Genomic DNA, 61727 nt, shown 5'->3' with positions numbered 1-61727 from the left:
CAGAGCCATGGCAGGGCTTTTTAAAATTCCGATAGAAAACACTAAGTGGAAAGTCTATAGAATCACTAGTGACTGACTACTGGGAAACTATTTTCTCAATCTTCCTCCATGTTGTGTTCTTTGTATTCTCAAGATGATAATATATTATGTATTTGAATTGCTGAAAAACTGAAAATGAAATTTAAGATATATGTATATAAAGCGTATGCTGTATTGGTGCAATAATGGTAATTAAAAATATGGAAAAAGGTAGTGTCTCCTTTATCTTTAATTTGCCTATTTCAGTGCCTTTTTAATTCAACTGACCCAATATAAACGGGCCAGTAGGTAATAAATGGACATTTTATATCTATTACTCTTTTTCAAGAAATAGGGTTTCATTCAGCAGTTCAAGCTAGACTTCGGTACTCATGGTTCTAAACCCACAGAGCACTCCACTCCTTATAGAGATCGTATATATTAATTATTTATTTGCTGGTACAGTTCATTTCTTTTGCTTCAGATTATCTTCATGATCGAGGCCACCACTCACGTCCCAGAACTATAATCAGCATCAGTGAGGGGGATCTGTAAGACATGGAACTAAAGACAGAGTTATAGACTTTGGAAGCCAGAAGGATCTTGGAGTTCTCATTCAGTACTTTTCACAGAAGGTGAATCAGAATGATACGTGTGCTTGCTTTTTTAAATAAAGTAACACACTGCTCTCTGTAGAGATTCTGATGTACCTCCTAGAGTAGGGCCTAGATGTCTTTCCCACCCACGGCCTTTCTTATCATTACTGAGGTTGTGAGGCACTGTCACTGATAGAAGTGTATCATAAACCTCAGGTTTTGTTTGGGGAAGAAAGTGGACAATCTTTTTGTTTTTTGTTTTTTGTTTTGTTTTGTTTTTAGCTCAACCCCCTCAGTTATACGTTAGAATCTGCCTTCACAGTTGTAGTGTGAACTTGTATTACTCCACTTCATCCTGATAACCTTCTAGGCAGTTGGCCTGCCTCTAGCTTTCTTTTCTTTTCCTCTAGCTCCAATTCACCTTCCCTGTTGCCACCGGAATCACCTTCCTAAATCAAGCCCTGCCCACGCCCTTTCTTCCCTGACTCATTGTCTTTAATGATTTTCCTTTGCTTAGATCATAAAGTCCAAAGTACCATTTCATCCTCAACCTTGTTTTCCCTTTCACTCAAAATATGCTCCTGAAACCAGGATACTAGTCATTCTTCAAATGCCATTAGCACCCTGAGCATTGACTGCTTGCTAAAATTCCCTCTGCCTACAATACCTTCCTGCCTATTGAAATCCTTCCCGTTTCGTAAAGCTGGCGCGAATAATACTTCATGAAATGTCACCTATTCTTTCAGTCTGAAAAATGATCTCCTTTGTTTTGTTTAGGTTGCTGTTGAAATTCTCTAATAACATTACTTTGTAATATTAATTATGCTAATTAATATTAGTTTGTAATATTAGTTAGAATATTAGTTTTTAAGCTCTTTGAACATAAGGACCATGTCTTCATTTTTATCTACAAACCATACTTCCCTATACTTTTGTGTTATAGTAGATGCTCATTAAATACTTGTCGAATTAACGGCGCTTTCAGTGAAGATGGATTAGAAATCAGTAAGTTGGGTATTTTCCTTCTTTTACTCATTCTCAGGGTTGTTCCTAGCTACATGACGTAAGTGTTCTTTGTATGCCTTGTCATAGTTGCAGAAAAATCTCATTTATGTGCTCCAAAATCCATCACTATTAGGGAATCAAAAAGGCAGTGATGAAGAAAAATTTTACTTTGGTGCACAAACCCTGTGACCTGGGAAAAGAAAAATGGTATTGTAAATAAAGCACGGCTGCGGATACGCTTGGTAATTTACGGTCTCATTTTGATGACCATCACTGTCTTAAGATGACATTGCACTTTGGTTATGTTTTAGTTATCTTGTAGCTTAAAAAAACACACCATTTCTGTTATTGCCTCTTAACTGTGCATGACACACACATACGGTATGTGACTATAGAACTCCCACTTGGGGCAATGGGGTGGCTCAGTTGGTTAAACGTCCGACTCTTGATTTCATCTCAGGGTTTTGAGTTCAAGCCCCATGTTGATGCTAGGTGTGAGGCCTACTTAAAAGAAGAAAAAAACAACAGCTCCTACTCGAGAGCTCCCCATCAATCACACACATATCCTCTTGAGAAAGAAAGGAAAAATGAGAGTTATCTTGATTTTCAGGTCCCTTAACCCTGGGGGACTTACGTATAGGCTCGTGATTGTTTGGGGCATGTATTTCAGATTTTGCCATTATTGTCATTTTCAGTCCCGTTTTGAAAGATATCAAAGTAGAGTGGTAGTTCGTATTTTTGAAAAAGCTCTGGTATAGTTGAATTGGCTACATCTGAGCCAGGAGTCACATAATTGTCCACAGTGCCCTCCTGTTCTGCCTTATCGGTCTACTCAGTCTAAGCACAGTGTCATGAGCTCAATTAAAACACAGTAACGCGGGGGGTGCCTGGGGGGCTCAGTCGGTTGAGTGTCCAGCTCTTGATTTTGACTCAGGTCATGGTCTCACAGTTGGTGAGATCGAGCTCCGTGTCCTGCATGGGATTCTCTCTCTCCCTCTCTCTCTGCCCCTCCTCATGCTCTCTCTCTCTCTCTTTCTCTCTCACTCAAAGTAAATAAACATTAAAAAACTCACAATAATGCGTTAAGACCCATTGTGGATTACTTGCTTTTTAATATTTTCTTTTCCCTTACATGTGTTCTGCCACTGAACCTATACTAGGAAAGAATGTCATTGAAGCACTTTCTGTGAATGCTACCTCTGGCTGCATATCAGCATGGGGCCACTAGAGGGCAAGCTCCCTCTAGCAACTCCAGCAACTGTAGGAAATACTGCTCATACATCCTGGTGACGGAAGGTGTTTAAAAAGAAAGACATACATGAAGACTGTCAAGGGACATATCTATGGAGTCTAACCATGCATTTGATGCATTTGTTGAGAATGTAGAAAGGTAGCTCTTTAGGTAGGCAGAAAATGAAGTACAGAATAATACTTTCTTCAGACTTTAATACTTAAATAAATATTTGAATGAGGAATGTACTTATTAATTTTAATGACCCTTCCCCTGATCCTATCAGAATAGATGACTAATGGCTAGTAAAGTGTAGTCGTGGTTATGACCATGGATTTGGGAGGGAACAAATTGCCACAGTGCAAAATTTTGCTGTGCCACTTACTTTTTTTTTTTTTTAATGTTTATTTATTTTTGAGAGAGACAGAGCATGAGCAGGGGGAGGGACAGAAAGAGAAGGACACAGAATCCAAAGTGGGCTCCAGGCTTTGAGCTGTCAGCACAGAGCCCAACGTGGGGCTCGAACCCACAAACCATGAAATCATGACCTGAGCCGAAATCAAGAGTCAGACACTTAAACGACTGAGCCACCCAGGCGCCCCATTGGTTTTTTAACTTTGGACAAGTTACTTAACATTTGTTTGCCTTGGTTTATTCCTATGTGATATGAATATAATAGTTCCTACTTTCTAGAGTTATTGTCACAATAATATTTTTTATTTTTATTTTTTTTACTGAAACATTTTTTAGTTTTTTTTTTTTTTAACACAATTTATTGCCAAATAATGGCTAACATACAGTGTATACAGTGTGCTCTTGGTTTTGGGGGTAGAGTCCCATGATTCATCGCTCACATGCCACACCCAGTGCTCATCTCAACAAGTGCCTTTCTCAATGCCATCACCCATTTTCCCCTCTCCCCCGCACCCCCTCCCATCAGCCCTCAGTTTGTTTTCTGTATTTAAGAGTCTCTTATGGTTTGCCTTCTTCTGTTTGAAACTATTTTTTCCCCTTCCCTTCCCCCATGGTCTTCTGTTAAGTTTCTCAAGTTCCACATACGAGTGAAAACATGGTATCTGTCTTTCTCTGACTGACTTATTTCACTTAGCATATTGCCCTCTGGTTCCTTCCACGTTGTTGTAAATGGCAAGATTTCATTCTTTCTCATTGCCAAGTAGTATTCCATTGTATATATAAATCACATCTTCTCTATCCATTCATCAGTTGATGAACATCTGGACTCTTTCCATAATTTGGCTATTGTTGATAGCACTGCTATAAACACTGGGGTACATGTGCCCCTATGAATCAGCACTCCTGTATCCTTTGGATACCTTCTTAGTAGTGCTATTGCTGGGTCATAGGATAGTTCTATTTTTAATTTTTTGCGGAACCTCCACACTTTTCCAGAGCGGCTGCACCAGTTTGCCTTCCCACCAACAGTGCAAGAGGGTTCCTGTTTCTCCACATCCTCGCCAACATCTGTTGTTTCCTGAGTTAATTTTAGCCACTCTGACTGGTGTGAGGCGGTATCTCAGTGTGGTTTTGATTTGTATTTCCTAGATGATGTGTGATGTTGAGCATCTTTTCATGTGTCTGTTGGTCATCTGGATGTCTTCTTTGGAAAAATGTCTGTTCACGTCTGTTGCCCATTTCTTCACTGGAGTACTTGTTTTTTGGGTGCAAGTTTGGTGAGTTCTTTATAGATTTTGGATACTAACCCTTTATCCGATATGCCATTTGCAGATGTCTTGTCCCATTCCGTCGGTTGCCTTTTAGTTTTGTTGATTGTTTCCTTTGCAGTGCAGAAGCTTTTTATCTTGATGAGGTCCCAATAGTTCATTTTTGCTTTTATTTCCCTTGCCTTGAGAGACGGTGACAATAACATTTTATTTTTATTTATTTATTTATTTATTTATTTATTTATTTTTAAATTTTTTTTTTCAACATTTATTTTTGGGACAGAGAGAGACAGAGCATGAACGGGGGAGGGGCAGAGAGAGAGGGAGACAGAATCGGAAACAGGCTCCAGGCTCTGAGCCATCAGCCCAGAGCCCGACGCGGGGCTCGAACTCACAGACCGCGAGATCGTGACCTGGCTGAAGTCGGACGCTTAACCGACTGCGCCACCCAGGCGCCCCGACAATAACATTTTAAAGTGCTCAGGATGGCCTGGCACATGGGACTACTACTGCTGCTTAATGGATATTCTAATTCTGGCTATCAGGATGTGCAATAAAATGGTAAGTGTAAGGACATAATGATGGGAGTTCTTTTCTTTTTTAAAAAATAAATTTTTATCGAGATATAATTGACATATGTAACATGACATTAGTTTAGGCATGTGCCACATATTGATTTGATACATTTATATATTGTAATATGGTTACTACCATTGTGTTAGGTAGCACTTCTATTACATCACAGAATTATTATTTCTTTTTTCTGGTGAGAACAGTTAAGATCTAGTCTCTTACCCCTTTGAAGGTTATAATACAGTATTGTCTATAATCACTATGCCATGCATTAGATGTCCAGGACTTATCTACTGGTGGCAGGTTTGTACCCTTAAACCACATCTCCCCAACTCTCCTACGCCCTAGCCCTTGGTAACCACCAATCTACTCTTTGTTTCTGTGAGTTTGGGTTTTTTCAATTTCACAGAGAAATGATAACATATATTTGTCTTTCTCCGTCTGACTTATCTCATTTGGCATTGTTCCTCAAGGTCCATCTATGTGGTTGCAAATGGCAGGTTTTACTTCTTTCTTATGGCTGAATAAGATTTTTTATGTATGTGTGTACATATATATACATATGCACACACATATATACACCACATCATAAATGGACACAGGGTGTTTCCATATCTTGATCTTTCTGAGTAATGTTGCACGAAACATTGGAGTGCTTCCATCTCTCCAGTATCCTATTTTCATTACTTTTGGATGTATATTTAGAAGTGAAATTGCTGGACCATATCGTAGTTTTGTTTTTAATGGTTTGAAAGACCTCCATACTGTTTTCTGTAGTGCTGTACCAATTTGCCTTTCCATCAACAGTGTACAAGGGTTCCCTTTTCTCCACATCCTTGCCAACTTTTGTTAACTCTTGTCATCTTGATGACAAGGTGTGAGGTGATATTTGATTGTGGTTTTGATTTGCATTTCCCTGATGTTTACTGATGCTGACCATCTTTCTTGTGAATGGGCCCCAAGCATCACTCCTGCCAGGCTGGGCCCTAGGGCTTGGAAGGGAGTAAAGTAGAAGTAGTATCTTTGTGGTCTTGAGTCACGTTGAGACCGTCAACTACTTGTGACTAAATAAGCCTTTTGTAAATGAAAGAAAAAAAGGGCTGTTGGCCATTTTGTCTTCTTTGGAAAAATGTCTATTTAGTTCCTCTGCCCATTTTTAATTGGATTGTTTTTTTGTTACCGAGTTGTAGGGGTTCCTTAAATATTTTGAGTATTAACTCCTTGTCACATATATGGTTTGCGAATATTTTTCCCCATTCCATAGGTTGTCTTCATTTTTTTTTTAATGTTTCTCTTGTGCAAAAGCCATTTAGTCTGATACAGTTCCACTCGTTGATTTTTGCTTTTGTTGCTTGTGCTCTTTGTATCATATCTAAAAAATCATTGCCAAGACTAATGTCAGGGAACTTCCTCCCTATGTTTTCTTATAGAAGTTTACTGTATCAGGTCTTAAATTTAAATCTTTAACCTATTTTGAGTTAATTTCTGGGAGTGTTGTAAAAAAATGTGGACATTTTAACAATATTAATTCTTTCAATCCATGAACACAAGATGACTTTTCATGTTTTGTTTTCAGTTTTTTTTCATCAAAGTTGCAGTGTTTGGGGTATAGAAATTTCACCTTCTTGGTTGAATTTATTCCAATTTTGTTGTTTTTGGTGCTATTGTGAATGGGATTGTTTTCTTTATTTCTTTTTCATGAAATGCATTTGGGAGTGTTTTTCCCTCTTGAATTTTTGGTCGAATTCTCCTTTAAAATCATCTGGTTATGGACTTTTCTTTGTTGGCAGGTTTTGGGTTTCTGATTAAAAATCCTTACTTGTTATTGGTCTGTTCATATTTTCTGTTATTTACTGATTTAGTCTTGGTAGGCTGTATGTTTCTAGGAATGTTTTCAGTTTTCTAGGTTATCCAGTTTCTTGGCATATAGTTGTTTATAGTAGTCTCTTACTATCCTTTGTATTTCTGTAGTACCAGTTGTGATGTCTCCTCTTTCATTTTGTAGTGTACTTATTTGAGTCTCCTTTTTCTCTCTGTCTTGCTAAAGGCAAGGCAATTTTATCTTTTCAAAGCACCAGCAGAGTTTTGTTGATCTTTTCTATTGTTTTTCTGGTCTCTGTTTCATTTATTTTCATTTTGACTCTTGTTATTTCATTCTTTGCACTAACTCTGGGCTTAGTGTGTTTTTCTTTTTCTAATTTCATGAGGTGTAGTGAGGTTATTTATTTGAGATGTTTCTTTTTTCTTAATGTAAGAATGTACCGCCAGAAACTTATCTTTTAGAATTACTTTTGTAGCCTTGCATAGGTTTTGGTATGTTGTGTTTTTACTTTTGTTTCAAGATATTTTTTGATTTCCTGCTTGACTTCTTTGATGTATTGGTTATTCAGGAATGTGTTAATTTTCATATATTTATGAATTTTCTAGGTTTTCTTCTATTACTGATTTCTAGTTTCATACTATTGTGGTTGGAGAACATTTCAGTCTTTTTAAATTTCCTAAGACTTTTTTTTGATCTAACATACGATCTGTTCTGGAGAATGTTATGTTTGCACTTGAGAAGAATGTGTATTCTACTGGTGTTGGATGGAACGTTCTGTATATGTCTGTTAGGTCCTTTAGTCTGAAGAGTGGCTGCAGTCCAACATTTTCTTGTTGATTTTTCTATCTGGTTGATCCATCCGTTGTTGAAAGTGGTATACTGAAGTCTCTTGCTATTACTGTACCATCTATTTCTCCCTTCAAATCTGTTAGTATTTACTTAATATATTTAGGTGCTCTGCTGTTGGGTGCATATATATTTGGGGTTGTTATATCCTCTTGACATTATTTAATGACTTTATTTTTTTGTTACCATTTTTGGCTTCAAGTCTGTTTTGTGGTATATGGATCGCCATCCCATTCTCCTTTGGTTTCTACTTGTGTGGAATATCTTATCCCATCCATTCACTCTTCACTTATGTGTATCGTTAAAACTGAAGTGGGTGTCTTGTAGGTTATATATAGTTGAGTCTTGGTTTTTTTATCCATCTAGTCACTTTATGTCTTCTCATTGGGGAATTCAATCCATTTACATTTAGAGTAATTGACAGGTAAGGATTTACTAATGCCATTTTTAAAATTGTTTTTTTTGTTTTGTAGTTCCCTTGTTCCTTTCTTCTTCTCTTGCTGCCTTCTTTTGTGAATTGATGATTTTCTGTAGTGGTATGCTTTGATGCCCCTCTCTTAATGTTTTTGACTCTACTGTAGGCTCGGAAACTTCCATAAAGCACCATATATATGTATGTATGTATGTGTATACACATATATGAAATAGTCTTTTATGCTGATAACAATTTAACTTTGCATACAAAAACTCTACCCTTTTATTCCCCCTTTTATGTTTTTGATGTCACTATTTACCTCTTGTTATATTGTATATCTATTTAATTATTCTAGCTATAGCTGTTTTTAATGCCTTTGTGTTTAACCTTTATGCTAGAATTAAGTGAATATAGCTATAGGCTTATCTTTACCAGTGTGTTGAATACTTTCATATTACTAACGAGCAATTTTTCATTTTAGCTTGAAGAATTCCTTTCAGCATTTATTATAAAGCAAGTCTAGTAGTGATGAGCACCCTCAACTAATGTTTCTTAGGGAAAGTCTTTCTCTCACCTTCATTTTTAAACTTTTAAAAAAAATTTATTTTAGAGAGAGGGAGAGAGAGAGAGAGAGGAAGAGGGGGAGAGAGAGAGAGAGAGGAAGAGGGGGAGAGAGAGGGAGAGAGAGAGAGAGACAGAGAGAGAGAGAGAGAGAGAGAGAGAGAGAGGAAGAGGGGGAGAGAGATGGAGAGAGAGAGAGAGACAAAGAGAGAGAGAGAGAGAGAGAGAGAGAGAGAGAGAGGAAGAGGGAGAGAGAGAGGGAGAGAGAGAGAGAGAATCCCAAGCTGAGCATGGATCCTGATGCAGGGCTTGATCCCATGACCCAGGGGTCATGACCTGAGCCAAAATCAAGAGTCAGACACTCAACTGACTGAGCCACCCAGGCGCCCCTCACCTTCATTTCTGAATGATAATTTTGGTGGGTAAAATATTCTTGGTTGACTGTTTCTTTCTTTCAGCACTTTGAACACGAATATATCACCCCATTCTCTCCTGGCTTGCAAGGATTCTACTGGCAAATCTGCTTATGGCTTTGTGTGAGAGAGATATTTTTTCTCTTGCTGCTTTTTAAATCCTCTCTTTGTTTCTGATTTTAGACAATTTTATCATAATGTGTCCTGGAGAAGATAATTTATTTTATTAATTGAAGTATTAACACACAGTGTTTTATTAGTTTCAGGTATACCACGTAATGATGCAATAGTTGTACATATTACTCAGTGCACGAGAAGTATAGTCACCATGTGTCTCCAAACCATGTTATTATAATGTTGTTGACTGTATTCCTTGTGTTGTACTTTTCATCTCTGTGACTTATTTTTTTTTGTAGCTGGAAGTTCATACTTTTTAATCCCCTTTATCTATTTTGCTTATCCCCCCACCGACCTCCCCTCTGGCTACCACCAGTTTATTCTCTGTATTTGAGTCTTTTTATTTTTTATTTTTTGTCTCTTTGTTTGTTTGTTTTTCTTAAATTCCACATGCGAATAAAATCATATGGTATTTGCCTTTGTCTGTTTGACTTACTTCACTTAGCATTATATGCTCTAGGGCTATCCATATTACAAATAGCAAGATCTCTTTCTTCCTTACAGCTGTGGGATATTCCATTATACACACACACACACACACACACACACACACCCCACATCTTCTTTATCCATTTATCTATTGGTAGACACTTGGGTTGCTTCCATTTCTTGGCTACTGTAAACAATGCTGCAATAAACATAAGGGGTGCCCCTTAAGGGGTGAATTAGTGTTCTTGTTTTCCCAGTGGTGGAATTACTGGATCATACACTATTTCTAATTTTAATTTTTTTGAGCAGCCGCCATACTGTTTTCCACGGTTGCTGTACCAATTTGCATTCCCACCAATGGTGCACGAGGCTTCCTTTTTCTCCCCATGTTATTTCTTGTCTTTTTGATTCTAGCCATTCTGACAGGTATGAGGTGATATTTCATTGTGGTGTTGATTTGCATTTCTCTGATGAAAACATACATATGTCTTCTTTAGAAAATATTCAGGTCCTCTGCCCATTTTTAATAGGATTTTTTTTTGGGGGGGGGTATTGAGTTGTAGTTCTTTATATATTTTGGATTTTAACCCCTTATTGAATATATCATTTGCAGATTTCTTCTCCGGGTCAGTAGGTGGCCTTTTCATTTTGTTGATTTGTTTCCTTCATTGTGCAGAAGTTTTTTATTTTGGTGTGGTCCCAATAGTTTATTTTTGCTTTTGTTTTCCTTGCCTCAGGAGACATACCTTGAGCATGCTGGTTTCTATAACCGATGTAGAAATTATTGCCTATGTTTTTTTTTGTGGGGAATTTTATGGTTTCCTGTCTCATATTTAGGTTTTTATTTATTTAAATTAAAACAATTTTTTTAATGTTTATTTATTTTTGAGAGAGAGCGAGAGAGAGAGTAGGAGAGAAACAGAGAGAGAGGAAGACACAGAATCTGAAGCAGGCTCCAGGCTCTGAGCTGTCAGCACAGAGCCCGATGCAGGGCTTGAACCCACAAACCATGAGATCATGATCTGAAGTCAGATGCTTAACCAACTGAGCCACCCAGGCATCCCTATTTATTTTTTATTTTTACTTTTAAAAAATTAAAAAAAAATGTTTATTTTTGAGAGACAGACAGAGACAGAGAGTGAGCAGGGGAGGGGCAGAGAGAGAGGGAGGCACAGAATCCAAAGCAGGTTCCAGGCTCTGAGTTATCAGCACAGAGCCTGACGTGGGGCTCGAACCCATGAACCATGAGATCATGACCTGAGCCAAAGTCAGATGCTTAACTGACTGAACCTCCCGGGTACACCTTTCTTTTTTTTTTTTTTTTTTTTTTTTTTAACCGGTTGGTTATTTTTGAGAGAGAGAGAGAGAGAGAGAGAGAGAGGAGCAAGAGCGAGAGCACAAGTGGGGGAAGGGCAGAGAGAGAGGGAGACAGAATCCAAAGCAGGCTCCAGGCTCCGAGCTGTCAGCACAGAGCCCCATGTGGGGCTCGAACTCACGAATCGTGAGATCATGACCTGAGCCACAGTCAGATGCTTAACCAACTGAGCCACCCAGGTGCCCCCCTTTTATTTTTACTTGTAAAGAGAGGAAGCACAAACTGGGGAGAGGGGCAGAGGGAGAAAGAGAGAGAATCTCAAACAGGCTCCCTGCTCAGCACAGAGCCTGACATGGGGGCTCAATCCCAGGACCCTGGGGTCATGACCTGAGTGGACATCAAGAGCTTGACACTCACCCAACTGAGCCCCCTGCACCCCCACACTTAGGTTTTTAACCTGAGTTTATTTTTGTGTATGGTATAAGAGTGTTCCAGTTTCATTCTTTTACATGTAGTTGTCCAGTTTTCCTAGCACCATTTGTTGAAGAGATGGTCTTTTACCCACTGTATATCCATGGCTTTCTTTGTCATAAAGTAATTGACCATATTATGCTCTATTCCATTTCATTGATCTATGTGTCTGTTTTTGTGCCAGTACCGTACTGTTTCTTTCTTTCTTTTTTTTTTTTTAAGTGCCACAGAGAAGACTGCATATTTCTTCTCTGTGCTTTTCTTTTCCTTTTTTTTTTTTAATTTTTAAGATGTTTATTATTTACTTTTTTTGAGAGAGAGAGAGACAGAGCATGAGCAGGGGAGGGGCAGAGAGGGAGGGAGACACAGAATCTAAAACAGGCTCCAGGTTCTGAGCTGTCAGCACAGAGCTGGATGTGGGGCTCGAACTCTTGAACCGTGAGATCATGACCTGAGCCAAAGTCAGACGCTTAACTGACTGAGCCATCCAGGCACCCGAGTACCCTACTGTTTTGATGACTACAGCTTTGTAGTACATCTTGAAATCTGGAATTGTGATACCTCTACCTTTGTTCTTCTTTGCAGAAGATCATTTTGAATTGCATTTTTGTGGTGATGTCTTCCTTCGTGAATTTGAATGTCCAATTCTCTCTCTAGGTTTGGGATATGTTTAGCCATTATTTCTTTTCTTTTCTTTTTTTTTTTAATGTTTATTTCTGAGACGGAGAGAGAGAGACAGAGCATGAGTAGGGGAGGGGCAGAGAGAGAGGGAGACACAGAATCTGAAGCAGGCTCCAGGCTCTGAGCCGTCAGCACAGAGCCTGATGCGGGGCTTGAACTCACAAACCATGAGATCATGACCTGAGCCGAAGTCGGTCACTCAACTGACCGAGCCACCCAGGCGCCCCTAGCCATTATTTCTTTAAAGAGCTTTCTTTATTTCTTTAAAGAGCCATTATTTCTTTAAAGAGGTTTTTGTATCCTGGGACTCCAATGATGTGTGTTTGTTTTAATGGTTTCCGATAAGTCTTGTAGACTTTATTCCTCTCTTGTCATCTTTTTTCTTTTTGCTCTCTAGATTTCATTTCATCTATCTTCTAGATCAAAATTCTTTGTTCTACTTGGTGAAGGCTGCTGTTGAAGCTTTCTGTTGAATGTCTTCAGTGATAATTCTTCAGCTACAAAATTTCTGATTTTTTCTTATGATCTCTGTTGGACTTCTTTTTTCTTGTATTGTTTTTCTTATATGAAATTGTTTCTCCCAGTTCTCTTACAGCTCTCTGAGCATCTTTAGAACAATTATTTTGAATTCTTTGTCAGGTAATTCCTAGATCGCCATTTCTTTGGGGCTAGTTACTAGAGGTTTACTGTACTTCCCTGCATATTTCCCTGATTCTTCATTATCCTTGTAGCCTAGTATAGTTGTCTGAATATTTGAAGAAACAGCCCCTCTTCTAGACCTATGGCCTAACTTCCCTAAGGGAAGGCATTTGTCTGTGGGTGGGCATATGCTAGAGCATGCTATGACCCCAGTTCTAGTGGTGCAGGGTGCCAACTGCTGGGATGTGTAGTTGTGCCATAGATGGGGTGGGGCATGATGTGTCTTTGGCTCAGACCGTTGGGGTCCACGGCATTGACACTCCTTTTTGACACTTGTTTTGGAGACCCCGGCAGTTTGGGCCAGGGCAGGCAGTGGTGGTGGCTGGGGCTTGTGGTATGCACACACTTGGCTGTGGGGACCAGCTGTGAGAGCCAGTTAAGCAGTGAGGACCAGTTGCAGCCACATGGAGTAGTGGGGGCCAGGGCAGGCCGCAAGGGTGGGAGCCAGCTTTGGGCTCACCGGCAACAGCCTGGGCCGTTGGTGCGTTCTCCTCTAGTTGCATGGTCTCCCCCTCTGGGTGTGTGCACGGTAGTGGTGGCCAGTGATAGGCATCAGGCTGGCCACGTGCAAGTGCATCAGGCTGGCCACGTGCAAGCTACACTTCAGTGCACACATGACGTTTGGGGTAATCCTCTGGGGTCCATGCTAGCATCTTGTATTGGAACAGCTGCAGAGGCCATGGTTGACTGCTGGTGTGGTTCAGGGGCTCTGGTGGGGGGTGGGGGTGGTGTGCACGGAGAGGTGTTGGAACGGGGAGGGACTCGGATGTCTGGTGTCAGCAAATGTGAGTATCTGTGAGGCAAACGCTGGTGAAATCTACAGGGAGTCTGCCGTGGTCGTTAGTTTTTGCAGTGGCACAATCTGGGTTTTCTGCGGATCATGTCGCCGAGCTGTGAAATGTGACCCGTGACCATGTGTGGCTGCTGTTGGTAGCTTCTGCTTTTCTTCCTTGTTCCTAGCTGATGCTATGCAACTCGGCTCTGCCAGTCTGGGTGGGTTGAAACTGAAGTGAGACCTTCTTGGAGCGCTCTGAAAGGCTAGGGAGGCTGATCATTCACCCCATGTTTCCCTTTCCTGGTAAGGAGAACTCTTTCCAGCTGGCAAGAACCCTCTTGGTGCTGAGCAGTGTTGCCTTGGGTGGTCCGGGGTGGGAGGGTGGGAAAGTGCAGGCAAAATGAAGCTGTTTGTTCTCTTCCTGTGTGGTTATTCTCAGGTTTTTTGTTCCACTGTGTTGCTAAAGTTTCTGAAGTAGACTTCACAGCTCTCCTAGAGCAGTTTTTTTTGTTCATGGATAGCTGTTGATCTTTGCGGGGGGACCGAGGCTGGGAATCTCAACGGGTCACCCGTTTTGGTGATGTGAAAAATAATTATTCAGTTCCTTTATATCTGATGGAACAAGATATTCCAGATTCCTCTTGTTCTTAACTACTGGTTTTTCTTTTTTGATCTAACGCCCCGGGAGAGAGGTATTACTGATCGGTGGTCTGTGCTTTGCTGTGTCCAAGCTTTTTAGTTTGCTGCAGCCCCACTTGTTTATTTTTGCTTTTGTTGCCTTTGCTTGTGTGTCAAATAACATTATTGTGTTATATACTTGGCAGTTGTTAAGAGTGTAGACCAGTCACGTGAAGGGATGGATGTGTTAACTAACCCTATGGTAGTATTCATTTTCCAATATATATGTGTATCAAATCATTACCGTATACATCTTAAACTTACATTTTTTATATTTCAATAGTATCTCCACAAAGCTGGAAAAAATGACAGATACTGTATGATCTCATTTATATGTGGAATCTAAAGAAACTGAACTCATAGAGTGAATCATGGTTGCCAGGGACCGGGAGCCAAGGGAAATAGAGAGATGTTGGTCACAGGGTGCACACTGCCAGCTCTAAGATTAACGAGTTCTGGAGATCTACTGTATAGCATTGTGAGTATAGTCTGATATTGTCAAATACTGTGTTATATAATTGAAATTTGCTAAGAGAATGGATTTTAAATGTTTTCACTACAAAAAAAGAAAGGGCAATTATATGAAGTTATGGAGGTATTTACTAACTCTGTTGTAATAATTTCACAATATATCCATATATCAAATTATCACATTGTACACCTTAAACTTACACAAAGTTATATGTCCATTTTTATCTCAAAGCCTGAAGAAAAGTACAAATAAAGGTGAATTATTACATTAATCTATGCTCAGGAGCTTAGACATAGCTTGGTGATGTTAATCAGATGTGTCTTTGCTGTTTATGTATTTATTTTTGTGAGAGAGAGAGAGAGAGAGAGAGAGAGAGAGCGCGAGTGCTCACATGTGCACAAGCAGGGGAGGGACAGAGAGAGAGGGAGATACAGAATCGGAAGCAGGCTCCAGGCTCTGAGCTGTCAGCACAGAGCCTGATATGGGACTTGAACCCACAGACTGTGAGATCATGACCTGAGCTGAAGTCGGATGCTTAACCGACTGAGCCACCCAGGTGCCCTAAAAAGTTAAAAAAAAAAATTTTTTTTTCAACGTTTATTTATTTTTGGGACAGAGAGAGACAGAGCATGAATGGGGGAGGGGCAGAGAGAGAGGGAGACACAGAATCGGAAACAGGCTCCAGGCTCTGAGCCATCAGCCCAGAGCCTGACGCGGGGCTCGAACTCCCGGACCGCGAGATCATGACCTGGCTGAAGTCGGACGCTTAACCGACTGCGCCACCCAGGCGCCCCCTTTTTTTTTTAATTTTTTTTTTCAACGTTTATTTATTTTTGGGACAGAGAGGGACAAGTTTTTTTTAAATGTTTATGTGTTTTTGAGAGAGAGAAGGAGAGAGAGTGTGATCAGGGGAGGGACAGAGAGAGGATCCCAAGCAGGTTCCACACTGTCAGCAAGGAGCTCGACGTGGGGCTCCATCCTATGAACGGTGAGATCGTGACCTGAGCTGAAATCAAGAGTCGGACGCTTAACCCACCGAGCCACCCAGGTGCCCCAAGTTAGCTGCTTCTTGCCAAGAGTATGCTTCACTGGAATTATTCAGGGGGAAACTCTAAGGGGCTGATTCTGAGATATTTTCTTGGCAGGAGGAGGAGTATCTTTGAGTCATTGGCAGGTTGCCACAACCTATATTTAGTTGCATGGGACTTCTGCAAAAATAATATTCAGCAATAGGGGGACTGGAGACACACAGTTTTTCCATTTCTCACCAACCACCACATAAACTCCATCTTTTTAAAATCCAAATCCTTGTCCGAAAAATAAATAAACGTTGAAAAAAAAAATGTTCAATGAAATAAAATCCAAATCCTTAATATTTTTATAGGTTCCAAGGAATCAAAATTTTTGATTCAAAAGAGATTTAATGACAGTTTTGTAGAAAACATCCATAACATCTTTGAAAGATAGTTATCCAATATCTGCTTCAGTAGCTCACTCTTTGAAAGATAACCTTTTATGTATGTATGTATGTACATATGTATTTGCAAGAAGTAGCCGTTTATTTTTATATATGTATTTATTTTTTAAAATATAATTTCCTGTCAAGTTAGCTAACATACAGTGTATACAGTGTGCTCTTGACTTTGGGAGTAGATTCCCATGATTCCTTGCTTACATACAACACCCAGTGCTCATCCCAACAAGTGCCCTCCTCAATGCCCATCACCCATTTTCCCCTCTCCCCCGCACCTCCCCCCCCCCCCCATCAGCCCTCAGTTTGTTCTCTGTATTTAAGAGTCTCTTATGGTTTGTTTGCCTCCCTCTCTGTTTGAAACTATTTTTTTCCCTTTACCTTCCCTCATGGTCCTCTGTTAAGTCTCAAATTCCACGTATGAGTGAAAACATATGATATCTGTCTTTCTCTGACTTATTTCACTTAGCATAATGCCCTCCAGTTCCATCCGCGTTGTTGCAAATGGCAAGATTTCATTTTTTCTCATTGCCAAGTAGTATTCCATTATATATATAAACCACATTTTCATTATCCATTCATCAGTTGATGGACATTTGGGCTCTTTCCATAATTTGGCTATCGTTGATAGCACTGCTGTAAACATTGGGGTACATGTGCCCCTATGAATCAGCACTCCTGTATCCTTTGGATAATTTCCTAGTAGTGCTATTGCTGGGTCGTAGGGTAGTTCTATTTTTAATTTTTTGCAGAGCCTCCACACTTTTCTGGCTGCACCAGTTTGCATTCCCACCAACAGTGCAAGAGGGTTCCCTTTTCTCCACATCCTCGCCAGCATCTGTTGTTTCCTGAGCTGTTAATTTTAGCCGCTCTGACGGGTGTGAGGTGATATCTTAATGTGGTTTTGACTTATATTTCCCTGATGGTGAGTGATGTTGAGCGTCTTTTCATGTGTCTATTTGTCATCTGGATATCTCCTTTGGATAAGTGTCTATTCATGTCTTCTGCCCATTTCTTCACTGGATTACTTGTTTTTCGGGTGTTGAATTTGGTAAGTTCTGTATAGATTTTGAATACTAACCCTTTATCTGATATGCCATTTGCAAATATCTTCTCTCATTCCTTTAGTTGCTCTTTAGTTTTGTTGATTGTTTCCTTTGCAGTGCAGAAGCTTTTTATCTTGATGAGGTCCCAATAATTTATTTTTGCTTTTTTTTTCCTTTGCCTTCAGAGATGTGTGGAGTAAGAAGTTGCTGTGGCTGAGGTCAAAGAGGTTGTTGCCTGTTTTCTCCTCTAGAGTTTTGATGGTTTCCTGTCTCACATTTAGGTCTTTTATCCATTTTGAGTTTATTTTCGTGTATGGTGTAAGAAAATGGTCCAGTTTCATTCTTTTGCATGTTGCTGTCCGGTTCTCCCAGCACCATTTGCTAAAGAGACTGTCTTTTTTCTGTTGGATACTCTTTCCTGCTCTGTCAAAGATGAGTTGGCCTTACATTCGTGGGTACAATTCTGGGTTCTCTATTCTATTCCATTGGTCTATGTCTGTTTTTGTGCCAATACCACACTGTCTTGATGATTGTAGCTTTGTAGTAGAGGCTAAAGTCTGGGATTGTGATGCCTCCTGCTTTGGTTTTCTTTTTCAACATTACTTTGGCTATTCAGGGTCTTTTGTGGTGCCATACAAATTTTAGGATTGTTTGTTCTAGCTCTGAGAAGAATGCTGGGGCAATTTTGATTGGGATTGCATTGAATGTGTAGATTGCTTTGGGTAGTATTGACATTTTAACGATATTTGTTCTTCCAATCCATGAGCATGGAATGTTTTTCCATTTCTTTGTGTCTTCCTCAATTTCTTTCGTAACTTTTCTATAGTTTTCAGCATACAGATCTTTTACATCTTTGGTTAGGTTTATTCCTAGGTATTTTATGGTTCTGGTGCAGTTGTAAATGGGACCAACTTCTTGATTTCTCTTTCTGTTGCTTCGTTATTGGTGTATAGAAATGCAACTGATTTCTGTACATTGATTTTGTATCCTGTGACTTTGCTGAATTCATGTATCAGTTCCAGCAGTTTTTTGGTGGAGTCTTTTGGGTTTTCCATGTAAAGTGTCATGCCATCTGTGAAAAGTGAAAGTTTGACTTCTTTTTTGCCAATTTGGATGCCATTTTGTTTTTTGATTATTGAGGCTAGGACTTCCAACACTATGTTAAACAACAATGGTGAGAGTGGACATCCCTTTCGTGTTCCTGATCTTAGGGGGAAAGCTCTCAGTTTTTCCCCATTGAGGATGATATTAGCGGTGGGCTTTTCATATATGGCTTTTCTGATGTTAGGGTATGTTCCTTCTATCCTGACTTTCTTGAGGGTTTTTATTAAGAAAGGATGCGTTTTGTCAAATGCTTTTTCTGCATCTATTGACAGGATCATATGGTTCTTATCCTTTTTTCTACTAATGTGATGTATTGATTGAAAGTGTTGAACCAGCCCTGCAGACCAAGAATGAATTCCACCTGATCATGGTGAATAATTCTTTTAATATACTGTTGAATTCAATTTGCTAGTACTTGTTGAGAATTTTTGGTTCCATGTTCATCAGGAATATTGGCCTGTAATTCTCCTTTTTAGTGGGTTCTCTCTTTGGTTTGGGAATCAAGGTAATGCTGATTTCATAGAATGAGTCCGGAAGCTTTCCTTCTATTTCTGTTTTTTTGGAATGGCTTGAGAAGGATAGGTATTATCTCTGCTTTAAATGTCTGGTAGAATTCCCTTAGGAAGCCATCTGGTCCAGGACTCATTTGTTGGGAGATTTTTGATAACTGGTTCAATTTTCTTTGCTGGTTATGGGCCTGTTCTAATTTTCTATTTCTTCCCATTTGAGTTTTGGTAGTATGTGGGTATCTAGGAATTTGTTCATTTCTTATAGGTTGTCCAGTGTGTTGACATATCATTTTTCACAGTATTCTCTAATAATTGTTTGTATTTCTGTGGTGTTGGTTGTGATCTCTCCTCTTTCATTTGTGATTTTATCTATTTGGGTTCTCTCCCTTCTCTTTTTGAAAAGTCTGGCTAGGGGTTTATCAGTTTTGTTTATTCTTTCAAAAAACCAGCTCTGGGATTCATTGATCTGTTCTGCCGTTTTTTGTATTCTACATTATTTATTTCTGCTCTAATCTTATTATTTCTCTTCTGCTGGCTTTGGGGTTTCTTTGCTTTCTGCTTCTAGCTCCTTTAGGTGTGAGATTAGGTTTTGTATTTGGGTTTTTTTGTGTGTGTGTGTCTTGAGGTAGACCTGGATTGCAATGTATTTTCCTCTTATGACTGCCTTTGCTGCATTTGAAAGTTCGGATTGTCATGTTTTCATTTGCTTCCATATATTTTTAAATATCTTCTTTAATTGCCTGGATGACCCATTTATTCTTTAGTACGATGTTCTTTAACATCCATGCATTTGGAGGCTTTCCAAATTTTTTCTTGTGGTTGATTTCATTTCACAGCGTTGTGATCTGAAAATATGCATGGTATGATCTGAATTCTTTTGTGTTTATTGAAGGCTGTTTTGTGACCCAGTATGTGATCTATCTTGGAGAATGGTCCATGTGCACTTGAGAAGAATGTGTATTCTGCTACTTTTAGATGAAAAGTTCTGAATATATCTGTCAAGTCCATCTGGTCCAGTGTATCACTCAAGGTCATTGTTTCTTTATTGATTTTTGCCTACATGATCTGTCCATTGTTGTAAGTGGAGTATTAAAGCCCCCTGCAGTTACCGTATTCTTATCGATAAGATTGCTTATGTTTGTGATTAACTGATTTATATATTTGGCTTATCTCCAGTTGGGGGCATAAACATTTACAATTGTTAGCTCTTCTTGATGGATAGACCCTGTGATTACGATATAATGCCCTTCTTCATCTCTTGTTACAGCCTTTAGTTTAAAGTCTAGTTTGTCTGATATAAGTATGGCTACTCCAGCTTTCTTTTAATTTCCAGTAGCATGCAAGATTGTTCTCTGTCCCCTTACTTTCAATCTGAAGGTGTCCTCAGGTCTAAAGTGAATCTCTTGTACACAACATATAGATGGATCTTTTTTTTTTTTAATCCATTCTGATACCCTATGTCTTTTGACTGGGGCATTTAGTCCATTTACATTCAGAGTTATTATTGAAGGATATGGATTTAGTGTCATTGTGTTATCTGTAAATTTCATGCTTGTGGTGATGTCTCTGGTCCTTTGTAGTCTTGGCAGCATTCCATTCACAGAGTCCCCTTTAGGATCACTTTCAGGGCTGGTTTAGTGGTCATGAACTCCAGTTTTTGTTTGTTTGGGAAAGCCTTTATCTCTCCTTCTATTCTGACTGACAACCTTGCAGGATAAAGGATTCTTGGCTGCATTATTTTTCCTATTCAGCACATTGAATATTTCCTGCCACTCCCTTCTGACCTGCCAAGTTTCAGTGGACAGGTCTGCTACTACCCATATGTGTCTACCCTTGTAGGTTAAGGCTGGTTTGTCCATAGCTGCTTTCAGAATTCTCTCTTTGAATTTTGCTAGTTTCACTGTGATATGCTGTGGAGAAAACCTATTCTTGTTAAATCTTAAGGGAGTTCTCTGAGCCTCCTGGATGTCTACTTCCTTCCCCAAATTAGGGAAGTTCTCAGCTATAATTTGTTCAAGTAAACCTTCTGCCCCTTTCTGTCTCTCCTTCTTGAACTCCTGTGTATGGATATTATTATGTTTCATTCAGTCACTTAGTTCTCTAATTCTCTCCTTGTGATCTAGTTTTTTCTTATCTGTCTTTTTCTTGGCTTCATCATTTTCCTTAATTTTATCTTCTATTTCACTTAGTCTCCCTTCTCCTTCTCCATCCTTGCTGTCACTGCATCTAGTTTATTTTGTACATCATTTACACCATTTCTTAATTTGTCATGATTATTTCTTAGTTCCTTGATCTCTGCAGTAATAGATTCTCTTCTGTCTTCTATGCTTTATTCAAGCCCAGTGATGAATCTTATGACCATTTTTGTAAATTCTTGCTCAATTATATTGTTTATATTTGTTTTAAGTAATTCTCTAGCTGTCATTTCTTCCTGGAATTTCTCTTGAGGAGAATTCTTCCATTTCATCGTTTTGGCTAGTTTTCCATCTTTTACATGTTTTAATAGCTTGTTATGTGTCCTGCAGCTGTGAGCACTGATGTATTAAAAAGGGATCATACACTGTATAGGGCCTGGCTCTTCAGGAGGTGTTTTCGGAGTGTGTTGTGCGTTGTCCATTGTTGTGACTTTGGTTGCTTTATCTCCCAACTTGTAGTGGTGGTTGGGACCCTCCACAAGGTATGCTTTGATTTGTTCATTGAAGTAACCCTGGAAAAAATTTAAAAAGGCAGTGGTGCTGGAAGAAGCCTTATCCCATACAAAGAGAAATGACAGGGGCGGGGAAGAAGAAAAGAAAAAAAAAGACCAGGCAGAGAATCAGAGAAACTATATAGCTTAATACAGAGAGAGAGAGAGAGAGAGAGAGAGAGAGAGAGAGGAAAAAAAATAAAGGAGATACAGAAGAGGTGTAAAAAGAATAGATTAAAAATGTCTGCTTAAACAAACCAACAACCAGAATAGAGAAGGGAAGAAATAAGAGGAAGAAAAAAACATATATATATATATATATATATATATATAATTTCAAATTTTATTATGTATAAATATGCAATATGTATTAATATATATAGGTATATAGATAGATATAGACCAAGAATCAAATCAGAAAATGCAAAATCGTTGGACTGATGTCTGATGGTGCCTTGGAGCCAGTGGTCTGGAGGAGGGGCTGTCTGGTTTGGTCAGTGTCAGTCTTGCTCCTAGATACACAGTTACCAGGCAGGAAGGGGTGTGGTTTGGTGTAGGCAGGTCCCGCCTCCACTGTGGGCCCATTGTCCTGTTCCCTGAAGCCCCACCTTGTTGGTGATAGGGAGAAAAATGGCAACACCCCAGTCTCTCCTCCGTGGACCGGGTGTCCCAGACCACTCTGTTCAGGCCATCCTCACAGTTCTGCATGGGAGTGAGTGGGACAGGTTTGTCCTGCTCTGAGTCTCCCGTGCCTCTCTGGCGGTCAGCAGGGATTCAAACCCCGATGTCTTAAAGGATCCCGCTCTGTGTGCCCAGGGTTCTGGGGTAGAGCCGGAGCCACTCTGCCCAGCCTGCTGGCAAAAGGCCTCCGGCTGGTGGGTGCTGCGGGGTTTTGCGCCCTTAGAGTGGCTATGTACCTTCTTCCGCACTCAAGGGAGGGGACTGCTCTCTGACTGTGCCTCTGAGCACACTACCCAGCCCAGGGCTGGCTCTCCTCCCTGCGAGGTGCCAGTGCAGGGCAGCCCGCCCCAGTTGGGAGAAAGACCCACAATCCTGGATCGTGTTAGAAATTGGTGCTTTCTCCATTTTTTTTCCGTTCTCCAGTCTGTAGTATTTCTCTTGTCCACATACAATCCTACACTTCTACAGCCTCTTTTTCTCTTCCTTTTCTCTCTCCACAGAAGGGGATCTCTCCCCTCTGTGCCTACGCCACCCGTTGTATCTCTCCCAATTTGCAATTGAGCACCGATGGCCCACCAAGTTGTCCCCGTGGGCCCCTAGAGATGTTTCTGTGCTGTTTGAGGGACAAGGGAACTTTGGTGCCCCCTACTCCTCCACCATGTTGAAGCCACTCCGAAAGATGACCTTTTAGAATACAAATTTGGGAATTAGGCCTGGATTCAAATTAATTAAAAGTCTAATTTTGTTGGCTCTGTGGCCAGTTTAATAACTTGTCAAACTCTCAGTTTTCTCATTGGTCAAATGGGGAGTAACAATGCATATTTTTCAGGATTATTTTGAATATTGAAATGAGAAAAGCAATATATTCATCGCAGCACAGGGCGTGGTAAGCTCAAATGCCTTAACCATTATTGGCATTCTTTTTCACTGCTGATGACTAAAAGCAGGACTGGTCGCTTTTAAGGAGAGGAAACCCAGGTTGAGTCATAACAACAAATAACTAAATAAGCAATAACCTTGCCAGGAAGGGCAAGCGTGAAGATGATCTTTAGAGTGATTGGTGCTATGAACTTCTTTATAGGTTCGCACCAGTGCAAGGATTGCTTTTATATGGCTGTGGTGTCCTGTGAATTCATAGGAGCCTTATTATTTTAAATAAGCCTCCATATTTAGGAGCCTTAGGACTCTTGATTGTCACTCTTTGTGTAGCTTCCATGGAAGTATCATAAACCTGCAATGGAAAACCAACAGGTTTATTTTTCCCAAAACTGATATTAACTTATCCCTCTTTTTTTTTTTCTTTTTTTTCAACGTTTTATTTTTATTTTTGGGACAGAGAGAGACAGCATGAACGGGGGAGGGGCAGAGAGAGAGGGAGACACAGACTCGGAAACAGGCTCCAGGCTCTGAGCCATCAGCCCAGAGCCTGACGCGGGGCTCGAACTCCCGGACCGCGAGATCGTGACCTGGCTGAAGTCGGACGCTTAACTGACTGCGCCACCCAGGCGCCCCCCTCTTTTTATTTATTTATTTATTTATTTTATTTTTTATTAAAAAATTTTTTTTAATGTTTATTTATTTTTGAGACAGAGAGACAGAGCATGAATGGGGGAGGGACAGAGAGAGAGGGAGACACAGAATCTGAAGCAGGCTCCAGGCTCTGAGCCATCGGCCCCAGAGCCCGATGCGGGGCTCGAACTCACGGACCGCCAGACTGTGACCTGAGTTGAAGTTGGACGCTTAACTGACTGAGCCACCCAGGCGCCCCTTATCCCTCTTTTTGAAGGTAGGGTCAGAAGAAGAAAAATATGGCAGTCCAGGCTTTCTTAGTTCTTTTCAGTGCACATCAGTGCTTTCCAGTCATCGATTATCTGATCTTGTAATTAAAATGTCACTTTGAGGGCCTATCAGTTGCTAGTCACATGTAAAACTGTTGATGCGTGTTTGTTTTCCTGCCATACTTTGTGGGCTTCCATTTTTAAAAAGTGGTTGGTGTATTAATTGTCTGCTTTTCGTGTGTGTTGTCCTTCCCCAGCTCCAGGTTATGATGGCCTCTCAGACAGGGACCTCTAGTCTGCATTCATTGATCACATCCCACGCCTTTTTGGTATATTTCTTTGTATTTAAATGAGGCGTCTCGCAGTCAGCCTTCTTTTTGACACCCCTTTTGATTATTGGTGTCCTTAGTACCATGTGTCAGGAGTATTTCTGAGTCTCTTTCTTTGCTGTCTTGGAACAAAGGATGGTTTATGTTTCAGGATCTATCACTATCATTGTCTCAACCAGAGCACTTATGTGAGCATCAAACCAGGAGAAATCCCAAGGAGAATTGGTACCGCATCTTGTGATCCAGATTTATTTACCTCTCTGAACGAGACTGAATGTAGCAGTGACTCTAATTTGTCCACACCTTCTTACAGTTTTTGTCTTGTAGCATTTGCACTGGCTCTGGGCTTGATGGTGCAATGCTTTGGCCAAGGAAAGACTACGTGATGTGAGGCAAGCAGGGATTATGTGCATTGGACTTGTTCTCTTGCTGCTCTTGGAACCCTGCTTAGTCGGCTGGAGGATGAGAGACCACATAGAGCAGATATAAGCTGTCTCAGTCGGGGCCGTCCTAGATAAGTGCCTATCAATCTGGTATCTGACCAGAGATACGTGAATAGACTGAGCTGAGATGTGAATAGACTGAGCTGAGATGTGAATAGACTGAGCTGAGATCGGCCACACTTGACTCAAACCAGAACTATGCAGCTGAGCCCAGCCCAATTTGCCCAAATCAGGAATCTGAGCTGAATTAATGGTTGTTGTGTTAAACTACTAAGATGGTTGGTTATACAGATAACTGATGCTCTCCCGAGCAAGTCTATTATGTATATTATAATAAAAATGAAAGTTAAAAAGGATGTGGTAAAGGCAAAGTAAATAATATTTTCAAATGATTTTAAATTTAGTGTTACTTGTTATGAGAGCAAAGTATCTGATTAGTTATAAGTTTGGTTTATTTCAGCTCTTGCTTTTAGTAACTATCAACTGTGAAACATACCACATAACGATACATGGCTCAAAAGGGATGTGTATTATTAGCTGTACTTAACAAGTTTTGATTCTTGTTTTTCAATTGCCTTTATAAGTCTTTCTGTTAAAACCAGCTAGTAAATATCTTTTTTCTTGTTATTAATCCAGTTGTTCTTGCAGACTAATGAGAGTGTTCATTTTAAATTCATTGATAAATGAGTTCAAAACCCACTGAAACCAGATTTTGAAGATTTCAAAAAGGAAGATGTCTAAACCACGTCCTTATATAATTTTTGGCAAAAGGAAAAACATCACAACATGGTGGAACTAATTTTTTTCTAATTATCAATTTTCCATCCGCTCTGTCCATAACACAGTTCCTTTTTTGAGGTAGTCGTCTTCTCACTGTTGAAACATCACCTTTACCTTGAAAGCACAGGCTAATTGTGTGTGTGTGTGTGTGTGTGTGTGTGTGCCCATGTACGTGTGTGCTCATATGCTTTGATATCTGCTAATTAGCATACCACCGGAAGCTATTACATAGCACTGAAAAAGTGAGCAAAATTGGAACACGTCTTTTTTTTTTTTTAAGCATAGCAATATTAAGTTTCCCAATTCTTTTTTTTTTTTAATTTTTTTTTCAATGTTTATTTATTTTTGGGACAGAGAGAGACAGAGCATGAACGGGGGAGGGGCAGAGAGAGAGGGAGACACAGAATCAGAAGCAGGCTCCAGGCTCTGAGCCATCAGCCCAGAGCCTGACGCGGGGCTCGAACTCATGGACCGCGAGATCGTGACCTGGCTGAAGTCGGACGCTTAACCGACTGCGTCACCCAGGCGCCCCAGTTTCCCAATTCTTTTAAGTCATTTGCCAAAGTGAACAAGATTGTCACTTCCCATCTTGTTAAAAAAAAAATCACAAATATTCTAATGTCTTGTTTTATGAAACTAATCATATTGTGGTCTTGTAATGATTTATGATACCAACTGCCGGGGGTTGGGCCAGATTTCACAGATTAAGGGCATAGTCCTGTGTAAGACTGCTCTCATTTCAGACACCAGTCACAAGTTTGGGGGTTTCTCGGGCTTCCCTTACTTCTTATCAATCTTCTACAAATTTGGGGATTCCCATGACTCCCTCAGGTTTGATATTTTGCTAGAATAAGTCACCGGACTCAGAAGACTGCCAGCTATACTTACAGTTTTATTATAGCAAAAGGATACAAATCAGAGTTATCCAAAGGGAGACACGCGTAGGGTGAGATCTGGGAGGGTCCCAGGTGTGAAGCTTTCATTGTCACCTTCCTGGCACATTAATATGTGACAGTACACACAGTATTGCCAGACAGAGGAGCTCACCTGAGCTTTGGTGCTCAGAGTTTTATCGGCATTTGTTACATAGGCATGCTTGGTTGTGTCATTTGCCATGAGGCTGAGCTCAGTCTCTGTCTCTTCCCTGGCTGGACTGGCATCTCATGGCTCAAAGCCTCAACCCTCTAATCCCATGCCTTTTTTTGACTTGGTCAGTCCCTATCTTGTTAGCGTCATCTTGTTAGCACAAACTAGGGGCTCAGAAAGAGTGACTTCATTACCATAAAGTGTCAGGGCTCATCATGAATAACAAAGACATTCATATTACTCAGGAAATTCTAAGGATTTAGAAGTTAACTTCCAGGAACTGGGTCCAAAGGTCAGCCAACTTCTTAACTATACAGATATTTAAACTGTAATATGATGCAACATGCAGAGAATGAATGAACAAGTATAAGGTACAACATCAACTTCTTAAGAGTTGTGGAACCTTGGGGCACCTGGGTGGCTTAGTCAGTTCGGCTCAGGTCATGATCTCACAGTTCGTGAGTTCAAGCCCTGTGTCAGGCTCTGTGCTGACAGCTCAGAGCCAGGAGCCTGCTTCGTATTCTGTGTCTCCCTGTCTGCTCCTCGCCTGCTCACATGCTCTCTCTCTCTCTCTCTCAAAAATAAATAAACATTAGAAAAAAAATAAAAAAAGAAAGTTGTGGAACCTCCACTCTTTTCTCATGATAGATCCTGTACCAACATGACATGCAACAAACACTAAACTCATATGATAGTAATAAAACTTATTTTACTTAACATTTTAAATATCTAAAAATAGATGTTCTAGTATGTTATTTATGTGCCCTAGAGGATCCTTTTTAAAAGTTTTTTTTTTTTTTTAAATGTTTTTGTTTTATTTTTGAAAGAAAGAGACAGAGTGTAAGCAGGTTAGGGTCAGAGAGAGAGGAGACACAGAATCCAAAGCAGTCTCCGGGCTCTGGAGCTGTCAGCACAGAGCCTGATGCGGGGCTCGAACTCACAAACTGCGAGATCATGCCCTGAGCCTAAGTTGGACACTTAACTGACTGAGCCACCCAGGCGCCCCTAGAGGATCCTTTTTTTTTTTAATTTTTTTTTTTCAACGTTTATTTATTTTTGGGACAGAGAGAGACAGAGCATGAACGGGGGAGGGGCAGAGAGAGAGGGACACACAGAATCGGAAACAGGCTCCAGGCTCTGAGCCATCAGCCCAGAGCCTGACGCGGGGCTCAAACTCCCAGACCGCGAGATCGTGACCTGGCTGAAGTCGGACGCTTAACCGACTGCGCCACCCAGGCGCCCCCCTAGAGGATCCTTTTTTTAATACCAGCGGGGGTATTGTGCCCCATTTTGGAGATCACTGCTCTAGAGATCCCTTGGCTAAATTATTTAAAGTGTGCTAGGGGTACCTGGGTGGCTCAGTTGGTTAAACGTCTGACTTTGGCTCAGGTGATGATCTCATGGTTCATGAGTTCGAGCCCTATGTGGGCTCTGCTGTCAGCACAGATCCTCTACCCCTCTCTCTGCCCCTCCCCTGCTCCTCTCTTTCTCTCTCAAAAATAAACATTAAAAAAATTTAAAAAGGTAAAGAGTGCTATAGCCTGAATGTGTCCCCCCTCAAAATTCATACGTTGAATCCTAATTCCTGATGTGATGGTATTAGGAGATGGGGCATTTTGGAGGCGATAAGGTCATGAGGGTAGAACTCTCATGAATGGTATTAGTGTCTTTATAAAAGAGACCCCAAGGAGCTCCCTCACCTCTTCTGCCATGGGAGGATATAGTGAGAAGATGGCCATCTATGAACTAGGAAGGGGGATCCTCACCAGATATCCGATCTGCTGGCACCTTGATCTCAGACTTCCCAGCCTCCAGAACTGTGAGAAATAGATTGTTATTTAAGCCACTTAGTCTGTGGGAATTTTGTTGCCCTTGACATGTCTCCCCATAGGTAGAGTGTATTTTCCTCTTCATATCAAGGCCAGGTGACTTCTACTGGCCAAAGGAATCATAATGGATGTAATATGTCCCTTATCTGAGTAGAGGATTTGAGTGTTACTGTATGTTTCAACTTATAAGGAGCTGCTCTATGATCCTAGGTTCCAGAATGAGAAAATACTAAGAGAAGAGCCAAGCACAGTTACCGTCAACCTTACGCAGACCATAAGCCTACCCGCGATGTGAGTGAGACATAAATGTCATTGTAAGCCATTCAGGTTTTGGGATTATTTGTGATATAGTATAATCCAGTTATAATGTGATTTACCCCAGGGAAACAGAGATACCTTTGGGAACTTATTTATTTATTTATTTATTTATTTATTTATTTATTTATCTTTACAAACTTACGTTGTTGAGGCTCTGATCATCAGTGATTATTCTCGGGAGGAGGGTGTAGGCACGCACACAGGCAACTGTGCAAGTACTTGTTGAGTCTAGTAATTTGCTAGAAAATTTGCAAGAATTAGCTCTTCCCCTCTCTTACCTCTTTTCAAAACCCTTTCCTTTTCCTTACGAAACAGTTCAGTCCTAAGTGAAACATTAGGTAGAGCAGAACAAGGTAGGTGTCTGTTGTAGGGTGGGGTGGGAGAGCAACAGTGGTCTGGTGCAGGCTGTCAGAGCTCAGGCAGGGTGAGAAGGGTGACTTGGCAGGGGGGTTGGCTTGATGATGGTGCTGGAGCCCGAAAGAGTGAGGAGAACATCCCTGCAGGGATTGGAAAGTGTTTCGGGCGTCAGACCCTATGCCTCCCAAGGAAAATGTCCACACGTGGCAACGGCGTGGTGTAGGGTGTCAGAAGCAGCCTGGTCTGGAGTGCCAGGGCCTGAAAGGTGAAGAAGACATCCATGTGGTGGGGAGGCCAGGTGCAGGGAGCTCAAGCAGGATGGTCCTTGCTGGGACGTGGGGGACCCGGCACGGGTCAGGAAAGTGGCAGACCCGGTGTGGGTTTCAGAAGCCGAACGGGATGAGGAAGCCGTCCACATGGTAGCGTAGCCCCGCGTGGGGACTCAGAGCCCAGGGAGGGCGAGGAGAGCTTCCACACGTCAGGGTGATCTCGTGTCGGGTGTTAGAACCTGAGTAGGGTAAGGATGGGTTCCAGGTGGGTGTTAGGGAGCCGGCATCAGAAGTCAGAGTCTAGGCAGAGTGAGGAGGGATTTCCTATGGAGGATGGCCCGGCGTGGGGTCAGACCTGAGCAAGTTGAGGATGAGGTCCATGGGGGTTGGTTGGCTCTGTGCAAGAACACCCAAGCAGGTTAAAGGCCCCAGTAGTAATGTTGGCCTGGATTGGCAAGTCAGAGCCCCGTCAGGAAGAGAAGAGCATCTTAGAGGAGGGAATGGCAAAGATAGAAAATTGACTAAACGTGTTTATTACTCAAATAACTAAAATAAATAAGTAAGTAAGTAAGTAAAAGACAATGGAAGCCGGTTTCTTACTGTAACAGAAGGGAGTTAGAAATATGGAAGGGAGAAAACTAGAATGAACTCCTTAGCGTTGGATTGGAATTAGAGGTTATTAGTGTGAATGCACGGTTTTCAATGTACCTTGATATGGAAAGATAGAGGTAAGTGTGTGTGTGTGTGTGTGTGTGTGTGTGTGTGTGTTATGCAGGAGATGGAGGAGTTTGGTGCAGGAGATTAAAAGAAGGAGGATCCTTTGGGGAGAGCTGAATCTAGGGAGTGAGCTTTCAAGAGCACGTCTCGGAAGATTCTACCTGAAGGATTCAGTTTTTGGAATGCTTTCCTCTTGTCCTTTGGAAAAAGTCACATTTGTCACTGACTTTATCTCCTAATTTGTGACTCTATTAAATTATCTTAACTTGTTAAAAAACAGTCACATTGGCCTGTAGAGTCTTTTTGTTGTGGCGGTGTAAGGGATTAAAGGGATGGAGAAGGGTGGTGTGCAGGCTGGCCTATTCCACTAACATCCAGCAAAGAGAGCTGCTTTCAGGAGCTTCTGGAAGCGACTCTAGCAAAATGAATGGAGATCCATGAAGGAGTCAGTTAAGAACAGGGAAAAGCAGAGAGCACTGGGGAGCAGCTTCAGAACACGTATGACGTAAGCTTTGACTTCCCTCCTACATACACTCTTGAAAGTGGGGAGGCTGACACGTGAGTTTTTTGTCGATGATCCTCTTAGAATGTGGTCACCAAAAGTTGCCTGATCAGCCACACATGATGAGAATACAGCATGAATGAATCTATGCACAGATTGGTCTATAAATAATTATGTTTGCATGCAGATGTACACAAATACATGAAGTTCATTCTTGGCTGGTGAGCTCAGATAATACAGGTCTCAGAAAAGCGTTCTCTAACTGCTTAGTTTCTCTGTGTCTTTCCTTCCTATACATATTTTTAAATCTACGCTTTGAGTTCCTACTTTCCATTTCCTTATTACATATATAAATTTATGAGAAGTTCCTTATTACATTTGCTGACGTATGTTCAAATGCTATGATTCTCATCGTGCTGATCCTGGAGATTTGGCCTCTGAGGTTTCTAATTTTCATGAGATTCCTCTCAGAGTTATTTGCCTATATGGGGCCCCTGTTCTTGATAGGAAGTATGACAAATTGCCACCATGTTTGGGTTTTATTTTAAGATGTTTTAAGGAAGAGATGTAAAGGATTTTTTGAAGAGCAGATTTCTTCTCGATATGACTTCAGAGACCACTTATGCTGAATTGAGTTTCAAAAATGAATCGAAGTCCTCAGGCACCAAAGAAAGGCCTCCTGCAGGTAAGCACATTTTCTGGTGGTCAGAGTTAGTGATGAGAAGAAGGATGAAGAGAGAATATTGTAAATGAAGCATGATAGTGTTAGTTGCTGGTTCTCTGGCCACAGGTGGGGCACCTAGGATTCTCAGAAGATTGAGTTATCTGAAGATAAGCATTAAGGGCTTGTGTAGTTATACGCTAACCAAACTGAGGTGTGACAAGTCCACTAAGGTCCTGAGCTAAGGAGAATGCTAATTATGCTGAGGTTATTCTCTTGTGCCTTCTGAGGCTGAGTGAGACTGCAATCAAGAGATTGGGTGCAGGAGCGCCTGGGTGGCTCAAGTCACTTGAACGTCCGACTCTTCATTTCAGCTCAGGTTATGATCCCAGGGTTGTGGGATCGAGCCCCAGGTTGGACTCTGCGCTGAGCATGGAGCCTGCTGAAGATTTTCTTTCTCTCTCCCTTTGCCCCACTTGCATACGCTCTCTCACTCTCTCTAAAAAAAAAAAAAGAAAAGAGAGAGAGAGAGAGAGAGAGAGATTGGGTACAGGTCTTGAAACCGTCAGCCCAGATACAGAGGATGTTGATGAGTCCGTGGACTCAGGCTCGGTTAGAGGGGAAGAGTTTGGGTGGAGAGCGTTGTGGGCGTCTCTGTTACCGCGGGACTAAAGTGTAACCCAAGACCGTTGCAGAAGAAGGACTAGAAAGTTGCAAAGGGAGTCTTCCGTGAATTCAGGAAGTCCATTGCATCCTGCCTCCCCAGGATGGATTTAACTGAATTTGGGAGTAGATAAAAGGTAATATGGTTATCATTTATGATATATCAGATATAGAGCAAAAGAGAAAAAAAGCATGTGTATTATAAGAAGCTGTGAGTGGGAGGTCATGATTGCGCATGCTTTCCAAAACACTTCGGTGGAGATAGGGAGAACGCTCAGGGAAACTGTTTTTTCCCCTTAAAAAGCTTTTTTTTCTTCTTGCATATTTTATTTTATTTTATTTTATTTTATTTTATTTTATTTTATTTTATTTTATTTTATTTATTTTTCTTTTTTTCTTCCTATTTTTTATTTTTTTATTTTTTTAATATGAAATTTATTGTCAAATTGGTTTCCATACAACACCCAGTGCTCATCCCAACAGGTGCCCTCCTCAATGCCCGTCACACACCCTCCCCTCCCTCCCACCCCCATCAACCCTCAGTTTATTCTCAGTTTTTAAGAGTCTCTTGTGGTTTGGCTCCCTCCATCTCTAACTTTTTTTTTTTCCTTCCCCTCCCCCATGGTCTTCTGTTAAGTTTCTCAGGATCCACATAAGAGTGAAAACATATGGTATCTGTCTTTCTCTCTATGACTTATTTCACTTAGCATCACACTCTCCAGTTCCATCCACGTTGCTACAAAAGGCCATATTTCATTCTTTCTCATTGCCACGTAGTATTCCATTGTATATATGAACTACAATTTCTTTATCCATTCATCAGTTGATGGACATTTAGGCTCTTTGCATAATTTGGCTATTGTTGAGAGTGCTGCTATAAACATTGGGGTACAAGTGCCCCTATGCATCAGCACTCCTGTATCCCTTGGGTAAATTCCTAGTAGTGCTATTGCTGGGTCATTCCCCTTAAAATTTTTTGTAAAACTTCCTTATTATATGTTGAAAGGCTCATTAAAGAAAAAATTAAAAACTAGAGGCATACACGAATTTATATTTATTTTACCATCTAGAGATCACTATCATTTACATTTCAGTGTAGATCTTTCCAGATATAAATACTATATCTAACTTTATTTTTTCTAAAGCTGAGATTATGTTATACATTATTGAGGATTTTGTCCCCCTGCTTGTCAATACCTCATAACTTTGGGAAAACTATTCTTTATTTTTTTTATGGAGGTATGATTGACATAAAACATTCTGCAATAGTCCCCTCTTATCTGGGGGGATATGGTCCAAGATCCCCAGTGAATGCCTGAATAGTAGATAGTACCAAACCCTATATATTGTGGGTTTTTTTCCTATACATATATATGATAAAAGTTTAATTTATAAATTACGTACAGTAAGAGATTAAAAACAATAACTAATAATAAAACATACCAATTGTATTAATATACCATAATAAAAATTATGTGAATATGGTCTCTCTATCTCAAAATATTGAACGGTATTCACCTTGCTTGTGATGATGTGAGATGATAAAATTCTTATGTGATGAGATGAAGTTAGGTGAATGACCTAGGCATTGTGACCTAGCCTTAGGCTACTATGTACCTTCTGAGGATACATCAGAAGGAGGATCATCTGCCTTCAGACCACAGTTGGCCACAGGTAACAAATTGTGGAAAGCAAAACTGCGGGGGTGGGGGCGGGGAGGGGGACTACCGTGTTAGTTTCAGGTATACAATGTAGTGATTTGATTTTTGTATATATTGGTGAAATGATCACCACAATCAGTCTAGTTAACATTTATCACCATAGTCACTCCAATTTTTTTCTTGTGATGAGGCCTTTTGAGATTTAATCTCTTAGCAACTTTCAAATATGTAATAATATTTAATAGTTGATAATATTATAATAATCTATAATATTAACTATAGTCGATATGCTGTACATTACATCTCCATGACTTCTTTTTTTTTCTTTCGAGTTTTTATTTAAATTCAAGTTAATTAACATATAGTGTAGTATTGGTTGCAGGAGTAGAATTTAGTGCTTCATTGCTTATGTATAATACCCAATACTCATCCCAACAAGTGCCCTCCTTAATGCCCATCACCATTTAGCCACCCCCCCCCCCACTGCAACAACCCCTGCAGGAACCCTCAGTTCTCTATAGTTAAGAGTTTCTTATGGTTTGACACCCTCTCTGTTGTTATCTTACTTTATTTTCCATGACTTCTTTATTTTATAACTGGAAGTTTGCACCTCTTTTTTTTTTTTAATTTTTTTTTTCAACGTTTTTTATTTATTTTTGGGACAGAGAGAGACAGAGCATGAACGGGGGAGGGGCAGAGAGAGAGGGAGACACAGAATCGGAAACAGGCTCCAGGCTCTGAGCCATCAGCCCAGAGCCTGACGCGGGGCTCGAACTCACGGACCGCGAGATCGTGACCTGGCTGAAGTCGGACACTTAACTGATGGCGCCACCCAGGCGCCCCAGAAGTTTGCACCTCTTAATCCCCTTCACCCATTCCCCACCACTCCTTACCCCACCTCTGGCAACCGCCAATCTGTTCTCTGTATCTGTGAGTTTCGTTTTGTTTTTTGAATTCCACAGATAAGTGAGATCATATGGTATTTGTTTTCTCTGTCTGACTTATTTCACTTAGCATAATGTCCTCAAGTCCCATCCAAGTTGTCACAAATGACAAGAGTTCCTTCTTTTTTTTATGGCTGAATAATAATCCATTGTATATAAATATCACACTTGGTACATCCATTCGTGGATGGATGGACGCTTAGGTTGCTTTTCCTAGTTACTGTAAATTATGCTGCAATAAACATAGGGGTGCATATACCTTTTTGATTTAGTTCATTAAATGTCTTTGTTTTCTTTGGGGAAATACCCCATACTGGAGTTAATAGATCATATGATATTTCTGTTTTTAATTTTTTTAAAGTTTATTTATTTTTTAGAGAGAGTGAGCAGGGGAGGGGCAGAGAGAGAAGGAGAGAACCCTAAGTAAGCTCTGCACTGTCAGCACAAAGCCCGATGTAGGGCTTGAACTCACAAACTGTGAGATCATGATCTGATCCGAAATCAGGAGTCAATGCTTACCCGACTGGGCCACTCGGGTGCCCCTCTATTTTTAAATTTTTGAGGAACCTCCATACTGTTTTCCACAGTGGCTGCACCAATTTACATCCCAACCAACAGTGCACAAGGGTTGCCTTTTCCCCACATCGTCACCAACACTTGTGATTTCTTGTCTTTTTTTTTTATTTAAAGTTTTTATTTAAATTCTAGTTAGTTAATATATAGTGTAATATTGGCTTCAGGTATAGAATTTAGTGATTCATCGCTTATATATAACACTCCGTGCTCATCACAAGTACCCTCCTTAAACATTTTTTCTTTTTGATACTAGCCATTGAGAAAATAATTCTTTTTATTTATTTATTTATTTATTTAAAAAAAATTTTTTTTTCAACGTTTATTTATTTTTGGGACAGAGAGAGACAGAGCATGAACAGGGGAGGGGCAGAGAGAGAGGGAGACACAGAATCGGAAACAGGCTCCAGGCTCCGAGCCGTCGGCCCAGAGCCCGACGCGGGGCTCGAACTCACGGACCGCGAGATCGTGACCTGGCTGAAGTCGGACGCTTAACCGACTGCGCCACCCAGGCGCCCCTTATTTATTTTTTAATGTTTATCCGTTTTTGATAGAGACAGAGTGTGTGTGTGTGTGTGGGGGGAGGGGCAGAGACCGAGGGAGACACAGAGTCTGAAGAAGGCTCCAAGCTTTGAGTTCTCAATGCAGAGCCCCACACGGGGCTCGAACACACTAACTGTGAGATCGTGACCAGAGCCAAAGTCAGAAGCTTAACCCACTGAGCCACCCAGGCACCCTGAGAAAATAATTCTTAACGATGAAATAGTAACTAGAAAGGTCTGACCTTATTTTTAGAATGTGATGAGGGATGACCATAATAACGATTTATCTGCTATGGCATTATTTATAGTAGTTGAAATTGGAAACAATCTGGAAGATTATTTAAATACATAATGAAATTCTATACAACCACAATAGACAGCGTTAAAGAAAAAATATGGTTGTATGAAAAATGTTCATGGTCTAGTGTATAACAATATAGTAGGTCTGAAGCTAGTGTCTATGGTATGTCAATCATGTGGGAAAATGTGTACTTATGTATATACACTTTGAAAATTACTGGAAGGATATATATCAAAACATTAGCAATAGTTACCCCCAGTGGTAAGAGGTTGTGTTTTTATGTAGTTTCCAACGTTTCTACAGTGAACATTTTTTTTTCCTATTTTCCTATTATTTCAGATGTCATATTCTTGGTAATAGTAAGTCATCCTAGAAAAGGGAGAAGAGGAAGGGGAGGAGAAGGAAAGTAAAAATCAGAATTTGTTACTGATGAAACTCCTTTGATTTGTCGTTCAGCTCCCAAAGAGAAGACCAGCCTGAACAAAAGTAATCCCAGTTTTCCCAAGCTACTTTTTGCCTCATTGCTGGTGCTTCTGCTGCTATTGGCAATCTCATTTTTTATCGCTTTTATCAGTAAGTATCCAACTGAAGCTATATGGAATGTCTGCCTTCCATGAAGAGATGGCGTCCATTAGATACTGACATTTAATAACGGGTCTATCCAGAAATCTGGAAAAGAAGTCTTCTTTGGGAGGGAGAGACACAATTAATGGGAATCTGTTAGAAATTTTGTTACTTATTTGAATTTAGTTACTTCCTTATAAAAATAATGGTATCCACCCTATAAAGAAATTGAATATATGTGTGTGTGTGTCTTGTAGAGGAACATATATTAGGTACCATTTCTACACTAGACAGTTGTGTAAGTGAGGACAAATCTGTGTTTGCCTGTTAGTGTTTATAAGGCCAGGTTTTTTTGACTGCACAGACATATATTTTGAGATGAGCAGGTGGACGAAAGGCGATGGGAAGAGATATTCCAGGAAGAGTTTCCATTGAAATTTCACCTTAAGCATGTCTTTCCTGCCCAAGACTATGTAAGATCTAAAGCCAATTTGGCAAATAGGTGGATTTCTTCGTATCTCTGGCTTTAAGAACATATCAAAATTTGAAAAGGCATAAGAAGTAGTGAAGCCAGCATGTAGTGGGGCAGGGAGCAAATGGGAGGTAAGGAGGAAAAAAAGAGAAAATTCACTTTTTGGAGGAAGAGGTAAGTTATTTTTAAGTTGTGACATATTTGAGTATATTGGTGTGCTGAAAAAAAAAAGCCAGTTGAGAGTGGATAGAGTAAAGGAAGAAGGAGGAGGAAAATAATGCCCGTATCTCCTGATCAATGTTGGCTTAAAAAAAAAAAAATCTCACTTTACAGGTAACCCAGAACTCAGACTTAGCTCAGTCTGCAACGGCCCCCACCCTCCTCCGCCACAACAGACCTATGCTGTGTACATCCTCAGACAGAACTGTTTGCTTTCACTCCATTCTCCCACCTTCAGGGCTCACCTTCTGCATTTAGTATTGAAGGAAAATATGGATAAATCCCTTTGCACTCATTATAATGGAACCATCATGTCTCCCTTCAACTACTGATCTTTTGGCTAGTCCTGGAGAAATCTATAGTTTCAAAATCAGTGGGATTAGGATTACATTGAATGTGGGGTGATGAGAAATCTTTTCCATTGTCAGGAGCCTTCCGCTCAAGCAATTGGACATTTGTAGATTTTGTTCCTATAAAACAGAATGTGAGAAAGTAACAATAGAGAGCAAAGTCACAACACCAGAAAATGAATGGCCTTTTTTTTTTCAGTTTTCTTCCAAAAATATTCTCAGCTTCTTAAAGAAAAAAAGACTGCAAAAGAGCTCCCTCACACGGAATTAGAATGCCTGAAAGAGAATGTGACCATGGAAGGTAAAAATGAATGTGCCTATAATTCAGTGGTTGACTACACTATGTAAGGATACCAAGTTCATATTTCCAGTAAGATTCACAGGCAGATCATAGTAAGAAGTTGAGTCTCTTGATCATTTCAAGCTTCAGGTGTACAAAGAAATAAGACTTAAAATTCTTTTTTTTTTTAAATTTTTTTTAACGTTTTATTTATTTTTGAGACAGAGGGAGACAGAGCATGAACGGGAGAGGGGCAGAGAGAGAGGGAGACACAGAATCGGAAGCAGGCTCCAGGCTCTGAGCCGTCAGCCCAGAGCCCGACGCGGGGCTCGAACTCACAGACCGTGAGATCGTGACCTGAGCTGAAGTCGGACGCTTAACCGACTGAGCCACCCAGGCGCCCCAAGACTTAAAATTCTTATATGCGTATCTTTATCTGTACAAAGAAATAGTCTTCATTGTGGAGATGGCTGTTTAAATCCATGGGTAATCTCTTTACGGAATGTTTGTCCAGCCACATCCTTGGAGTTGTTTGCAGAACACAGTTTCTCACTTTTTACAGTCTGGCTAAGAATTTTGTGGGTCTTCAGATTCTGGTTCCTTTTCACTTCACACTTCCTTCAATTTATCTCTTTCCTTTTGCATTTTACGATAAGCAGTAAGGAGAAATCAGGCCACAGCTTTAATACTTGGCTTAGAAATCTCCTACTAAATATCCAAGGCTGTCACTTACAGGTTCTACCTTTCACAAAACATTAGAACACAATTCAGCAAGTTCCTTGCTATTTTATAGTAAGAATTGCCTTTCTTCCTGTTTCCAATAACGTGTTTCTCATTTCTGAGACCTTACCAGAAGCATCTTTAATGTTCAAATTTCTACCAACATTCTGTTCATTATTGTGTATGTATATTCTTTAAGACGATAGGACGTTTCTCTACAGCTCTCTTCTACTGAGTCCTCACCAGAATTATCTTTAATATCTATATTTCTACCAGCAACCCTTTCTTTTCTTTTTTAAAAATTTTTTTTTACATTTATTTATTTGAGAGACAGAGACAGTGTGAACAGGGGAGGGGCAGAGAGAGAGGGAGACACAGAATCTGAAGCAGGCTCCAGGCTCTGAGCTGTCAGCACAGAGCCCATGTGGGGCTCGAACCCATGAACCATGAGATCATGACCTGAGCTGAAGTCAGATGCTTAACCAACTGAGCCACCCAGGTGCCCCCCTTTCTTTTCTTTAAAAAAAATTTTTTTTATGTTTATTTTTGAGAGAGAGAGAGAGAGAGAGAGAGAGAGAGAGCTTGTGAGTGGAGAAGGGGCAGAGAGAGAGGGAGACACAGAATCTGAAGCAGGCTCCAGGCTCCAAGCTGTTAGCACAGAACCCGATGTGGGGCTTGAACTCATGGACCTGAGCCGAACCTGAGATCATGACCTGAGCCAAAGTCAGAGGCTTAACTCATTGAGCCACCCAGGGGCCCCTACCAGCAGCCCTTTGAAGGCAATCTAGGTTTTTTCTAGCATGCACCTCAAAATTCTTCCAGCCTCTACCCATCACCCAGTTCTAAAGCCATTTCACGTTTTTAGGTGTTTGTTACAATAGCACCCCACTTTGGAGCCAAAATCTGTATTAGCCTGCTTGAGTGTCATAACGAAATACCACAGACTGGGAGGCGTAGACAACAGAAATTTATTTTCTCATAGTTATGGAGGCCGGAAGTCCCAGGTGCCATAAGAGTTGGTTTCTGGCAAGGCCTTTCTTCCTGGCTTGTAGACAGCTACCTTCTTGCTGTGTCCTTACATAACCAATTCTCTGTGTGAATGGGGAGGGAGAGAGAGTTTTCTAGTGTCTCTTCCTCTTAGAAGGACACAAGTCCTATTGGATTAAGGCCCTGCTTTTATGATTCATTTAACCTTTATTACCTCCTTAAAGTCTACCACTGTAGTCACATTGAGGGTTATAACTTCAGCACATGACTGTTGGGGGAACACAATTCAGTGCAAAACAAGTTTCTATGTAGTTTACTAGAAATTCTTGTGCATTTGATATTTGTTCTACCCTGTTTATTAATTTATTCAGTCATCTATTTATATCTGTATATACTCATGGATATTTATCTTACACTTTGGGTTATAATCCAATACTGTATTTATTTTGTTGCTCAAATTGTTCTGCCTTTGCCCCTGGGAGTCTTTCAGTTGGCTCCCATGGCCCTTTGACATGCCCCCATCACTTTGTTGTTTTACTTGGTTTTTGAGCACTTCCTTACTTTTTGGGATTGTAATATTCTCTGGGCTTATATTGTATATTTCTTGCCTTAGTCTTAGAATCAGCTATTTCTCTGTGGAGTCCTGGCTCCTGCTATTGAAGAATGGTATTAGAAACCAAGATTTGAATACTAGGTATGCTCACTGCTGCTGAGGTGTTCTTTTAGCCCTCCCAGTTCACAGGACAAGGAAATCTCTACGTGTGTACTAACCTGTGCATGTACATATATTGACAAATATTTCTATAGGCAACTATGTATATCTATAATAAGGTATACATCAGTTTTTACTGATGTCTGAAATGTTTCTCCATTAACACATTGCATCATTCTAGCCTACTTCCCTTGATATCTTTAGTGACTACTCCAACAGAGAGAAATCTGGTCCCGTTAACTTGCTCAGTACATTTCCTTAATTATTCAATTCCAATGAACACATATAGTAGTATCGGAATTATAAACTCATACCACCACGGGAAACAACTTTATCGACTAGAATACATTGCTGGTGTGCGGTGTCTTTTGTCTTTATTCTTGTAGACTCCATTTCCAAAGTCACTTAGGTCATCATCCTCTTCCCACCCCCTTCGGTGTGTTGCCTCTGACATTTGTAATACAGTTAGATTCTCTTGTCACAGTCTTCATTCTTTCATGGATTCTCTGACTTCCTAAATGGATTTTTAAAGCTTTATACAACAAATATGTAAAGTTCTGTGGATTTTGACAAATGCATAATGTTCTGTATCTATTATTAAACAGTATCATACAGAATAACTTCACCGCCCAAAAAGTCCCCTGTGCTCCATTCTCCTTTCCAAACTTTTTTTTTTTAATCTTTTTTTAATGTTTATTTATTTTTGAGACAGAGAGAGACACAGCATGAGCAGGGAAGGGGCAGAGAGAGAGGGAGACACAGAATCCGAAACAGGTTCCAGGCTCTGAGCTGTCAGCACGGAGCCCGATGCGGGGCTCGAACTCACGGACCGTGAGATCGTGGCCCGAGCCGAAGTCGGACGCTTAACCAACCAAGCCACCCAGGCACCCCTCCAAACTTTTGGTAACCACTGAAATTTTTACTGCCTAGTTTGTCTTTTCCTATCATTGGAATTACAGTTAGTAGGTAGTCTTTTCACTGGAATTATAGTTGGTAGTTTTTTTTTTACTTAGCTTATTTTATTTTATTATTTTATCATTTAAATATTTTTGTTGAAGTATAATTAACATACACTGTTATATTAGTTTCAGGTGTATAACATATTGATTCGACAATTCTATATATTGATGCTCACCTTGATAAGTATAGTCACTATCTGTCACCGTACAATGTTATTACAATGTTATTGGCTGTATTCCCTATGCTGTACTTTTCATCTCCAGGACTTATTTATTTTATAATTGGAAGTTTGTACCTCTTAATCCCCTTTACCTATTTCATCCGTTCCTCCAGTAACCTCCATCTGGCTACCACCAGTTTGTTCTCTGCATTTAAGAAGAGTACGTTTATTTTTTGGTTTTGGTTGGTTGGTTGTTCATTTGTTTTGTTTTTTAGGTTCTACAAAGTGAAATTTTATGGTATTTGTCTTTTTCTGTCTGCCTTGTTTCACATAGTGTAATACTCTCTAGGTTCATCCGTAACAAACAGTAGGATTTCCCTCTTTCTCGTGACTGAATAATATTACATTGTATATAAATATCGCAGCTTCTTTATCCACTCATCTATCAGGGGACACTAAGGTTGCTTCTGTTTCTTGGCTACTGTAAAAAATACTGCAATAAACATAGAGGTACATATATCTTTTCGATTTTGTGTTTTGGTTTTTTGGGGGGGTATATAGTAGTGGAATTATTGGATTATGTGATTATTTTTAATTTTTTGAGGAGCCTCCATACTGTTTTCCACAGTGGCTATACTAACTTACATTCCTACCAACTATGCATGAGGATTCCGTTGTTTCCACCTCCTAGCCAACACTTGTTTGATTCCACGTCTCTGATTCTAGCCATTCTGACTGGTGTGAGGTAATATTTGATTGTGGTTTTGATTTGCATTTCCCTGATAATTAATGGTATTGAACATCTTTTCATGTGTCTGTTGGTCATCCGTATGTCTTCTTTGGAAAAACATTCAGGTCCTCTGCCCATTTTTTTTTTTTTTAATTTTTTTAATGTTTATTTTTTTTTTATTTTTGAGACACAGAGAGACAGAGCGTGAACGGGGGAGGGGCAGAGAGAGAGGGAGACACAGAATCAGAAGCAGGCTCCAGGCTCCGAGCCATCAGCCCAGAGCCCGATGCGGGGCTCGAACTCACGGACCGCGAGATCGTGACCTGAGCTGAAGTCGGACGCTTAACTGACTGAGCCACCCAGGCGCCCCCTCTGCCCATTTTTAATAGGATTATTTGGTTTCTTGGGTGTTGAGTTGTTTAAGTTCTTTATATATTTTGGATGTCAATCCCTTATTGGATATATCATTTGCAAATATCTTCTCCCATTCACTAGGTTGCCTTTTTTTTTTTTAATGGTTTCCTTTTCTGTGAAAAGCTTCTTATTTCAATATAGTCCCAATAGTTCATTTTTGCTTTTGTTTTCATTCTCCGAGGAGGTATATCATAAATATGTTGCTAAAGCTGATGTCCAAGAGATTACTGCTTACGTTTTCTTTTAGGAGTTTTATGGTTTTAAGTCTCAGATTTAGGTCTTTATCCATTTTGACTTTATTTTTGTGTATGGTGAGAAAGTGGTCTAGTTTCATTCTTTTGCATGTAGCTGTCCGGTATTCCCCACACCATTTATTGAAAAGACTGTCTTTTTTCCCTTTTATATTCTTGCCTCCTTTGTCGTAGATTAATCGACCATGTAACTTTGGGTTTATTTCTGGGCTTTCTATACTGTTCCCTTGACTGATGGGTCTATTTTTGTGCCAGTACCATACTGTTTTTATTACAAAGGGTTTGTAGTATATCTGGAAATCTGAAATTGTGATACCTCCAGCTTTGTTCTTTCTCAGCATTGGTTTGGTTATTCCAAGTCTTTGTGGCTCCATACAAATCTTAGGATTATTTGTTACAGTTTTGTGAAAAATGCTGTTGTTATTTTGATAGGAATTGCATTGAATCTGTAGATTCCTTTGGGTAGTGTGGACATTTTAATGATATTAATTCTTCTGATTCATGAGCATAGTATATCTTTTCATCTGTGTCATCTTCATTTCTTTCATCGACATCTTATAGTTTGCAGAGTATAGGTTTTTTACCCCTCTGGTTAAATTTATTCCTAGGTAATTTATTGTCTTTGGTGCAATTATAAATGGGATTATTGTCCTATTTTTCTTTCAGTTACTTTGTTATTAGTGGGTAGAAATACAACAGTATGTATAATATAATATATTAATTTGTATCTTTTAACTTTAATGAATTTATCAGTTCTGATTTTTTTGGTGGAGTCTTTAGGACTTTCTATACATAGTATCATATCAGCTGCAAATAGTGAGGGTTTTACTTCTTTTCTTACCAATCTGGATGCCTTTTATTTCTTTTCCTGTCTGATTGTTACAGCTAGGACTTCCAGACTATATTGAATAAAAGTGATGAGAGTGAACATCCTTGTCTTGTTCCTGATCTTATAAGAAAAACTGTCAGTTTTTCGTCATTGATTATGTTGTTAGCTGTGGGTTTGTCATATGATCTTCATTATTATTATTGTTATTTCTAAATATAATTTATTGACAAATTGGTCTCCATACAACACCCAGTGCTCATCCCAACAAGTGCCCTCCTCCATGCCCATCACCCACTTTCCCCTCTCCTCCACCCCCCATCAACCCTCAGTTTGTTCTCAGTATCCAAGAGTCTCTTATGGTTTGCCTCCCTTCCTCTCTGTAATTTAACCCCCCCTTCCCCTCCCCCATGGTCTTCTGTTAAGTTCTCAAGATCCACCTATGAGTGAAAACATACGGTATCTTTCTTTCTCTGAGGTTCCTCAAAAAATTAAAAATTGATCTTTGTTATTTTGAGATATGTTCCCTGTAAACCCCTTTTGTTAAGAGTTTTTGTTATGAACAAATGTTATATTTTGTCAAGTACTTTTTCTGCATCTATTGAGATGATCATATGGTTTTTCATCCTTCTTATTAATGTCATGTATCACATTGATTGACTTGCTAATAGTGAACCACCCTTGCTTCCCTGGGATAAATCCCACTTGATTGTGGTGAATGAACCTTTTAATTTAATGTTGAAATCAGTTTTCTAATATTCTGTTGAGGTTTTGCATCTGTGTTCATCCAAGATATTGGCCAATAGTGTTTTTTTTTTTTTAAGGTAGTATCTTTATCTGGTTTTGATATCAGAGTAATGCTGGCCTTGTAGCGTGAATTTGGAAGTTTTCCTTTCTCTTCTAAGTTTTGGAATAGTTTGGAAGAACACACATTAACTTTTCTTTAAGTGTTTGTTGGAATTTACCTATAAAGCCATCTGACCCTGGACTTTTTTTTCTTCAGACTTTTTGGTTGCCAGTTCAATTTTGTTATTAATAATTGGTCTGTTCAAATTTTCTACTTCTTCCTTGTTCAGTTTTGAAAGATGGTATGTTTCTAGGAATTCATCCATTTCTAGGTTGTCCAATTTGTTGGTCTACATTTTTAAATACATTCTCTTATAATTCTTTGTATTTCTGTGATTTTGATTATTTCTCATCCTTTATTTCTTTAAAGAAAAAATTTTTTTCAATGTTTATTTATTTTTGAGAGAGAGACACACACATACAATGTGAGCAGAGAAGGGCAGAGAGAGGGAGACACAGAATCTGAAGCAGGGTCCGGGCTCCAAGCTGTCAGCACAGATCCTGATGTCGGGCTTGAACTGCAAGATCATGACCTGAGCCGAAGTTGGATGCTTAACCAACTGAGACACCCAGGTGCCCCTCTCATCCTTTGTTTCTGATTTTATTTATTTGAGTCCTCTCTCTTTTTTTTCCATTGGATGTTCTTTCCTGCTTTGTCAAAGATTAGTTGGCCATATGTTTGTGGGTCTAGTTCTGGGGTTTCTATTCTATTCCATTGGTCTATGTGTCTGTTTTTGTGCCAATACCATGCTGTCTTGATGATTATAGCTTTGTAGTAGAGGCTAAAGTCTGGGATTGTGATGCCTCCTGCTTTGGTCTTCTTCTTCAGAATTACTTAGGCTATTCGGGGCCTTTGGTGGCTCCATATAAATTTTAGGATTGCTTGTTCTAGTTTTGAGAAGAATGCTGGTGCAATTTTGATTGGGATTGCATTGAATGTGTAGATAGCTTTGGGTAGTATTGACATTTTGACAATATTTATTCTTCCAATCCATGAGCACAGAATGTTTTTCCATTTCTTTATATCTTCTTCAATTTCCTTCAGAAGCTTTCTATAGTTTTCAGCATACAGATCTTTTACATCTTTGGTTTGATTTATTCCTAGGTATTTTATGCTTCTTGGTGCAATTGTGAATGGGATCAGTTTCTTTATTTGGAGTCCTCTCTCTTTTTTTTGGGAAGGCTGGCTGACGATTTATCAGTTTTGTTCATCTTTTCAAATAACCAGTTCTTGGTTTCATTGATCTTTTCTATTTCTTTAGTTTCTATTTCCTTCCTTCTACTAGCATTCGGCTTTATTTGTTCTTCTTTTTCTAGTTCATTTAGGTGAAAAGTTAGGTTATTTGAGATTTTTCTTGTTTTTTTTGAAGTAGGTCAATATCACTATAAACTTCCCTCTTAGAACTGCTTTTGCTGCATCCCAAAGATTTTGGACTGTTGTGTTTTCATTTTCATTTGTCTTCTTGCATTTTTAAATTTCCTCTTGGGGCGCCTGGGTGGCGCAGTCAGTTAAGCGTCCGACTTCAGCCAGGTCACGATCTCGCGGTCCGTGAGTTCGAGCCCCGCGTCGGGCTCTGGGCTGATGGCTCAGAGCCTGGAGCCTGTTTCCGATTCTGTGTCTTCCTCTCTCTCTGCCCCTCCCCCGTTCATGCTCTGTCTCGCTCTGTCCCAAAAATAAATAAAAAACGTTGAAAAAAAAAATTAAAAAAAAAAAATTTCCTCTTTGATTTCTTGGTTGGCCCATTCATTATGTAGTAGCATGTTGTTTAGCTTTCACATGTTTGTGCTTTTTCTAGTTTTTTGTTCTTGTAATTTCTTGTAATCTTTAGTTTTATACTGTTGTGGTTGGAAAAGATGCTTTAGTCTTCTGAAATATATTGAGTTTTGTTCTGTGATCTATCCCGGAAAATGCTTCATGTGCACTTGGAAAGAATGTGTGTTCTGCTGTTTTTGGATGAATATTCTGTATATATCTACTAGATCCGTCTGGTCTAATGTCATTTAAAACCAGTGTCTTATCCTCTCACTTCTCCATGCTTGTGATGTCCCTACCATTTGTGGCTAGTTGTGCCAGGGGGTTGGTTCCCAACCGTGTCTCTGCCCCTCCTACCCTTTTTGATGTGGCCCTCTTTCTATGACTAGTTGTGGAAGATCTATTCTGTCAGTCTTCAGGTCATTTTCAGAGTTGGTTGTATAGAGATAGTTGTTACCTTGGTGTGTCGATGGACAAGGTGAGCTCAGGATGCTCCTACTCGTCCATCTTACTATTTTCCATTTTTCTGTTACTGATTTCTAGTTTAATAACCCTTGTTGTCTGAGAGCAGACATTGTATGATTTCTATTCTTTTCAGTTTGTTAAGGTATATTTATGGCCAGTATGTGGTCTGTCTTGATGAATGTCTATGTGAACCTAGAAAGAATGTATATTCTGTTGTTGTCAGAGTAGTCAGTAGATGTCAGTCATATATGGTTTATTGATATTGTTGTTGACTTCAACTACATTCTTACTGATTTTGTGCATTCTGGATCTGACCACTTCTGATAGAGGAGTGCTTAAGTCTCTAACTGTGGTAATAGATATGTATTGAAGTTCTATTTTGTTTCACTTTTTGATGCTGTGTTGTTAGGTGCATACACATTAAACAATGTTATGACTTCTTGAAGAATTGACCCCTTTATCATTATGCAATGACCATCTTTATATCTGGTAACTTTACTTGCTGTGCACCCCGCACTGTCTGCAATTAATATAGCTACTCCTGCTTTCTTTAGTTCAGTATACCTTTCACTACCCATTTACTTTAAAAAAAATTTTTTTTTTAAATTTGTATTTATTTATTTTTGAGAGACAGAGAGAGACAGAGCACAAGTGGGGGAGGGGCAGAGAGAGAAGGAGACACAGAATCCGAAGCAGGCTCCAGGCTCCCAGGTGACAGCACAGAGCCCGATGCGGGGCTCGAACTCACGAACAGTGAGATCATGACGTGAGCCGAAGTCGGACACTCAACCGACTGAGCCACCCAGGTGCCCCACACTACCCATTTACTTTTAATATACACATGTCTTTATATTCTCCTCCTAAAGTTTTAATGTGGGTTTCTTGTAGACAACATATAGTTGAGTCTGGTTTTTTTTTTTTTTTTTGATCCACTCTGATAATCTTTGTGTTTTAATTCGTGAATTTAGACCACTGACATCCCAAGTGATTATTAATATGGTTATATCAATATTTATCATATTTCTATTGTTTTCTATATCTTGCCCTTGTCCTTTGTTCCTTTTTTGTCTTTCACTCTTCTGTGGTTTTGAGAATTTGATATGATTCCATTTTCATTGCATTCTTAGCATATCAATTATACTTCTTTTATACTGGTTGCTCTAAAGTTTGCAATATACTTATCAACTAATCCAAGTCCACTTTCAAATAACTATACAGCTCCATACACAGTGAGAGTATCTTAAAATAGCAAAATGATCCTAATTCCTCCCTCCTGTCTCTTGTGTTAATACTCTCACTTATTTCATTTACATCTTTGTATACATAATCTAATACATTGTTGCCATTATTATTTTGAACAAATGAAAGATCAATTATGAATATAGATCAGGGGTGCCCGGCTGGCTCAGTCATTTGAGTGTCCGACTCTTAATTGTGGTTTAGGTTATGATCCAGGGGTGTGGGATTGACCTCTACATTGGTCTCCATGCTGAGCGTGGAGCCTGCTTGGGATGCTCTCTCTCTGCCCCCTCTCCCCTGCTTGCACACATGCTCTCTCTCTCTCAAAAAAAAAAAAAGAGGGGCGCCTGGGTGGCGCAGTCGGTTAAGCGTCCGACTTCAGCCAGGTCACGATCTCACGGTCCGTGAGTTCGAGCCCCGTGTCAGGCTCTGGGCTGATGGCTCAGAGCCTGGAGCCTGTTTCCGATTCTGTGTCTCCCTCTCTCTCTGCCCCTCCCCCGTTCATGCTCTGTCTCTCTCTGTCCCAAAAATAAATAAACGTTGGAAAAAAAAAAAAAGAATATAGATCAATTAAGAATATAAGAAATATGTTTTTATTTTACCTTCACTTATTCTTTTTTTGATGCTCTTTATATAGGTTCAGGTTTCTGACCTATAATATTTTTCTTCCCCCTAAAGAACTTCTTTTAACATTGCAAGTTCTACTGGCAACAATTTCCCTCAATTTTTATTTGTCCAAAAAGTCCCTATTTCATCTTCACCTTTGATGGTTAATTTTGCAGGATAAGAATTAGGGTGATAGTTTTTTGTCTCTGAACACTTTAAATATTTCACTACATTCTCTTCTTGTATCCGTGGTTTTGGAGAAGTCTGATGTAATTTCTATTTTGCTTCTCTGTAGATGTGTTTACCCCTTCTAGCTTTTTAAAGGATTTTTCTTTATCTTTGATATTCTGTAGTTTGAATATGATATATCTTAGGTGTAGTTTTCTTTGGCATTTATCCTGCTTGGTGTGCTCTGAGCTTTTTTGAATCTGTAGTTTGGTATCTGTCATTAATTTGGGAGAAATTCTCAAATGTTATTGCTTCAATATTTCTTCTGTTCTTTTCTCTTTTTATTGTTCTGCTATTCCCATCATGCACATATTAACACTTTTTGTAGCTGTCCCACATTTCTTGGATATTCTGTTTGTTTTCCCCCCCAGTTCTTTTCCTTTTTTTAGTTTTGGAGACTTCTATTGAGACACCCTCATGCTGAGATTTTTTTTCTGCAGCTGTGTCCAGTCTAATAATGAGCTCACTAAAGACAGTCTGCCTTCCTTTCTTTTTTTTTTTTTTTTAATTTTTTAAAATGTTTATTTTTGAGAGAGAGAGCGCGAGCGTGCGTGTGCATGAGTGGGGGAGGGGCAGAGAGAGAGAGGGAGACACAGAATTCAAAGCAGGCTCCAGGCTCTGAGCTGTCATCACAGAGCCTGATGTGGGGCTTGAACTCACGAACCACGAGATCATGACCTGAGCCAAAGTCGGAGGCTTAACCGACTGAGCCACCAAGGCGTCCCATTTCTTTTTTTTTTTTTAAGTGTATTTATTTATTTTGATAGAGCAAGTGGGGAGTGGGGGAGGGGCAGAGAGAGAGAGAGAGAGAGAGAGAATCCCAAGCAGGCTCTGTGCTGCCAGTGCAGAGCTGAGGCTTGGTCTCATAATCTGCGAAATCATGACCTGAGCAGAAATCAAGAGTTGGACGCTTAACGGACTGAGCCACCCAGGCGTCCTAGACATTCTTTGTTTCTGTTACAGCATCTATCATGTTTCCTTTTGTTTCTTAGAATTTCCATCTGTCTGATTACATAGTTCATCTCTTCTTGTATGCTGTCTACTTTGTTCATGAGAGCCCTTAACATATTAATCATTGTTGTTTTAAATTTCTGTTCTGATGATTCCAATATCCTGCTACATCCGAGTCTGGCTCTGATGCTTGCTTTGTCTCTTCAAACTGGGGCGCTTCAAATTGCTATGCTTCTAGCAATTCCCCATTTACACCTCAGGTTTCCCTACCCTGCAACTGGTCCCCACAGAAATTTTGGCTCCTGGGTTTCTGCTTCAGTAAGTTGTGATCCTCTGTATTTGCCTGCCTGCATAATTTTAAGAGCAGCGGCTTTGCTTGTGAGGAGTTGTTGATTTGTGGTTTGTTCAGCTTTTTACTTCTTAGGTTGGTATGGTAACTTCCAAGATTCTTGCGTGCCGGCCTGGAAAAGGGAAGTCTATTTATTTATTTGCTTTTGTCTGTTTTGGCTCTGTTACTTGCTTGAGTAATTTCTATATTTCAATTCTGTCTTTCAATTCCCTGATTTTTCTGTCTTCTCTGCTTTTGAGCCCAGCCACCGAACTTTTTATTTTGGTTATTATATTTGTTAGTTATAAAAATTTGTTTGTTCTCCTTTATATCTCTAATTTGTTGGCTGAGATTTTCTTTCTTTCTTTTTGGAGAGAGAGAGAGTACATTGGGGGCAGAAGAGAGAGAGAGAGAGAGAGAGAGAGAGAGAGAGAGAGAGAGAGAATCTTTAAGCAGGCTCCACGCTCAGTGCCAGCCTGATGCGTGGCTCAGTCCTACGACCATGAGATCATGACCTGAGCTGACATCCAGAATCAGACCCTGAACCAATTGAGCCACCCAGGTGCCCCTGTTGGCTGAGATTTTCTATTTCTTTTCTGAGGCATTGTTTTGTTTTGTTTGTTTTTTTTTATTTGGTCCAAACATGTTTGTACTTTCTTGTTGAGGTATCTTTGTCATGGTTTCTTTAAAATCTCTGTCAGATAATTCTGGTATTTCTGTTATCTTGATATTGGCATGTATTTATTTTCTTTTTAAAAATTAACTTTGAGGGGCGCCTGGGTGGCTCAGTCGGTTAAGCGTCCGACTTCGGCTCAGGTCATGATCTCGCGGTCCGTGCATTCGAGCCCCGTGTCAGGCTCTGGGCTGACAGCTCAGAGCCTGGAGCCTGTTTCACATTCTGTGTCTCCCTCTCTCTCTGGCCCTCCCCCATTCATGCTCTGTCTCTCTCTGTCTCAAAAATAAATAAACGTTAAAAAAAAAATTAACTTTGAGAACTTGTAATTCATGGTATGATGGGTGATTTTCCACTGAAACCTGGACATTTGGTATAGTAGTCTGGATCTTATTTAAGACCTCTGTTTCAGCTGGCTTTTCCAGACACCACTCTGGCAAGGGAAGGGGGGCCCTGCCTTGTTACTGCCTGGTACAGGTAGACTTGATCCCCTTGATACCTGGTGGGTGGCTCCTTTTCACCTCTGGATGAAGATGCAAGTTCCAGTTTCCATGGGGTCTTCCTTGGTTCTTAATTTTAATAATACACACACTTAAAATTTTTCTTTTATATTGGACATCTATGGCCTTTCTGTCAATACAGGGAAAGATTGGAGCTGCTGCCCAAAGGATTGGAAGCCATTCAGTTCCAACTGCTACTTTATTTCTAATACAACGAGAAATTGGACGGAGAGTGAGAAGAACTGCTCAGCAATGAAGGCTCACCTGCTGGTGGTCAACACCAAGGACGAGCAGGTGCTTTCCAATAGATGGTGGAACCAGGAGTCCCATCTGGTTGTTGTTTACCTCTCTTGTCTCAGAAGGAGGTTTTCACTGTTTTGGGATATTGGTGGTGTGGCAGAAGGCTTTTAGTATAATTGATAAGAAAGGCTATACCTAAGCCATTACGTGCTGCACCTTCTTCCTGTTTCCATAAAACGAATCTGTCCCAAAATAAATTGGGGCATTTAAAATATAATATGTGGGCTTGGAGTGGAAGAATGAAAATGTCTTAGCCTAAAATACTAGTTTATTCTTTCAACCTGTAAATATTTTAGAAAGTATTAACTATTTCATGGAGAAGGGGTATTATATCAAATAGAGAAACAGAGTTCGGTCATGAAGAGTCACAGTCAACAATCAGAAATGAATGAAGTTGAAGAAGTTATGAAAGGAGAATGATTTAATCTGCGAAAATTTTCTAATGCATGATTTTGAAGAACACTACTTAAGTGGAGAAGGGAAGTGAATCTGAGATGAGAATTCATTATGATCGTGGATAGAAATGGCTTCCATTTATATTGAACATCACTATGTTCTAAATGTTTATATCCCCACCAAACTTCATATGGTGAAATCTTAACCCCCTGAGATGGTGGTATTTGGAGGTAGGGTCTTTGAGACGGGTTTAGGTAATGAGGGTGGAACCCTCATGAATGGAATTCATGTTCTTATAAAATAGTTCCCTTGCCCCTTCTGTCGTGTGGATACACAGTGAGAAAAAGCTGTCTATGGATGAGGAGGAGGGCCTCTACCTGACCTTGCTAGTACCCTCATCTGCGGTTTCCAACCTCCAGAATTGTGAGAAGGAAATCTCTGTGGTTTATAAGCTACCCAATCTGGGGTATGTTGTTATAGCAGCCTGAGCAGACCAAGATAAACATCATGGTCACAAGTGTTATCTTTGATCTTGTACTGCTCAGCCAGAGAAGACTGCGGCTCCTGGGCAGGGGCCCCATGTGGCTCTTCCTGGATCCTTTCTTTTTCTTGTCTTCTAAGGCTACTGTAAAGAACTTAGTTCTACCTGAATACTTTAAAGGCTATAACTCCTTTCTTTTCTTCCCTTAGGATTTTATCATCCGGAACGTGGATACGTCTCCTGCTTATTATATAGGGCTGTCAGACCCAAAGGGAAAAAGAGATTGGCAATGGGTTGATCAGACACCCTACAATGAAAGTGTCACGTGAGTACAGAATTCGATACAGGAATCCCGGGCCCTGGATCATGCACGGATTTTAGAATGTTCCAACTATTAGCTATGAAAATAAAATAGCTCACTCTTAACTCTTGGGCACTAGGTTTAAATAATTTTATTTATTATCTCATATATAGTCATCACAAGAACTCTGTGAGGCACACGTTATTATTTTTCCCACCGTAGATTTGAGGAAATTGAGTTTAGAGAGTTTAGACAGCTCAACAAAGGTTATCCAACAGTGGCGACAGTGATCCTCAAATCCAGCTCTATTTGACATCAAAGTCTGTACTTTTAACTACTACATTATATCTTTAAATATAACAAAAATTTACGTCAGTTAAGGTCGTGGCCAGTTATTGATTTAATATTTCTCATAAAGCAAATTAAGCTAAATTGTGATACTTATAATATCTCATATTCATGTAGGTCTTTTAAAACTCTTAAATCCTTTAGTGCGTTTTAGGATAATACTACCTTTGATCCTCATATCATAAAGGAATATGACTCTAGTCTCTATTTTTTAGATATGGAAATCAGGAAAATGAAATTATATGTCCAAGATAACAGGGATGTTAGCAGATTTAGGGATTTTAACTAGTTCTTCAGACACCAAAAGCAATATATATTTAAAAAAAGGAAACACACTACAGTGATATTTGGGACTGGGATGAAATTTTTTTTTTTTCTTCATCATTTAAGGGAGCTTATGGACTGGTAGTCCCCTGGGAACAGGACATAATGATGGACAAATAGAAGGGCTATCTGCTAGGAGAACGTTTAATGCAATGAAATGCCACAATATCGGGTGATGCACGCACCGTTTCTAAGGGAAATGCCAGAGTTTCAGGCGGAGGAGAACCTGCATGAGAAATGGAGAAGGAATGATTTGGGCATATCCACCCTTGACATCCACACAGTTCAACCTCAGCCCCCTTCCTCACTGTCTCTAACCCTTTTCAAAGCCCTGTGTGGAGAAACAACCTCATCCATTTTTTTCCCTTTCAGATTTTGGCACTCAAGTGAACCCAGTAATCTTAATGAGCGTTGTGTTATATTACATTTTCGTCATCAACTGAGAGAATGGGGCTGGAATGATGTTCCTTGTAATGAACATCACAAGTTACTTTGCAAGATGATGAAGATCTACTTATGAATGGGACATTCTGCATGAACATGTGGTTGAATTGGAACCCACCATTACAGAGATAGCTAATTTGCTCTTTTTATTCATGTGTAAATCTTGTGGAAGGAAGCTCCATAGAAGTTTTCCATAGGCTGTCACCTTTTCCATTTATGAGAGAATCAGTATACGCATTCATTCATTTCTTCCTTCTCCATGTGCAGAGATCATATTTCTGCAGACAGATGGAGGAAGCATGAGCCTCCTTTCCTAATTTTGAGGAGTTAGGCATTGACGTAATTATATATGATATTGGTATAATTATATGATGGGGTTCCTCTCTCTCTCTGGATTTTTTTTTTTTTCCATGAGAGTGATCAAAAGCAGAGTAATCCCAACTATTACTTTCCATTTCTCTCAGACATTTATCAGCTTTTTTTATATAGATTTTTTTTTGTTTTGTTTTAACGTTTATTTATTTTTGAGACAGAGAGAGACAGAGCATGAATGGGGGAGGGTCAGAGAGAGGGAGACACAGAATCCGAAACAGGCTCCAGGCTCTGAGCTGTCAGCACAGAGCCTGACGCGGGGCTCGAACTCACGGACCGCGAGATCATGACCTGAGCCGAAGTCGGCCGCTTAACCGACTAAGCCACCCAGGCGCCCCCATTTATCAGCTTTAACTGAAGCATGTTATGTGCCAGTTGGAATATGATACACATCAATGGAACTTAGTTTCTGGCTTCGGCCCAGTAGACTATTTGGGATTCTTAGCATTCTCTGTTCATTCTTGGACTGTCACTTAACATCAGGGTGCACTCAAAGGGAAATCCAAAACTGAACATTAGAGATTTAGAAGTTATTATTAGTGAGTTGACATAGATGTATAATCATTAGGTATTCTGATAGTTTTTTTTTTTTTTCCTTAAGTTTTATAGTTTCTGTGTGTAGATTGCCACTCAAAATGGCTCCTGGTTTATTTGTATTCCCCTTTGCACTGAATTCTTACAGATCATTTTATTTCAACTACAACATAAAATAGATTTATAATGAAGCCTGTTATTCATTGCTTTCATATGCTAATTATAATTGATCACAGTAAAGCTGATTCTAGCCATGGCTATCCAAGTATGACTTCTTGAGATTATGCCCCGATTATCTTGATACAACTGAGTAATTACATTTGCCACTCATTTCCTGACTGTATCTAAAAAGGAGTTGTTTTTATACAGGTCTGATCTTATCCATAGTATGTAGAACTTACCAGTTTACTCCTCGGAGAGCAACTTACAATCATGGAAGAATTCCAGGGAAGCTTTATTGACAAAGAGTTTTCCTCACTATTATTTCAATAATAAGGGGTTGGAATGAAGAGCAAAAAGAACCACTTTACGAAATGCTTTTGATTTTCAGAATAGAGGGTGTGCTTGAACTGGAGTGCAAGGAGAGTGGTGACATTAGTCATTGCTGGAACTTTCTCTGATCTCCACCTTATATCTTATGAATGTGGTTCAGATCCTATTTTCTTTAATTTTCCATAAAGCACCACTAAATTAAGATTGTGGGTAACAGAGTTTATGTAAGATTTGTGTTTAAAGAGTGGTATTAAAGTGAAGAGGCATCCAGCTGACTTCAAATCAGTGGACAGAATTTTGAAAAATAAAGTTGCTTTAAGCCACTAAAGTTTTGGGGTGGTTTATTATTTAGCAATGTATACCTGAAACACCTGTGAATTATATTGTGGATTTGAACCAGATTCTGCAAAATAATGAAACATGAAAATAATGAAACAAAATAATGAAACAAACATATTCAGAGACATTGCTGTCTCTGAAAAGACTGACACTTTTTGGGCTTTTTTTGTGGGTTTTTTGGGGGAAAATATCTCGAGAACTGGTGGGCACTGCCTTTTTTGCTGTGACTCTCAGCCATTCTCTGCTTCTAGTAACCCACCCTCAAACTCGAGCCATTTGTGAAAGCAATTTTTAAAAAATTTTTTAAATGATTATTTATTTTTGAGAGAGAGAGAGAGAGAGAGAGAGAGACAGAGTGTGAGCAGGGGAGGTCCAGAGAGAGAGAGGGAAACACAGAATCTGGAACAGGCTCCAGGCTTTGAGCTGTCAGCACAGAGTCTGACACGGGGCTCAAACCCACCAACTGGAAGATCATTACCTGAGCTGAGGTCAGACGTTTAACTGACTGAGCCACCCAGGTGCCCCAAAAGATTGACAGTTTTAAAGTGAGAGTAGGTTAATTTTATCATTAAGTGAATAAAATGCAAAATTAAAGTGTTTGTTTTTTATACAATTTAATTCTTACTCTTGTGTTGTAGGCATATTATATTACATCAGAGGTATGTGGTTCTTAAAGTTCAATATATTAAGTGTGCATATATAATTTTTTTTCAAATATTAAGTATGAGCAAACAAAATTGTTTTCAGACCACTATTCTAGAAGATGGATTTGAAAATGCTTGATTGGGGGCGCCTGGGTGGCTCAGTCGGTTAAGCATCCGACTTCAGCTCAGGTCATGACCTCACAGTCTGTGAGTTCGAGCCCCACGTCCAGGCTCGGAGCCTGGAGCCTGCTTCCGATTCTGTGTCTCCCTCTCTCTCCGCCCCTCCCCTGCTCACACTCTGTCTCTCTCTCTCAAAAATAAATAAACATTAAAAAAAATTTTTTTAAAAGAAAATGCTTGATTGAAGTTTAGGTAATTGTTCCATCTGAGGTAAAAGAAAAAGAAAATACAAGCTACAAACAAAACGATTTGAAGAAAGTTGTGTTTATGTTGGTTTATTAAGAAGATACATTTAAGCCTATGAATGAAATATACTTAGAATTTTAGTATCTATATTCATTTTTATGTTGCTATTAAAAACAAACATATAAATAAATAAATCTACCAACACCTAAAGCCCTTTTAGTCAACCTGCCACTTAGTAAATATGGAAAAGGAAGCAGAAGCTGTGGAATATTCAGTACTGGGGAAAATACTTTTGCTCAGTGGAGTTAAAATGATCAGCCTGGATGATTTTTCTGAAGCTGGGCATCTGCTGACACATGACAAACCCTTCTGAGCCTGTTAATATTCATTTTGTCTTGATGATAATACTGAAACATGAATTAATAATAGTTTTGTCTTTGCCAATATGGAAATCATCAGTGGTACCCACTTTGTCAGAGATGAATTCAGTGACTCGGGCAGGGAAAAAATAATGTCACAATTCAAATGTATTAAGCCATCTGTTCAGTATGTGTTTAATTAAATCAACCACATTTTCTCTACATAATGGAATGCTCTGCATTAGTGAAAATTGTTGCAAATGGAAGCACATAATAAAGAACCAGTAGTTAGGACTGTGGTGCATGTTGTTGGTCTGTACGTTTTCCTTAGAAGCAAAACTTTGATTTTCTTTACAGAGAGTCATTTTCTTTCGTGCAGCCCAGGTGACCTCACTTTCAGCTCTGTGAATGGATACTGATTAACTCAAGGCAATCAAAATAATCACCCTAGTGGTTGGTTTAGGAATAGGCACACATTGCAAGGTAATCCAGTGAATCCCCTCCCCTTGTTCTCCAATGAATCCGGGAGCGAATCTCCCTCTCCCAAAGAATGTGAACAGAGAAGTATGTAGCCTGCCTGCTACTAATAGTCATTCTATCACCAGGTGGGGAACTAGCTTTAGAATGACAGAAACACCATGGGGTAGGACAATGGAAAGAATCTGGTTTCTTAAGGGTATTGTTGAGCCACTGAATCAGCTATTCCTGAAGCATATTCTACTCTGAATTTTTAATCAAAACTAATAAGTTTTCTAATTTAAGTCTGACTGAGTCATGACTGATATAAAATAGTATATATATATATATTTTTTTTTAAATTTTTTTTTCAACGTTTATTTATTTTTGGGACAGAGAGAGACAGAGCATGAACGGGGGAGGGGCAGAGAGAGAGGGAGACACAGAATCGGAAACAGGCTCCAGGCTCCGAGCCATCAGCCCAGAGCCCGACGCGGGGCTCGAACTCACGGACCGCGAGATCGTGACCTGGCTGAAGTCAGACGCTTAACCGACTGCGGCACCCAGGCGCCCCTAAAATAGTATATTTTTAATTGACCTAACTTTATTGGGATTCAGTCGTCTAAGGAGAGAAGCTAACATTTTTAGAGCACAGTTCCATGAGTTTTGTTTGTTTTAGATTCCATTTATGAGTAGAATCACATGGTGTTTGCCTTTCTCACTCTGACTTATTTCACCTAGCATAATACCTTCTAGGTCCATCCATGTGGTCTCAAATGGTATGATCTCATTTTTTTAATGGCTGCATAATATTCCAGCGTGTGTGTATACCACATTGTCCTTATCCATTCATCTATCAATGGGCAGTTGGGCTGCTTCCATAATGTGGCTATTGTAAACAATGCTGCAGTAAGCATAGGGGTGCGTATATCCCTTCAAATTAGTGTTTTTGTTTTCTTTGGCTAAATACTTTGTGGTGGAATTACTGGATCATATGATATTTCTGAGTTTAAAATTATTGAGGAACTGGCATACTTTTTTCCACAGTGGCTGTAGGAATTTACATTTCCACCAACAGTGCATGAGTGTTCCTTTTTTCTCGACATTCTCATCAACACTTGTTATTTCTTGTCTCGTCGAGTCCAGCCATTCTGAGACGTGTAAGGTGGTATCTCATTGTGGTTTTGATTTGCATTTCCCTGATGATGAGTAATGTTGAACATCTTTTGATGTGTCTGTTGGCCAAGGGAAATTAATTTTCAATAGAAAGACGCAATTTTGGGAGTGCCTGGGTAGCTCAGTTGGTTAAGCGTCTATTTCGGCTCAAAAATTAAAAAAAAATTTTTTTTTTAAGTATATAATTTGAGGCGCCTGAATGGCTTGGTTGGTTGAGCATCCTACTTTGGCTTGGGTCATGATCTCACAGTTTGAGAGTTCAAGCCCCACATCCAGCTTACTGCTTGCTGTCAGCTCTGAGCCCAATTCGGATCCTCTGTTCCTCTTTGTCTCTGCCCCCTCCCTTGCTTGCACTCTCTCAAAAATAAATAAACCTTTAAAAAAATAAAAAGTATACAATTTTTGTTACTGCATTTATGAAAAAATTCTTTATTTTTTAATTTTTTAAAGTTTATTTATTTTGAGAGAAAGAGACGGAGCACGCATGTGAGTAGGGGAGAGGCAGAGAGAGAGGGGAAAGAGAGGGAGAGAGAGAATCCCCAGCAACTGACAATGCAGAGCCTGCAGGGCTTGAACTCATGAACCGTGGGATCATCACTTGAACTGAGAACAGTGAGATCATCACCTGAGCTGAAACCAAGAGCCCGATGCTTAATTGTCTGAGCCACCCAGGCGCCCCTATGAAAAAATTCTTTAAGTGGATCTGAAGTTTTCATCAGAACTTCAAATGGGTTAGTGGTCCAGAAGAGTTTCATCATTGTTTATCTGGTTGATTTCAACTTCCCAACATCTTATCTTCACGACTACAGTCCTCTGATAAGGGCTAAAGAAAAACAAAATCATTGAAGGTTACACAAATAAACTGTTCTCCTTCTGGTAATGGGGAACTATTTTGTTACAGACCAACCCTTGTAACAACAACAACAATAACAACACTAGCAAGAGGAAGTTGGTTTCAAAGCATTGGGGAGCTATCATGGCACTGAAGATTTGAGGTACATGAAGGTAACAACATAACCATGAACAGTGATCAGCCATTCTTCCTCTAATTTCTTGGAATTAGGTAATCCCTAGAATCTTGATGTAATCCCAAAGGATCATCTGAAGAATGACTTATATGAAATTTCTTATCATCCAGTTTTATTATAAGAAACAACAATAGGGGCGCCTGGGTGGCGCAGTCGGTTAAGCGTCCGACTTCAGCCAGGTCACGATCTCGCGGTCCGTGAGTTCAAGCCCCGCGTCAGGCTCTGGACTGATGGCTCAGAGCCTGGAGCCTGTTTCCAATTCTGTGTCTCCCTCTCTCTCTGCCCCTCCCCCCTTCATGCTCTGTCTCTCTCTGTCCCAAAAATAAAATAAACGTTGAAAAAAAAATTAAAAAAAAAAAAAGAAACAACAATAATAATCTCTTGAGTTGAAAATAATGAGATGCTCTATATTTTGTATTGTGAGTCTGTAGACCAAAAATATCTTAAACACATTTGTGTAGGAAAATATTGGAGTCTAAATATCTCTTAGAAGGTAGTGCTTGCCTCCACCTATTGATTAAGTTGTCTTTAAATTCTTAAACAGGAGAATCAAACTGGGTCTGCTTAGTTCAATCATGGACAGTAATTTTCAAAAGGGCAACACAGGGCGGCTTTCTTAAAAGCATTTGTTTCAAATTGCTGATTCACTCCTGATGTCCCCTTCCAAAGAGATCAAGTCAAAAGGACGATATGCATTTTGACTCTAATAGTATGTGATTTTATTTTCAATCCGTACAAGTTATTATCTTTTCCATTGCTAGTTTTTGCATGGCTCCCTTATTAGACTCAAATATCCCATATTTGTCTGTACATCTGACCTGAACCTACCACAAGTCTCCTTTTGATCTAATCTCCCATTCTCCCTATTAATTTTTTACTTTGTCTTTTGTTTTGATCCTGTTTGCCTTTGCTCATATCATCTCAGCACTCTATTCAAAGTCTTGCTACTGTAATCTAGAAATGTATAAGGAATGAAAAGAACAAAAGAAAATGGAGCACAGGGCTGCCAGTGGTCAAGACCAGAAAGTGACTTAGGGAGCACATACTGGAGATGGGCAATGAGTGAATAGGTCTTTAAACTGATTTTCCTATAAATTTTTTTTTTCAACGTTTATTTACTTTTGGGACAGAGAGAGACAGAGCATGAACGGGGGAGGGGCAGAGAGAGAGGGAGACACAGAATCGGAAACAGGCTCCAGGCTCTGAGCCATCAGCCCAGAGCCTGACGCGGGGCTCGAACTCACGGACCGCGAGATCGTGACCTGGCTGAAGTCGGACGCTTAACCGACTGTGCCACCCAGGCGCCCCAAACTGATTTTCCTATATATAAAGTTTACAAATTTTCTTTGGACTATCTCATACCTTGGGTTTGTGTTTCTTGATCTCTGAGGGGAACTGGAGGCAAATGCATATGTTTTATAACCACTTCTCCTTCCCCTCTTACGACTTGTTGTATCTCTCTAACCAACCCCAGGGAGAATTTTCTGGGCTTTTACTACTGTTCTCAATATCTATTTTATCATTCACTGTAACTATGCCATCACTTTAAAAGCTTGTTGAGTACAGTATGCACCTATTCACATTAGGATTTCTTTTTGGTATTCAAGACTGCTCACTTGAGAATGTGGAGATATTTGTGATATTAATAAAGAGAAAGGTCTACATTCTAGAGACTGTATGTTTTGAAGGATCCCCAAGCTCCTGAGTAATTAGAAGAAATTAATGAAGGCTGTCTTTGATGTTATACCACTTAAGCTCCCCCTTACCTACTCAGGGAGATAATAAAAGATGACTAACCTTGGGGCACCTGGGTGGCTCAGTTGGTTGAGCGTCCGACGTCGGCTCAGGTCATGATCTCACAGTTTGTGGGTTCGAGCCCCGCATCAGGCTCTGTGCTGACCGCTTGCTCAGAGCCTGGAGCCTGCTTCAGATTCTGTGGTCCTTTTCTCTCTGCCCCTCCCCGGCTCATGCTTTGTCTCACTCTGTTTCTCAAAAATAAATCAATGTGTGGGGCGCCTGGGTGG

The 61727-nt window shown here is 39.9% G+C and overlaps 2 protein-coding genes across 4 annotated transcripts in view; both read left to right on the top strand.

Moving 5' to 3' along the window:
- NECAP1 (NECAP endocytosis associated 1) overlaps positions 1–252 on the top strand; it is a 13175-nt gene extending 12923 nt beyond the window's left edge. Inside the window, exon 8 of the mRNA XM_043564635.1 lies at positions 1–252. This exon is cut by the window's left edge and continues 1466 nt beyond it. The gene's annotated coding sequence lies outside the window, so the exon portion shown is untranslated.
- A 13443-nt stretch (positions 253–13695) lies between these two features.
- CLEC4A (C-type lectin domain family 4 member A) lies at positions 13696–54306 on the top strand. 3 transcript variants are annotated; one of them, XM_043561467.1, is made up of 9 exons: positions 13696–14012; positions 14770–14865; positions 28812–28892; positions 31314–31449; positions 36566–36682; positions 37914–38015; positions 51486–51637; positions 52730–52845; positions 53866–54306. In XM_043561467.1, the coding sequence occupies exons 4-9, from the start codon at positions 31368–31370 to the stop codon at positions 54011–54013; spliced, it is 717 nt and encodes a 238-aa protein (XP_043417402.1). In that variant the 5' UTR covers positions 13696–14012; positions 14770–14865; positions 28812–28892; positions 31314–31367; the 3' UTR covers positions 54014–54306. The 3 variants fall into 3 exon arrangements, with proteins under 3 accessions (XP_043417402.1, XP_043417401.1, XP_043417403.1); XM_043561466.1 differs by lacking the exon at positions 13696–14012 and having other exon boundaries at positions 14174–14865; XM_043561468.1 differs by lacking the exons at positions 13696–14012; positions 28812–28892 and having other exon boundaries at positions 14174–14865.
- Positions 54307–61727: the final 7421 nt, after the last annotated feature.

Source organism: Prionailurus bengalensis, chromosome B4 (genome assembly GCF_016509475.1).
Source record: "Prionailurus bengalensis isolate Pbe53 chromosome B4, Fcat_Pben_1.1_paternal_pri, whole genome shotgun sequence".
Classification (NCBI taxonomy): domain Eukaryota; kingdom Metazoa; phylum Chordata; class Mammalia; order Carnivora; family Felidae; genus Prionailurus; species Prionailurus bengalensis.
Note: the sequence above shows the minus strand (reverse complement) of the source record. Positions and strands in the feature narration are given on the sequence as shown.

Bases quoted from the DNA above. Each gene is read 5' to 3' on its own strand.
- CLEC4A (XM_043561467.1), top strand. From the start codon at position 31,368: ATGACTTCAGAGACCACTTATGCTGAATTGAGTTTCAAAAATGAATCG. The intron at 31,450-36,565 runs GTAAGCACATTT...TTTGTCGTTCAG, and splicing joins CAAAGAAAGGCCTCCTGCAG to CTCCCAAAGAGAAGACCAGC. The intron at 36,683-37,913 runs GTAAGTATCCAA...TTTTTTTTTCAG, and splicing joins ATTTTTTATCGCTTTTATCA to TTTTCTTCCAAAAATATTCT.